The following is a 72,089-nucleotide window of genomic DNA, read 5'->3' on the forward strand; positions in this document are numbered from 1 at the left end:
GTGTTTTTTTTTGTGTGCATAGCAGACGACATGCGTGGCTGGAACTGTTTGCTATGCGATTCCTTTGCAGTTATGTTTGTTCCACTGTCTGTTCTGTACTTCAATATGAGTTGTTCTTTACATTGAGAAGTTGGAGATGAGTAGTGAGTGCCCGCGGTGAATTTCTGTGGTCAGCTCCGAAAAGAATACCCCCAAGATGTTGCGTGAAGAGCTGCCTCGCATGTCCTGCGTCCGAAAAAAGTGGCATTGTGCGACAGACGTCTGCATAAGTTTCCGAAAGATCAATGAGATCGGGACCAATGGCTGGCTGCATTTCGTGTAGAGCATTTTATCCATTTCTAGGTTCACCTTTGCCATGGTGTCTTGGTTGAAAAGGACAAACTGTTCTCCGTGAGGGAAGCCCGGGGACACTCCATGTTCGTTAAAGAGGCCACGAAGTTGATCTTCGGCAGGGAGAACCTGCATGGGCGGAGTGTGACTGGGGTGCCATGCCGGCGCTTCAAGGGCGCCGTCGCCAAGAGGGCCCTGACTCCAGTCAAGTTGGCAGCAGTAAGTGCCCACTTCTCACAGATGTCTCATACTTGGTGAGTCACTCAAACCTTATGGCTTCTGAAGTTGCAACCTGCTACGTCAAAACTTATGTGATAAAATATTCCAAGGCTTTCAGAACTTTCAGTGTTATAGGCTGTTGAAGGGTCACAGTTCGACTAGTTCGCGCTTCAGGAACGTGAAGCTGCGAGTGCAAAACCGAAATGAAGAAGCCCTATCTCCCTCTTTGTTTTTAATATATGAAGAAAACTAAAGTGACCTTGTCACGGTCATCTAGGTCCCTTGGTGCTTTCTGATGTATTCACACTGAGGAGGTTTCACAGTAACATGCTCCGCATCGCAAATATCTGCTAATCCCTGCAAGTTTTGGGGGAGGTCCATGATATCAGTGGCCTGCTCGCAGGACTTCTGCTGAGGCACTCATTTTTTCTTTTGAACGAAAAGTTGGTACTAGCAAAGTTGTGAAAGTGAGTCTGTTTGTTCACTAGAACTGCTGCAACCGAACTATGTTTGGCTCTGTCCTTTGAGTACTGCCCATTTTTTTCTGAACCGCCTTCTCATCATAAGTGTTCCTCCTTTCTAGGCTCAGTTTTCTTACCAGGGCACTATCTCGTATGAATAGACCATTGAAGGGTCGTACCACAGATATTAAGTTAGTTAAATGATTCGTGATGTCAAATCTGTGTTGTCAATTTATATACATGCCCAGAACAACATTTGCGGGTCAAAAGTTTTCTTTCGCACTAAAACTGCCGGTTGAGAATTGTGTGTTCAGTGTTCCTTTCACTTGTTCCCATGGTGACATTGTTGGGCATGAAATAAGTTAGAGGTTGTAGGCAATCAGAGGCCCATGTTCATAATTGAAAATACATATTTAGATTTATAGGACATACTTTTATCTTAGTTAACAGGCAGGCGAGCTGGTTAAGGATAGATGTGGTAACCCGGGAACGTGGGGAAAAAAGGGACAGACAGACACGAAGCTCCGGAGCTTCGTGTCTTTCCGTTCCTTTTTGTCCCCTGCTCCAAGGTCTATAATTTTCATAAACACTGAAATGCAAGGAACACACTGTTGCAAGCAAACTTTAAGTGCATAGTTGTGGAAAGTCACACTAGGTCTTTTCGATTTGCTTGAACTGGCTGATCTAGTTCAAATAGTGTAAGAACTGACTCATTAGATTCAACCGGAAGTTGCATGAACGCTGAACTGGCCTGTTCGATTTATTCCAGTGCTGCACGAGCTCAGCCTCAGTTCCACAAAATCTTGCGCTGGCCGAAGTCAGTTCAGCGTTCATGCAGTAACAGATGGCAACTCTTCGGTCTTTCGGAAACCAATTACAGGGTCGTTTATAACGCTGCAGCTTAAGTTTACGCAGCCGCAGCCCGACTTGCGCACTGCTTCTGCACTCCTCTGAACTCAGTCTGAACTGGTTCAAAACTTTCGGGCCGAATCATGCATGCCTGCTGTTGGGTCTACATCTTCAAAACTTTCGTGCCGAATCATGCATGCCTGCTCTTGGGATCTACATGGTAACACAAGATATTAACAAAGCATAAATTGTAGTGGAAATTGCTTGCTTATAATTGCAGGAAGTAAAATATTAAATTTTTCAGGAAACTGTAGATATACATGACTTGTTGTTGTATTCTTTTCCCCTGCAGATGCCTTCAACGAGTACCTAGGGAGGCATCTTCGAGAGGCCTCTCCAAGGAAGAGGACAGCTCGGGGGAATCTACTGCAGTATGCAAATTTGTTAATATCCTACTGCACCATATTAACTAGAAGTTCGTCTTCTAAGCTTGCTTAGAGGTTAAGCTTCTTGTTGGTGTTCTGCAGATGCCAATTTGCGTTCACTAAATACATATATAACCTGAAATGACCTGGCTCATGCTCATTCTTTGCATGACAAATGCATGCGAATTGTTAAACCTGCAAAGATACAACCATCTGTTTGCAAACGTTGGACACCATGTTGATTCCTATTACTGCATCAGAACGGATAAACCTTTAAAGATATAGGTTTCTGTATCTGAACAGATGAACATGCATAAATATTGGTTCCTATATCTAAATAAGTCAACCTGTAAGGTACGGGTTCCTATATCTAAACGGGTCAACCCGTACAGAAACGGTTTCCCTACCTAAACGGTTCAACCCGTACCGGTACGGGCCCCGTATCCGAACGGGTTCCTGTATCTGAATGGGTCAACCTGTACAGGTACGGGTTTTCAGTAGCATACAGGAGACCCGTACCCCATAACACCGTATGAGGTATACGGGTCAACCAGTATGAATTTTTATAAGGGTTTTTTCAGTAGGGCAGGGGCGACTATGGCGGAAAGGAGCCGCAATCTTCTTTTTCCTCTATGACGGAGGCGAATGTGCACGATCCAATCTTCTTCCTCTTTGATAGTTTTTTGAAGACACAGGGTGGAGCCCGTTCATATACACAGATGGCAGTGCGCCAAGAGACCTATTAATGTTTGTTGGCGTTGTCTGAATGTGCCAATATTCAAGCAAGAGCCTCCGGCGAGGATTAGTTTTGATGTTTAGGATGCGTGTGTTTATCTGCGTGTCTCTTTATTTGTTAACCAAAAAATTGCATTTCTTGAAGGATGTCTGTATTGAGCGATAAGAATTTTTTATCAGTTGTATGTGTTCAGGCGATTGGAATCGAGTTTGACGATGATTTGTATTTCAATAAATCAGTTGGAATTTCGCGCCTGTCCGTGTTGTACGTGTGTCTTTTTTCGTCCTGTTTGTTCGGGCCTTTTAACCTTTTAATATGTATCCACTCACGCTTTGTTCTCAATAAACCCCCAGCTGCGTTTGCCTTGACCGTTTTTGTCTTAATTTCTCATCTCGAGTTTCATCGTAGTGTACGCGCCACATGTTCGCAGCGTCCGAAAGCGGATGCGCCTAAAATTAAATGAAAGACCGCGAACTCCTAGCGACCCCAACACGCTGGCACTTCACGGCCAGCGATATTAAAGAGTGTTATAGCCTCGTCCCACTAGAGCGACAAACACCGTTTTTTGTCCGACGACACCACAAAGTTCCGTGTCGCCGATGCTGTCCCACTGCAACGACCGACTCCTGCGACAATCGCCGACAAGCGCCGACAAACGATCGACGACGGACGAGTTCTTGTCTGTCGTTGGACTTGAAGCACAGCAAGCAGTCCCACTGAGGAACATCTCTCCAAATACTTTACGAGGGGGAATACAGGATACTCCCCGCGAATACAATGGCATCGGGGACGACAGGTTTTGCGTGGATGAGTCATGGCGGTGCCGTTTTCTCCTTTAGAATCGGATGGTGACTAGCGCCGTCTCTCGGTGCGGGATATTTTGCTACCGGCCGAACCTTGTTAGTATGTGGACGCTGTTCGGTCGCGGCGACGTAGGTCGTCTCTTGAATTTGAAAAAAAAAATACAGCGAACGCTTCATTGGTGACTCACTTAGAGGGCGCATATACGTAGGATGAGCTCTATGTCTACGTTCTGTTAAATAAACTTCACGCATTGTAGCTCGATCAGCGGGTATCAAAATTTGTACGAGCGGTTTTGAGAGCTGGCATAACAAGTGTGCTTAGTCGTAACCACAATTCAAAGCAGTGCGGAGCAACTAATAATAAGGAACTATGTCGACACGAGAAGCACGTTTAGAGGGCACAGCTATGCGCTGTCATATACTTCACCGCTAAGTGTTTGCTACTATGATTATCGCTAAAGCACCCGAGAAGGTACGTTGAGTAAACGACCCTATTTTCGCGAGCTCGGTATGTCGAAAATTTTTTAAAGTGCTGGGTTCGGGAATGTCTGGCTGGAACATAATTTTGAAATCAAAGTGTGGTTCTGTGTATTAGATATGAGAGGATTTAATGCAGTGGTCCATTTCTCGCTATTTAACTTGCGAATAGATGGTGCTTTGCGGCAGCCCAAGGCAACAGGAAAGATATTCAGAAAGATCGGAATAATTTTTCATTAGTTCATGAATAGTCAACATTATTCCTAATAGACCATGCTGGCCTTGAACAAAGTTGGTTCGGACTTCTCTAGTATTTTAGAATGATAATTGAAGGTGCGAACTCAGATTCCACTTACAAACGTCATTGGACAATTTTTTTTCGTTGGAACAATATTTATTGCACATTGAACAAATTTGTACAGCTTTGCATTCAGAAAACACCAGATCTCTTTTTACACACGCAATAACGGTTTGAACAAGTATATAAAGCTCAGCATTCAACACAGATCTCTTTTTGCACACGCAATAACGATTTGAACAAGTATATACAGCTTAGCATTCAAGAAAGATCCCTGTTGAACACAAAAACCTACTCGTGAAGTACCTTTATGGCCTTCTAGTTTCTTTTATTCACTTTTTGTCGAATACCTTCATTTTCTTTTTTTATGAAAGCATTAAACATGACATTGAGGAACTTGTCAATAAACACTTCCAAGCAAGACTCGCAGGCGTCGAAGTTTGGTGGTATAGACACTTTCTGCTTCAGCCTCAACTTAACTTTACCTGATGACTCAAGAAGGAAAGTATCCACGTGTCTGTGAAAAGTGCTTGTTATAGTTTTCCCAAGCATTTTTGCGTTCTCCAAAGGGAAATACATTCGTGCATTTTCATACTTCTTCAAATCAATTAGTATGTCGTCACTCCCTACAGCAGTTTCTGATGTGAGTTTGGCACGACACTGTGAGGCAACTTAAAGCATGCCAAGCCGGTCACACATGGTGTTGCATTATTCTGCAGCATGTCATATCTAAAAGTCTCATTGCTCGGTTTGTCACGGCGTTGGCTTTGATCACTAATAACCTTCACAGTCCGCGACTAAATGTCTTGCTTTTTTACCAAGAATTTACCTATGTCGTGCTCGCTGTTTCCTCTGTCGGCTGGGTGCAGCGTATTATTCATCATTACAGCTCGAATGGATGAAAGGAATTTACAGGCATCTGGGTTGGAGTTGTTGCCCCCTTTAAAACGAAATACAGAGAAGAGATTTTCAATGCAATCATGTGTCAGCCTCCTTAAGAACAGGAATCGAAATTTATACGAGTCCCTAAGTTCTTCCCAAAGTAGACGAACACTGTGGATGTTGTCAATCCATCCAGCTAAGCAGGCAGGATTCTTAATATGAGAGTTAAGGATTCGTATTTTCCGGAAGAAGCTTTCCATTTGTTCCCAAAGTTTCCAGTGTAGCGACGCATCACTGAGGCCACGCTTGTAGGGCCTTGCGTCGTGCAGTTTTGATGAATTGAATGAGTCGAAGAGACAATCCAGCGTTTCTATTAACCAAGCAGTATGTGCAGCTGACGGCTCCATCGACCCCAAAGAAACATGGGTCAAGGTACCTCTGCTTACCGAATGACTTAACGTTTGGGCAGCCAAACACACACGCATGGGAGAGAATGGTGGAAGTTCCACATGAATGTTTCTTAGCTTCGGTGCCATTCTTAGCACCATTGATTTATCTTTGTCATAAACCTCCCTGATGCGACCGCACTTGTAGATCTTATCCCCTTGCAAGAAATCAAACTTTCTCAAATTGTTCCAAGTCACCTTCAGACGGTAAGGAGGATCATGCAAGAAAAAAGATTCTTTCTCCTTCCATCTCAAAAAATGGCTTTTCAGTCGTAACTCCCAAGAGCCTGCGCATCAAGATATTATTTTGTTCCCGGTCACAGACGAGAACCTTAGGGATAAAGCCGGTCTGTCGTATCCTTGTTAGGACATTTATAACAATGTCTTTTAAGACTGCCCCAGGCATGGCATTGTGCGTGAGGTAGTAACGAACCACCTGCTTGTGTCCCCTTTTCAGTCCCTTGATCATCACAGTAAGTGCTTGAGTCGTGTGCACAAGCTTGTCTGCACCCGCTACAAAACCTTTAAGCAAGTCGCTTCGTGCATCATAACTGATGTGCTCCTTCAAAGCAATTTCATCGATCACAACACAGACAAGCTTCTCTGCTACTGACAAGCTATCAGCCTTCATTTAAAGCATTTTTAGGACACTTTCATTGAGCCCAGGACGTACATCAAGGGCACTCAACCATCTACGCAGGGACCTCACAGCCGGTAAACAAAATATCTTGCACAAGAATAAGTAGGCCTTTGGCGAACAATAATGTAACGCCAAAGCAAAGTTATTGTCGTACTCGGTGTACCGAAAGCCCTTCAATTTTTTCTGGAGCTGTTTTGACTGACTCAGAAGAAAATCCTGTGAAACGCTGACATGAACAAGTTTTTGTAACAATTTGTTTCGTGAGGATGCCTGTCTTAGGGAGTTTGTCTCAGCTCTTAACCGGCTTACGAGCTTTCGCTGTGCATAGGCCACCTTTTGAGAGTTCCGAACATTGGCTTTCAGTTGGGCGATCTGCTGCTGGCAGTATACTTGAGTCCGCTTAGGTTGTCTGGCATCTTGGAGTTTGATGTGAAAACTGTCACGAAGGCGTGAAAGGCCTGCCCCATCAACCATGCTGTCAGCCAGTGGTGGCATATAGTCATCGGACTGCCCAGCAACCGTCCCAGCATGTCCCGTAGACAGGAGCGCTGGCCAGTGCACATGAGATTTCATCAAGAAAAAGAAGCGAAAAAACAGTCTTCAGTCAAATCTGGTTGATGCGAACGAACATTCTGCAAACGTTATACTTACACACTGACCCTTTTTCCGCCAGAGGCAGTCCTCCAGCTGGGCTTTCCACTGTCACCGGCTTTCACCAGCAGCGGCACATTCTTGACAGAGTGTCTAGCAACTGCCTGAGAATTCATAGTCCACTGGGGTGCTGTAGGCAGAAGGTGACACGCGTAAGATTTTACGAACAAAGAAATGTGAAAAGATAAAGTACTCGGTCAACTCTGGTTGATTCGAAAGGCTATACTGGAAATGTTATACTCACACATGCGGCCCTTGTCATCCACTATCAGTGCACTAGCTCGCTGGCCACGCTGGTGTTCGCCAGTGGCGGCACATTCTTGTCCAACAGCCCAGCAGAGCAGGTAGACAGGCGCGCTGTAAGAGAGGCCAGCCCACATGAGATTTTATCAACAAAAAGACGCGAGGAAATAAAGTACTCGGTAAACTCTGGTTGATTCGGAAGGCTATCCTGGAAATGTTATACTCACACATGCGGCCCTTGTCATTCACTGGCAGTGCACTAGCTGGGCTGGCCACACTGGTGTTCGCCAGTGGCGGCACATTCTTTTCAAACTGCCCAGTACAGCAGGTAGACAGGCGCGCTTTAAGAGAGGCCAGACCACGTCAGATTTTATCAACAAAGAGACGCGAGGAAATAAAGTACTCGGTCAACTCGAGTTGATTCGAAAGGCTATCCTCGAAATGTTATACTCACATATGCGGCCCTTGTCATCCTCTGGCAGTGCACTAGCTGGGCTGGCCACGCTGGTGTTCGCCAGTGGCGGCACATTCTCGTCCAACTCCCCAGCAGAGCACGTCGACAGGCGCGCTGTAAGAGAGGCCAGCCCACATCAGATTTTATCAACAGAGAGATGCCAGAAAATAAAGTACTCAGTCAACTCTAGTTGATTCGAAAGGCTATCCTCGAAATGTTATACTCACACATGCGGCCCTTTTCATCCTCTGGCAGTGCACTAGCTGGGCTGGCCACGCTGGTGTTCGCCAGTGGCGGCAAATTCTCGTCCAACTCCCCAGCACAGCACGTAAACAGGCGCGCTGTAAGAGAGGCAAGCCCACATCAGATTTTACCAACAAAGAGATGCCAGGAAATAAAGTACTCGGTCAACTCTAGTTGATTCGAAAGGCTCTCCTCGAAATGTTATACTCACACATGCGGCCCTTGTCACCCTCTGGCAGTGCACTAGCTGGGCTGGCCACGCTGGTGTTCGCCAGTGGCGGCACATTCTCGTACAACTGCCCAGTACAGCAGGTAGACAGGCGCGTTGTAAGAGAGGCCAGCCCACGAGATTTTATCAACAAAGAGATGCGAAGAAATAAAGTACTCGGACAACTCTGGTTGACTCGAAAGGCAATCCTCGAAATGTTATACTCACACATGCAGTCCTTGTCATCCACTGGCAGTGAACAAGCTGGTCTTGCCATGCCGCTGCTGGCTTTTGCCAGCAGTGGCACATTCTTGGCAGACTGCCTGCCAAACGCCAGAGCATTAATGGTCGACAAGGGTGCTGCAAGTAAAGGGCAACTTGCATGAGATTTAATCCACAGACAGTTAGGAAGGACGGTCGGCTTCGTTTAGAACTCCTGGCACTTCCGGGACACCTGGCTTCGTTCACACAATGATGTGCGGTTTTAGCACCCAGGTTGTGTTATGGCACACTTTCGTTCTTAGCCTGCGTGAGTGAATGCAGTTAGTTTCCACGCATGCACACAATAAGTGTGAGCTGTATTGTGGGGAATATGCAACGTCAACAAAGAAAGATAATATTTATTTCTTGCACTGAACAAGAGTCCCAACACATATCAACTGTACCAAGAGATGTAGTGGCAATACAGGTATTATACCCGTGCCACACGGGCAACTCGAATGCCATACACAACGAATGACATTTGAACGATCAGGCCATCAGCGCGCGACACTCCGAGCGTGGGTCGTTCCACGCGCGGCAGATCGCGAGCCGAATCGTCGATCACACTAATGTCATTCGTTGTAAATGGCATTCGAGTGACCCGTGTGGCACGGGCATTACTTTGCCTGTGCAATGATGCAATCATTGTGAAGTACGTCTGTGGCTATTAAGATCGCGGATGTCCATACCGAACATACCAATGATCAGAAAATCGCACCAAGAACGACCCGTACGAGTCGGAGTCTGCAATATGCGAAACTAGGTCACTAAGTCAAAAGTTCCGAGCCCCACAAACACCTAGCACCTGTAGTGCGCGTAGCCCGTTTACTATGATTAAATCGGAGCGTGACTACGACTCTCCACCTATGAAACCCCACCCGGAATACCGTCTTACGACGAAGGCCTTTTAAAACTTCTATTACCTTTATACGCGATTTGACAATCATATCAACCATAGGGTCGTATGTGCTCTTACATAGCAATTGCGCACTTACCTTTGACTCCTCATATTCGGGTTTTAGAGCGCAGCTCTTAGGGGCCCGTTCCCGGCTTGAGCGGCGTCGGCGTCGCCGTCGGCGTCGGCGTAACCAAGGTCACCCTAAGGTCACGCGACCCCCAAGGTCACGTGACCCCCAAGGTCACCCGACTCGCAGAGGTCACATGATCCCTCCCCAGGGTCATGTGACTTCCAAGGTCACGTGACAATCAAAGTCACGTGACCCCCGAGGTCACGTGACCCCCCCCCCCCGGGGTCACGTGACCACCTTCAGGGTCACGTGACCCCTCGCCGAGGTGACGTGACCTCCCCGATGACTTCATCGTCACTGATGACGTCACCGGCATCCCCATCGTCATCATCACTGATGACGTCATCAGTGACGTCACTGATGACCTCACCGGCATCCGCATCGTCATCGTCACCATCACTGATGGCGTCATCAGTGACGTCACTGATGACGTCACCGGCATCCGCATCGTCATCGTCATCATCACGGAGGACGTCATCAGTGACGTCACTGATGACATCATCGGCATCGTCACGTGACCCCCCCAGGTCACTTCACCCCCCAGTACCCTTCCCTCCTCCTCCTCAAGAGCTGCGCTCTAATTCGGTGTTACAGGGAGTTGTAAACGGCTTTCACTTTTTTTAAAATCGCTGTCATGAAAGTGGTCGGAGCACACCCGATATGTGCTGTTTAGGTACTCCGCTACACGACTTTGAACACTGTGATCGATGTCCGACCTGTTGCATCGAACGACCCATTCCCGACATCTGAAACGATAACATAGTGTCAAATTATCTCTGACGATAAAAGGTCAGCATGAGAAACGCGACACCAAAGTGGTTTACTTACGTGATCTGATCGCGAGGGAACCGAAAGAATGAAAGGTTTTTGCCCGGCAAGGTCCGGTTCTTGCAGTGGAGGACGGCGCACACTGCCCCTCCTGTCATCTTCTTTGATTGCTTACAGCGGCGAACGCGTCATACTTCGTGCACTAATGCGGAGAAACACGCCGATGCGGCGCCAGGTAGCGCAATGGTGGCCACTGACACTCGTCGCGTTCGTCGCTCGTCGCGCCCGCAAGCCCGGCGCCCGCGTGACCGCCCGCCCGCGTTTGCCATCGTCGGTGACGCATATCGGTCACGTGCTCTGGCGAGAGTGGAAAATGGGAGAGGGGGGACAGGAAATCGGGAGAGGGGCACATTCAAATTATCCCGTGCCACCAAGGGAGGAATCGGCGCGGCCATGAGTGCGTCTAATGCAATAGAGCGGAGTGTCCTGTATTCCCCCTTGTAAAGTATTTGACCTCTCGGAGACAAACTTATCCTCCTCGCCCGTTTATGCCTTCTGTTGCCTCCCTTCCCACCCTTCTACACTTCCTGCCGGAACGAGAAGCTTTTGGCGGCCACTCCTCGTTCCCGGCTCCGCAGTTCCGGTCTCTCAATAGACTTCTTCCAAAACCGATGCGCCCCATCGCGGCGAAATATCACGCAGTGCACTCTGGGAACTAGTTGGCCACTCAGTTTCGATTTGGAGTGAGCAGGTTCATCTCATGCTGTCACGCCGCGACCGAACGCGCTGATTGCGTTTTCGATTATTTGACTTTTTACGAATGTACAATACACTCATTCTCAAGCGATACAAAACGAAGACCGGGGCACTTTCCTTGGTTCCCGAAACACCGGATATTCTGCGTGCGTATGCAAACGTAGTAAGAAGTCCCCTCAAACCACGAATGCATATTTGAGCTCAATGTCAGTAATCCCGTCTAGTACTAGTGAACAACAACTGAAATTTTGTCACCTTGGCCAAATTTTGTTTGCCAAACGTCCGCTTCTTGTTACTTCATTGGGCGAAAAGCAAGCCGCATCTTCACAGGATCATCAAAGTTGAGCCCAGCGTTGGCGCGTGAACTTTTAAGGAAACGCAATAAAATTCGACCTCACTACTGCACAAAAGTTACTATGATGTCCTCCTCGTGTCATCACATATCTCACACTTAAATTTTATGCTGGTAGAAGAATACGTTTTCGCAAACACTGAGATCGGCTTGCTACGTCGGAGGCCCTAATAAGCGTCCCCTACTCCTCGGTAAGCCTTTTTGGACGAGCTTTCCCTGTCGCCCAAGATCTGTGTCTTGGTGTGTCTGAAATTATCTCGGCATACTCAGTCAGGAAGAAAGCAAACACAAAACAAATATGATAACCAGTAGCAAGTCAAATGCGCTTTGAATAATTTCGTTCGTTTGGCGCACCACAGAAGGGTTCATGCCCGTCCGGCGCACTTCCGGCGGACGATGCGACATTCTACACACAAGCGCTCGACTTTTTATTTCTTAAAACGATTTTTATGTGCGAATGTGTATATATGTTTGCAGGATAACTTATGCGCATACGCGATGTTCAATATTAGTGGAATGCCCAAGCGGGTGGAAACTTCACTTCGTGCAGTGCTGCGGGGCAGTACATATAAGAGATCAGAAGTGTGTTCAAATAGAGCTTTTCAATGGCGCCTCCGAGTTTTACCTCGCGTACTCAGGCGCATTAAGAAAAACAGTAAACGCAAAAAGTTATATTTCGTCTATGGACGCACGAAGCAAACTTCCTGATCAACAATACTAACTTGCTCGAGCTAGATGTATGCATACTTATTGGTTGCTACAGCTTGCTGATTCGCACACAAGCAAGATCCGCGAGCTTCGCAGCGCCGAAATTCCCAGCACTGGCTCGTCCACATACCTCGAAACACTAACAGAGAGGCTCAAGTACAAAAACACAACAAGCATGCATTAAGGTGCAACCCCACCCCTGGGTAGTGTGATTCTGAACCAACAGATGGCGGTGGGATCGCCTTCCAGGCCTGTACATCAATGCGAGAAATTGTGTGTGGTTGCGCTTCGATACAGTGGGGTATTCTTCTATATCCAGAATTTGACATCCCTGGTCCCTTGCTTGGTTTTCTCTGCACGAGCTTTCTTTGGAACGCGCACGGCTGCGCCCGTTCTTGTGCAAGGGGGCCAGTTGCCACGCTCCGAGCTCACGTCTCCAGCAAATGTAGGCAGAACAAAACGAGAAAATCGTCCTGAGCCAAATGGCGAGATACGTGCACAACAAAACTACCGACGCGTTGAAAAATATAAAATTGCCTGCGCGCCGTTATCGGAGATTTCAGAGGCCAATGACACATATTACAATGTGATCAGATTTATACTGATACGAACGAAGGTGACGAGAGGACGAACAGTGAACTGAAAAATAAAGGTTCAATCGGCGAACTTGTTCCAAACAAAAAAAGAGTAAACAAAGAGCGTCGAGGCAGCAGAAAAGCAGGCGGCGATTCGGCAGCGTAACAAAGAGCGAGAGCGAGACTGACTCGACAAGGTCGCTGGCAGCTGCTTATCTAGAGTGCGTCACATCACCATCTCGAAAGTTCGGCAAAGAAGGTTCGAGCGTCGCGCGTTCGGGGCGAGGATGAACTGGCACTTTCGAGGACAAGAAAACAGGGCGAAAGTTCACTCCCATGCAAGAATGAACGCGAATCTTCCAGAAGTCCGTGACCGAGCGTTGCTTTCTCGGCTCTGCGGGCGGCAATATGACGGGCCGGCCCTTTTATCGTGCATGTGTTTGGATCTTTGTGGATTTCCAGCAAAACGTGATGACGTCATAGTTTGATTATCAAAATTCTAGCTTGAGGAATTAACTATCTAAAAGAAAAGACTATATTTGGGCGGTCAGGTGTCTCATTTAGGTAGCTGGGTGTCCATTTTGACCCAAACCGCGAGACTGAAAAACACAAAAAATGACACTCAGGTTCAGATGTTGAGTTTGGTAAGCCCAAAGTAGGACTGGTGCCATAATAAAAAAATGTCCAGGTTAAAAATATACTCACAGCAATAAAGAATAATTATTAATTTTAATACGAATTCGGTGATAAATGCAATGACTGACCAGGCAAAGATTCTGGGTTTGTTGATAGCTTTTGCACATAGTTTAAGCAAGTTGCAGGGTGTCACAAGAAAAAAATACAGGGTTTCTTTTTACCGCAAGAATAAACTAGGCATCGCCGAACGCTCATTCTCCGCCCATAGGTTAGCGCTAGAGGTACAACCAGATGTCAAAGTTTCAGCCCAATACGATACCTTATTCAAAAATTATAGGTGATTTTCTGAAAAGTTCAATGGGAAAATAGCGGCCGACGGAGTTTTCGTATACATGGGGCTCTATGGCACCAGAAACGAAAAACAGGCCCAAAAATGGGCTCCATTTTCCCCATTGTAATTTTCAGAAAATCACTTATAACTATTGAATAAGGTGTCCATTCGGGATGAAACTTTGGCATCTGGTTGTGACCTAGTGCTACCTTTGGGCGGAGAATGAGCGTTAGGTAATGCGTAGCTTATTTTTGCGGTAGAAAAAAACCTGTAAATTGTTTTTGTGACATCCTGCCAGTCTTAATTTGGTGATTCATGCGCGCAAGTAGTGCTGTGCAAAAATGAAAACTATGCAAACGGGTAGGCTTTGACGTTGTATAAAATATAGTGTAAGCACGCACATGGTACGCTGATTAAGAATGAAACAGCTTTACGTTTTACACTAACGTGTGCATCAAAAGCTAAAGCTTGTACACATATACTGCTGAGGCCATTGTGTTTTAATGCTCATAATAATTTATTACCCTCAGATTTGCTGTAAGTTGTCTCTTGATTGCTTACAACAGAAAAAAGAAAACACGCTAACTCTGGGTTGGTAGAAAAACTCCACCTGCTGATGGCCACCAATCATCTCGGCGCCGATTATGAGTATTCACTGCATGCCAACGGTCGCGTGCTTAGAACGAGTTTTTCCCACGTGATTTCATACGATCGCAATTGTTCTTGACAAACAACAATGTTTAGTCAGGCAAGCGGTCATATGTGAAGCTTAAAATATTTTCTATTGGTTGTGACACACGTGGGAAGTTGCACAGGTTTTTTTTTTCTTCTTTTTTTTAGAATCCGCGAAAAAGAATGCTCTTGGGTTAACTTGGTCTGCAATATTATATGTAGCACACAAAAGAGCACGAACTAAATCGCTGTGGGAAACGAAAACAATAATGATAAACAAGCGTGTAATCACGCGAAAACTGAGGGCATTGCACATATACAGAAGGTAAGCTTTGTTTCACTAAATGCATTACCAATAAAGTATTTGGTTTTATCTTGCGAGCGAAGCGGAACACACAAGTGAGAGCATACTGTCCTGAACTACACTTCTAGTGAACAAGCGCACCATCCAAAGCACCGAGCTCGCTTTTATAGCGTTTGGTGCGCTCAACGATCCCCCACTGGAACAAGCGCACCATCCAAAGCACCGAGCTCCGTTTTATAGCGTTTGGGGCGCTCAAACCTTTGAAAACACAATTATAATCAATTCTATTATTTAAACAATCTTTAGTAAGTGCGCCTATGCGTTTTTATTTTTTTTTAATTTTTTTTTGCTTTTACGTTCACGTGCCGTTTTCTTAGTTATATAATATGTTTCCAGAAGTCTGACAACTATAGTCTGTTTCATTATAAGTAAGAGCCACATAATCAAAGATGTAGACAAAAAAATAAAAATAAAAAAGAACGCGAACACACATTAAAAATGCGATGTAACGGCGCATTCAAAATTATTCGTTAGTTTTTTAGAAAGCAGCAATTTCGTAGGACGATATTGTTACACGATGAAGGTTATAAAAAGTGCAGTGCAACTGTTAGCTCGGGGTCTTTAACGTGCAGTACGCAGTATATGTGATACACGATCGCACGACGGTAGGATGCAAATGGGTGACTGAACCCAGAGTCCCTGCTAAAGCCCCTTAATAAAGGCGCTTTTTACAAGCACCGCCAACCATTATTGTGAGAACGCGCAAGACACGTGCCACGAGCGGGCGCTCCGCCGCCATTCGCTTTCAAGGGCCAGTCATTATACACCCGTGCCCACGGTGCCCGTGCCACACGGGCAACTCGAATTCCATTTACAACGAATGACATTTGATGGACAATCAGCGCGCGACACTCCGAGCGTGAGGCGTTCCACGCGCGACAGATCGCGAGCCGATTCGTTGATCACATGAATGTCATTCGTTGTAAATAACATTCGAGTTGCCCGTGTGGCACGCGTGCCACACGGGCAACTCGAATGTGTTAGTGCTGCGTCGCCATTTGTGACCAAGGGTCGGTCGAGACACGGGCCTCGTGCACTGCCACCTTTGAGGTTATTTGAAAGACCAACGCAAATACAACGAGGGGATTTAGTCCCTACACGCTCTGCAGCGGGAGCTCCGTGCTTTGAACGGAGCTTGCACTCGAGCATTTCTCCACGTGCTCTGATCTCCGGTGCCACAACACACTCGGCCAACGATCCCCCACCGCACTTGATTTATCCTGTACGTTAGACCAAATGAGCTACACTTAAAGTATCGGCAATTTTTTTCCCGATATGGTTTTGGGCGCCGCCATGTTGGTGGTTAGTGACAAATCAAATGCAACGCCCGGTCGTCATGATTCAAAAGTGCGACTTCCTCAGCAATAGTTTCGGTGTCAGGAAGCTCACGTAATATTGCTTCGCTTTGTCGCCAACTGTTTAAACATTTGTGGAAGACGGAAAAGCGTTTCCTGTGATTTCAGATAAAGCTTCAGATAACTGACAAGCATTAAGCATCCATATCTGTATGAAGCGTAGCTTATTTAGTGGGTCTAGTTTAGCCCGACCGCATAGGCACAGAAAGAGAACGAACAGCTTATAGCGCTCTTGGCGCTGCTTCAGTGGCTTCATCAGCCCGTAGCGTTGGTTGCGCTCCGAACTAAGGAAAAGCAAAACAAATATTCATATCTTAGTGTTTCACAAGCCAAACCAACAAAAAGCACTTAACACGCCCCCAAAAAATTATTGCGGGTTTATTTTGACTAACCGTAGATCTTTGCAACCGAAATCTCAGGTTGGCCTCCGTCGGATTGCGGGCACCTCGGCCGATATTTAAACCCGACAAATATAGATTCATGGGCCAGCGCGTTGGCTGAGAGGAACTGAGACGTTTTAATGCCATTGGCACTCAAAAGCCATCGAAATGGTTTTTGAAACAAAATATAGTCGAACCATTCCGACAAACATAGTTTGATATCGCAAATGATTTATGCAAGTGATAAAAACATTAAAATGTTTTCGCATACGTGGCGGAATCTGAAATGGCAGAATGCATTTCATGGCGCCCCTTTCATTTGAATCGCGTCGGGCATGTGTACCGACGCACAGTAGATCGCGCGCAAAAGTAGCTGTGGTGCACCCGCAGCCTCGCGCTTGTTGTTCTCACATCTCTGGCTCGCTCACTGCGGGCATCCAGGCATCTGACACCCTGACATCTGGCGCTTTTTCTGTCTTTCACGTGGAGTTCCAAGCGGCACATGTCGGAAAATGCACATCAAGTTGTTCTTGAACACGTGTCGCCATCTGTACTTTATATTAAGAAACTACAATTCGCCGTAACTGAATTGGAAAAGTTTGAGGTCTTATAACATTCTTAATGTCTAATAGATCGATATGGAAGTTCTGGAAAATGTAATATCGAAGGATGCTTCATAATTTAATGTCTCATTATTTTGATTAGTTGACGTGATTCCGTTTTTATAGCGCCATAAAATATTACAATTTTAAACCTTATTTTTTATATTAAAATACACATTATCTGTGCAGTTCGTTGCTTACTTTTTTTATTTTATTACATCTAACCGAACGCTCACGTAAAATATCGTGGCCGATGGGACGTTATAACTCGAGAAATATTTTTTTCAATATTAGAGACTGTGGTCAATTAAAAGCCAAATAATTAACTAACAACTGAACATAATCGTGATATTAGGACATTAAATCATTGTTGAAAACATGCTCTTTAATTTGACACAAACTTTATAATTGTAAGATACATAGAAAGAAAGTTATAAGCCGTCGGAAGAGCACCAAAACGTCATGCACGGTGGGGTTGCACCTTAAGACAAGCTATACGTCTCGGACTTGTGCTGAAGCTTCGAGGTCTGGCCATTTAGGTTAGTTTAGAGACCACAAATGACGCTCTCGGGACCAGAAAGCATGAGATAACGGCCGTTAATAGTCCACGCTCTGTGTGTGACCTCTAGTCGACGTGTCGATCGAAACCGAAACCATGCCACCCTCCTCCATGGCCAACTAGTTCCCAGAGTGCAACGCGCGCCGTGTTGCATGCAGGGCTTTATGGAATTAGCCTATTGCACGTAGTGGTCACGGGCGCGGCTTGTTGGCTGGCGCCGGGCGGCTGTGTTGCGAAAAGAATATTGTTGCGGCTGGTTTTGCTTGCGAAAACTTGGTGCGCGAGGTGGCGCTTCAAGACGCCGAAGCCCACGCCCCTGCTTCAGATGGATACACCCATGTGCGAGGACTGACCAAAGTAAAAACGCTGACCTCGATGTAGGACACGACGCTCTGCGGCAAGCCATTCCGGCAGACAAGAGACTTGTCATCGCGTTCTGTGATAATCGGGATGCCGTATTGTCCACCAAAGAGCGCCTGCCCTCGATCATTCGAATATGAAGTTATAAACATCCTCAAAATCAGCGTGAAACTCCGTGGCGCTCCCCTAGAATGCCTCGAACGGCTAAAAAAAGGAACGATTCGGGTATTTCTTGTTCGGAAAAAGTTTGGTGTCGATTGTCACGACTGTTTACGGAAAGTCGCCAACGGCAAATGAAGAGAAGCGGAAGATTTAATCAAGAAATAAAATAATCGTCTCCACTTTCACCGTGTTTGTCGGAGCGTTTTATGCCAAAAGAGCAAAACACGAAAACCGTGGCGCCAAACTCTGTGTATTTTGAAGGGTTTTGTTGACAACTCCAGTCCCACCAGGAAACATCTTTCCTTGCCCCCGTGTTCTGCGTCGTGTCCGCCAGGTGGGACGGCGGACTCCGACAAACAGGCTGAGTGTCGGCGTCGTTCGCCGCTCGTTGTCGTGTGTCGCTGTCGTTTGTTGCTGTCTGTCGCTGTAGTGGGACGCGGCAATTAGTGGAGCGTACTCTAGAGCTTTTCGTACGCAAGGAAATTGCGGTCGTGAGCGCGCATGCACAGAACGCGATAGAAGAGCTAACGTATCGCGTACGCACGCAACGCTGGGGATCTTGCGTTGCGGGCTTTGCGGGAAGCTCTCGAGAGATCACGGGCCCAACGAGAGCACCAGTTTCAAGATGGCGGTTACTTCGACTGGCGCAGCAAGGGCGACAGGGTATTCGGGAAGTTCAGTGTTACGTGAAATTGTGTGGTGTTCAGCTCGGCGATTCATTCCGGCAATTCAATCCGGGACCTACCGCGGTCGCATCAGACCGCCGTGCAGCTGAAGCAGTGCACAGTGAAAATGTTCACCGCTCGCAATGTGCGTCCAAGCTGCGATCTGCTCAACGCTAAGCCTATTCGCAGAGTTCACCGCCGACGGGCGAAGTTATGAAGTCACCGAACTGGTCGCTATGCGCTGGACATCAGCAGGTCATGGATTCCATTCCGCGACAGCATTCATGAAAGGCGCCGTTTCCAGGGGACGAGTGCCGGAGACTTCGTGACCGAATTTGGCAACGCACTCGTACTCGTAGCCTCGGTACCCTGCAGAAAAGCTCGCTTAACGAGGCGGCTGCGGTTTGGTTTAATTTGAAATAAAATAATTTCCCACGTTATCATTTTTTTTTTTTTTTTTTGTGGGGATCATGGTGGTTTTACAAGCACGCGCAATTCTACGGCTCGGGCGAATTTAACCAAGGACATGCGAGTTGTTCACTCGGAAACGTAACGCACAACTAAATTCGGTCCGAGCAGGTCGTTTTTAGCGCAGATACATTATTGCGTATTGCCTACTTAAGAGCCAGCAACGCTATATACTAAAACTGAATATTGTTAAGGAAAAGTCGATTACAGCGCTATCGCTATTCTCTGTATATATATATGTATATATATATATATTTTTTTTTTTCACGTTTGCGGGTTCCCCCGTTAAGATCAGTTTCATGGCCGAGTGGACCAACTACCCCTCTCTAGGCAACTGTATCCACAGTAAAGAAAAAAAAATCAGCCGCCATCTTGGCACCTTGTGCCTGGGAGTTTCGGACTCTAGGAACGTTCAGTGACTAGCAGATAGCCATATGAAGCAACTTTCATGTTTCAACTCGTCGCTAAAGGGTGGAGCTGTTATTATCGTGCTTAGTTTAATTCCTCCTCTCCCCGCGTTTTACTCCTTTCCATCGAAAGCTATCCTCCTTGTCCTCCTTCCGCGCCACGCCCCCCACCGCCATTATCTGGGCCCACAAGGCGCGTGCGCCTACGTGCCGTGCCGGGTCGTACTTGTTTGCTATTGCATACGGCGGGCTAGAGTTTTTGTGAAGAAACTAGCGTTTGTACACATTTATTGGAGCTCTAAAGCACGGGAAGAAGTCTTGATCAGCAAATATAATAACGCGAGTAGTGTTGGAATCGCTTTCTTTCTCCGAGCTTTCTCCGATGCCGCTGAATACAAAACATAAAAAATGCCAATGTAGTCATGAATATTTTGGGACATCGGCATGCACTCCGAAAATATATTTTGTTTGCCCGTTTATTGCAGCAAGAGCTGAGAGAAGACACACGATAGACTGCGTCTCTCTCTGGGTGTAAAGAGGTTCGTATGTTGCTGACGGGAGCTCGTGCCGTCGCTTTGAGCATGGATTGAGCAAGCGCCCGCGACGCTCGCAGTCCATAGCGTACGTTCTGCTAAAACTTTTCATTTTCTTGAACAAAGTACATTTGCAGACTCGGCATCACTCGAGTTAAGCAAATAAAAGACACCACAACGCGTGCGAAATCAGGGCTTTTCGGTAATTTTAAGCAATACCGCCCCTTTTGCCAAACCAGCAGCTTGGTTTACTTCGTACACATTTTATAAACGTCGAATACTACCTAAGACTGTGCACGTGCGACGACTGCAATTTACGCGCCTCATGCCATATAACTACCCACCAAATATACTCACATGTATCGCCTCAGTTAAAATTAAAAAAAAAAACAATAGCGTGATCTGTTCCCTTGGCAGTGCGTTTCTCATTTCGCCCAGTTATTAGGGAGTTTTCGTAGACCGCGTTGCCCCCTCCGCTAAGCTTTCCGCAACGAAGAAGTTGCTACTGCGCCTGCGCGCTGATAGCCTTGACTGTGGAGTTCCCGCTATCGTAGCGGGTTGCGGAGGGCCTTGCGGGACGGCAAAAACGATCTACGAAAACTCCCTATTAGCGAGGCCCTTTTCATCCTTAAGCGCGAGACACATGAACGGCAGAATCGTCCGAACCGGCAATCCGAATGCCGCTCCGAATTGCCGCACGCAACAGTTTGAGATACACGCTTCCGACCTTGCAAGCGACACTACGAACCGTTAGGCTCCGCCCAGGAGATCTAGCTTCCAAGCACTCCAGCGGAGGTCCGCGTTCATAAATCTCTTGTCCCAGATTGACGGATTAGCTCGCACAAGCGAAGTTAGGAGGTTGTTCTCGCTAGCCCGTGCATTCTTTGCCGGGGCCATCTTTTTCGAATGAGTCAGCTAGATCCACGCGTCCGGCTTTCCTTCGCCCGTCCCGTTTTCTTGTTCTCCCCGCCAGACCCAGTACCTCATCATGACGTCCGCGCTAGCTGTGCTGTCATTGGCTGGACGCTTCCGACAGTCCGTCCGCCGTGCGAAACTATCTGGCACGTTGGACGCACGCCAGATCGCCGATCCGACATCTGACGCGACCAAATTTTTTCGGATCAGGCAATCGTATTGCCAGATCGGACGTCGGATCGCATGGATATTTCGCGCATGTGTCTCGCGCTTTACTCTGTTTCGAGAAATTGTTTTGACGTCCTCACGCGCAAGGTACACCCTTGAGTTCACTTGCAAGGCATATAAGCTTTGCCGTACACCCGTGGGCGTGCCTTACGGCATGAGTTACATATGAGGGGAGAGAGAGATGTTTCAGGAAAGCCTTAAAAACACAATAGCAAATTTTTTTTCATTCTCAATAAATAATGTTTTATGAACTGCAGATGACAAGTCACATACAAAGATGAAGACAAGAAAATACATATTGTTACAAAGCAAAATATTGCACATTCGGAAGAGGTCGGTGTGAAAAAATGGAAGGAGTTGTAAATGTCTTTATCTTCTTGAGGCCAGTATTTGCCAAGGTCACTGGCTCAAACTGATCGTTCGCGAAGTGAACCTGAAAAATAAATGCAGCATCGCATATCTTTAGTTGCCACTTGTGAAGTGTCGATCGCGGAAACATGTATCACAACAAAAGTGCGAATTGCTCGATCGTTGCTGACTCTTCTTTCACTGACGCAATATGGTCCTGGTAATACTACAAGCCTATTTATTTTAGTGGCACTTCACTCTCTCACGAATTGTTCTTAATTCGGCCGACTCAGTGCAAGTGAGCGAGTCAGCTTTCATTGTCAAATACGCGGGCAGACGTGCCAAAGTTCTTCGTGCCGGTAATTTGGTTCCGTGTTATTTCGTCTCAAGCTCTTATTAGTCGATCTTCATTGGCGAGACCAAAACAGACAGGTAATACGATTCAGAGTTTTACAAGGCAAAGTCCCCCTCCGGAGGCAGTCAAAACTTTTCCGGCCGATACGGTTGAGCCATTTGAGTGTTTTAGTATATCGCTCAGTCACCCCCGCCGCGCTATCCGCTAGCTGCTACGACCTCCGCTCTATGTAGCGCAGCGGAACCACCATTTTAAGTTTTAGTAGAACATTCGCAACCCTCTACGAACTACAGCGTTACAAGAGCTAACGCAACGCCACTAGCGGCTCTTCTTATTCTTATTATTCTTATTCATATTACCCCTATAGGCCCTCGTGAGAGGGTATTACATAGGGGGGGTACATAAATCGTTCCGATAGGAACTAGTGCACATTGAACAACATATGCGAATACTAGAAAACAATCAATACACTTAATAATAAAAAGAAAATAAAGAATACACTCAAAAACAAATAATAAAAAAAAAACATACACTTACTCATCACACTGCAATAAAGCTGAGTCAAGGTAAAAACAAAATAGTACACATTTGCTCTGCACGTTCCGGAAAAGATGAAACAACAATGTAAAACAGCAAAAGTTAGATGGCATCAGTATTTTGAATTTGTTCTTGAAACTTCGTGGTGTCTTTTTCTGAGGCAATGTGCGATGGTAGATTATTCCAATCGATTGTGGTACGTGGAATGAATGACCGGGAAAAGGCAGATGACTTACAGGTTATGCGTTTAACTTTGTAGGGGTGATCGCGGCGTGGAAAAATAACGGCAGGTGGCTCGAAGAAATCACCGTGAAGTGACGCGTGGTGGTAAAGTTTATGGAAAAGAGGTAGGCGTGAAAGTTTGCGACGATGAAGTAGTTCGGGTAGCTCTGCTCGGCGTTTTAGTGCTGTGACGCTGGAATGACGTGAATAATCTGAAAATATGAAGCGAGCGGCACGATTTTGCAGTGATTCAACGTCGTTTATGATGTAAGCATGTTCGGGATCCCAAATGGCTGATGCATATTCTAATTTTGGACGTATTAGTGTGGAAAAGGCAAGTTTGCGTATGTTAGGAGGAGCCTGTTTAAGGTTACGCTTGAGAAATCCGAAAGAGCGGTTAGCAGCCGCCAGGGTGAGCTTTATATGGTAGTGCCATGACAGATCAGGTTGCAAATGAATTCCAAGATATTTATAAGTGGAGACGAGGTCAACAGTATTATTATTTAACACATAGAAGGTAGGGATCCGGGGTACGTGATTAGTAAAAGACATAAACTTTCTTTTAGAGCAATTTAGGGTCATTAGCCAGGAAGAGCACCATGCATTAATAGCATTTAGATCAGTTTGCAAAGCTTTCTGGTCATTGACAGAGGAAATTATTCGGTAAATTACACAATCGTCAGCAAAAATTCTAATTCGGGATGAGACACAGGATGGAAAGTCATTAATGTAGACTAGAAATAGTAGTGGACCTAGTACGCTACCCTGTGGGACTCCCGAGGTTACTGGTTTGAAGGAAGGGTTACAATTGTTAGCGGACGTGAACTGTTTTCTAAACGAAAGGAAATCTTTTACCCATGCGAAAATGTTAGGGTGAATCTTAAGCCTGGACAGTTTGGTTAGAAGCCGGTGATGAGGGACACGGTCAAAAGCTTTAGAAAAGTCGAGGAAAACAGCATCAACCTGGGATCCACCGTCAAGAGCTGAATGTATGTCACGAATGAAGCCGGCGAGCTGCGTGTCACATGAGTATCCTCGGCGAAAACCATGCTGATATTTATGTATGATGTGATGATCTTCCAGGTAGTTAATTACTTGTGTGTGTATTATATGTTCAAGAAGTTTACAAATGGTACTGGTTAACGAGATGGGACGATAGTTTAATGGCGATGAGCGTTCACCAGACTTGAAGATGGGAATTACTTTTGCGATTCGCCAGTCATGTGGGATGCAACCTAACGATAACATTTGTGAAAAAAGGGCTGACAGTATGGGACAGATGCTAGCTGATATATTCTTTAGTATCTTATTATTAAAGCCGACATGATCAGAAGCAGTAGAAATTTTGAGTTTATTTAGTAAGGAGTATATACCCGCTTCAGTTATTATTATTTCTGGCATGCTGATATCAGGAATGAGGTTAACTTTCGGGCATGACGAGATGTCTTCACATGTGAATACTGATATGAATGCGTCGTTAAAAACCTGTGCGCACTGAGACATGGGAATGACGTCATTATTACTGGCGGTAAGGACGATATCAGGATGCTCAACAGGATTAATGACACGCCAAAATTTCCGAGGGTTATTTAGTAGCATAGATGATAAATCATGTTTGAAGAAATGACGTCTAGTTGTTGTAAGCCGTGACTGATATTCCTTATCACATGTTTTATAGCGTAACCAGGAAACTGAAAGGGGGTCTGTTTTATTGGCGTGGTGGTAAAATCTCTTTTTTTTGTTATTGAGGCGTCGGAGCTGTTGGTTATACCACGGAGCGGTGTTTACAGTTTTGATGGTGATAAGAGGAATGAACCTGTTGATTAAATTGGTAAGTACATTTCTAAACATGAGCCAATTATCTTCCACGGACCGGGATAAATACCCTTCCAAAACTTTATTTGAGAATGACAGGAATTCATTATTAATGCTATCGTAATCACCTCTATTATAGCACCTTATTTGCTTGTTGGTAGTTTTGCGCTTGTTAGGGAAAATCCGGACGCTTCCAGTAAGGACGTCGTGGTCAGAAAGCCCGTCAAGATGAGTAATTCCAGAAAATATATCAGGGTTGTTGGTAAATACTAGGTCTAGAATATTAGCTGATGTGGCCGACTGCCGTGTGGGATGAGTAGTTAGCTCTTGATACACTAGACTCGTTTAAAAGAGTATTTTAAAGCAATTCTTCGCGATACTTTTGTTAACGGCGTTTTCTTAATATAATATTCTGTTCTTTATTGAATGACGTGTTAATCGTTGCTTCTTTTGTAAGTAAATGACTATTATGTTTGTAATTGAACACAACTGGAGGGCCAAGTTGTCGAAGCAAATCCGATATCAGTCAAGCGCCGAGCCACCGAAAGAAATCTCCATAAATAAATGACAATTACCGTAGCTCTCCTGTTGCGTTGTTCACCAAAAATGAAACACCACGGAAATCCTTCACATCCTCCTGCTCGCTCGCTTCCTTGGTCAGTTTTGTCCTCACAACAAAGCGGCCGAGCAGGAGGCTGCGCCCTTCGCTCGCAATACCACAAACTGCAAAGCTTTTTTTTTTTTTCTGTGGGCGTACTTAGCATGTTTTCGAAGGAGATTAGAAGGGGAGGAGGGGGAGGGGGTATGACGTCAGCCGTGTAACCTCACAAGCCATGCTCATTTTCCTCCTTACTCTCCTCACTTATCGGGCGAACGTGACTACAGCACGTGACCATCGCGCTGTTGATGGCTGCGGGTAGCACGGAGCGTGGTGCTGGCGGGTTTTATTTATCAGTCATCACAACTAGAAACTCTGGCCCGCGCCCAGCCGACCGAATCTACGGCTGCTGCGCTTCGTTATGTCCCCTTAGCTATAGAGTAAATGCATTGCTTTCTACGGAGCGTTACCATCCTGAAAACGATAGTATTCAACCTAGAACGCCAGTGCTGTAACAATTGCCTGTTTGTGTGTTTTGGGTAATGTACAGTGCATCTGCGGGAGTATTCTTTTTGATCTCCTGGCCACTAATTACTACAGTGGAAAAGGAAAATAAATTATATACACACATGATTGCGTTACTATGTCGACCCGACAGGTTGGACCAGGGCCGTACATAGAAAACGTCGTCGGGAGAAGGGGGGGGGGGGGGGGGGGGGGGCGGGGGTTTCCGGAACACGGTGGCCATCTTGAATGGCCGTTTTTTATATAAACTTTTAAAAAACAGAAGCATATGATCGGCCTCTAATTAACAATAGCGAGGAGCTAAATGTTTCCCATGCACCATGGTCTAGACTGATTATACCCTAGTTACACGGGCGCTCTCAACTGCCACTGAGTCAACGACAGTTGACTCAATCGCGATCGGCCGGGGTTACACGGCAGCGCCAACTGTCATCGAGCCGCTAAGGACAGTTGAGTTCCATTGAGCTCCGCTACCTCAGTTCAACTGAACGGACTTCCCCAACGGAAGTAAAATGGCGCCTGTCCGCGGGACCGCTGCCGCCGACCATCGTTTGTGAGGCACTTACTGCTTCGGAATGCAGGGGGAGGCCTCTAAAAAGAATCGTAGCAGCGAAATATCGGGGAAGGAACAGGTTTAGGCGTCCGAGCTGTCGCTAAAACGATCTCGGCTAGCCGGCAAGCCACCAAACGAGCGAAGATGGCGGCGGGACCAGCTGTGTGAATGGACAAATAGTAATGGGTGCACCCACCGTAGCGGGCGGTAGCTTGCATCGCCTAGCCTAAAATATGCGCAACTTAGCCCTGAATCTGCTTTGGTACTCGTGCAAACGCCGCCAAAAAGCAACAAGGTCTTGAACATAATGTACATTATAGTTATAATAAATAAAAGATGTGTCCCCGAGTAAAGTTACTTTAACAATTAGACTGATGCCGTGGCACAAGAACTAGTCTCGTTTTGGCTTCAACTTGGTTTTAGAGAGCCGTTATGCACCATATCAGTTGAGGCTGATGACTGGAATTGAGCTCAACGACAGTTGAAAGCGTCCGTGTAACTAGGGTATTATGTGTCTCGTTCTCACCCGAAGTATGTAGGGTTGCTGCCTCTCTAGACCATGAGGAGGTAAAAAGAGGAGGCCAGAGAACAGACAAAATGGTCTAGCATGCTCGCTGCACACCAGGCGGTCGGCCTGCAGCGTATCACTCGACACGTACACATTGTTGGGTGCGCTGTCAAGGCTAGTGGTGGGGGCGTCTTGGGGGCTCCGCGGGGAACGTTCGGGAAGGAAAGAAGGATACAGGGAGAAAAGGAGCGAAGTAGGAGCAGGGGTCTCCGGGTTATGAATGGAATAATAAAGGCCCGTTCACACTCTTGCAACCGAGTAAGACCGAGAGAGACCAGGCCGGTTTTTAAGCCTCTTGGGACTTCTTAGGACCAGCTTCGCTGCAGCGCATCCGGTCCTAAGAAGTCGCAAAAGGCTTAAAAACCGGTCTGGTCTCTCTCCGTCTTAGTCGGTCGCAAGAGTGTGAACGGCTCTTAAGATAGGGGGCCTGCGACACACACATACATACACACACACACACGCAAGCACGCACGCGCGCGCGCCACACATACAAACACATGCTATCAGCTTAGGACAAAATTTATTTATTTTCTCAAACTTCGCCCCAGGAAACATGAATTCGGTGAGAGAGAACCGGGGATAAGAGAATAAAAAATATATATACAGCCATACTTGACCCAAATCCCTAACCGTAACCCCGCGCATCCTCTGCAGGGTACGGCGACACTCAGAACCCACAGCTCGTAACGAATCTTCGTCATTATCTTTCCATCCTCTTTTCACCGCGCGAAACACTCATACCGACATCTTGTAAACCCTGAGATGGGGAACGATAAAAAAGCAGACGAACACAACAAAATCTCAAACGCAGCTGAATTTTATTGATATGAGCATACCACTAAATAGACTTTCAGACAAAAGGAAAAGAGAAAGGGCAAAAAGAACTCAAACGCCTAAACAAGACGGGCAACGAGTTCGCCCCAGACAGCCTTAAGGCCCATACGCACATTCGCGTTTGAACGCGTTTGAGTGCGTTGCGGCGTCCTTGCGCCCAGGAGCGGTCGCTTGCGGTGCGACGCGCGCCTACCCGCAACGCTCCGTAGCGCGTCGCAAGCGAGTAGAGACTCGTTCAACTTTCCGAAGCGTTGCGGTGCGTTCGACCAATCAGCAGCCGAAAGAGGCGAGGGGTGACGTGTTCGCTCGCCCCACCCGGCCGACTCGGCGAGACGTATCCGGTTCTCCGCCCGCAGTGCTTGCTTTTTCGTTTTGGGGAGCGGTGGGGACTGTATTTTCCAAGGCTGCGATGGTTCAAGCTTGACAAAACGTCGGGGAAGCCGGCGGGATTGTACCAAGATCGAACACTTCGACGCTGTCGCTGTGCGCCGCCATGTTGCCTTGGATTTCGTTTACTATTGGTGAGCCGCTAGCGACGATAGCACGTTCTTATTGGCTCTTGACTGCGGTTGACTGCGTGTCAACGCAACTGTGCGTACACGTTTGGCGCAAGCGCTCTTCGCAACGCAACGCGTCCGCTTGCCGCTACGGAACGCACCGCGCTCAAACGCGAATGTGCGTATGGGCCTTAAGCCACTCCCCGGCTCCAACACTTTCCGAAAGGGAGCCGACCACCCGAACAGCAACCCCAACGTGAACACACAGGGCAACTTCCAAAACGCTAAAGCCTAATCTTCATCTCCTACTTCCAAGCAAACCCTTCCCGGTTTTCTCCCCCCCCCCCCCCCCCCCTTCAAAGTTTACAAAAGAAAACCCTCACAGAAGCAAGAACTCTTTCATCCGATCACTGATAACAAAGGACGGCTGGCTTACACAATTTCCCCGCTCGCGAATTCGCGAATGCACAAAGTCTCCTTAATTAGCCTTCTAAACAATTCTTTTTCGTTACACAGAACGGAAGTTTCATCCCAAAGAGGAGAACAAAAATTACAAGAACTAACATGATTTGCCAACTCAGAATTCTGCGCCATATTCTTTACACACATTTTATGTTCCGCAAGACGGCCATTCAAACAACGCCCTGCCTGACCAACATAATCCAATCCGCAGTCAAAGGGGATCTTGTAGACCACCTCTGCAACATAGGAGACTGAGGGATCTCTGCCTTTTCCCGCAACATCCCTCACTTCTGAAGGTAAATGGGGTTAGCTTGCCTAAACGGAAGTCCGTCTTAAGAACCAGATTAACGTTTAATTTCTTGCCCAAGGCTTTTAGGCTACGAGAAAAACCATAAAAATCAGGGATCGCAGCAAAGGTTCTACCTTGAACCCTCTCAGCTGTCACCGATGCGCGTACAAGCAGTCTAGGTGCAGTAGAAACGATAAAATCTAAACTATAACCCGCCGACAGTAAACTTTAACTCCCGGGCCTCTTTCGAAATTGCTCCTCCCTTCCCCAGCCGACAGTAAAAGAGGGGGGGACGGCTCCAATATGTTTCGGGGGGGGGGGGGGGGGGGGGGTGTTCCAGTTCCAACAACACCTCCTAGAAGAGAAGGCCGTAGCGCTCTACTCATGAAGTCTCGAGGGAAGGCCATCGGGGGCGCGCGGCGAAGCGAAGGCAACGCGCGTGGATCGATCGTCGTAACGAGCTTTTAGTGACATAAGCGTGTCTTATTAGCTAAATTGAAAGCTGCACATAGCAACGGTTCTCGAAAACATTTCATTACACGGGCAAAATATTACAACACTAAGTGATCGGTATCAAATGGTACGAGGAAGGCGTATAAGAGAAAACATTGATTCACGCAATTATTGCTGCAGGAATGCATATTTTACGCAGATATACTTCGACAAAATGGCAAGACACGCAGTGATTCGACACAGCAAAACAGGTCACATTGAAAAATCAGGCAGATGTAGGCAACGCTGACACGGCTAGAGGAATGTCACTTACGATCATGTAAGCGATGTTATCGCGTGCAGTCACTGAATTCTTGCATCATACCCCGGCCACATGGTAAAAGTAATGTAATTTAGATCGAATGAAATTATGGGGCCGACAAATCACCTTGCGGCTATCATATAATCACTCAAAACAGCGAGCTGGTTAAATCCCGTATTATTTAATCAAAATATATTAACTTTTCCGTGTGGCAGGGGTACTAAACTTACTATTTACAGTCAACTAATTTAATTCTTCCTATGAGCTCGAGGTGCCTGAGAACAAAATATAACCTATTCTGTATACAATAATACTATTGCCTTAATACAGTTAAGATTCTAGTATAAACGCGGTAAAGGCAACAAAATAACATTAGTATAAATAAAATCATAAGCACAAACAACGCACTTTCAATAATCACACAAACTAGTTATTTACCTTCCAGTAAAAACTAGAATATTACCACGCATGATTATACATGTCGATGCAATAGCAAACGGATAATGACGAAGAACAAAAGTCTGTTCTATCACGATATAAAAGAAAATCGACTGCAGCACTTTACTTGCGTCTTACATGACCAAGAAAGCCCGTAAATAAGTTCTTCCTCACCTCTCGATCCTATCCATACGTCCCACACGATCCATCACGAAAAAATTTTAATACGAACTTCGAGAAGTCTCTCTCTGTCGAGAGAGGTCATCGGCCAGTGTCATCGTTGACTAGTTGCCACACACGTCAGTCAAACCGTACAGCAGGAATTGTTTCGCGAATCCACGTAAATGCCGTAGTATCAAGCGAACACACACAAAGAAAAAAAAAAAAAATCTACCCGAGACTGCGGTGATGACAAAAAAAAAGAAAACGATAGGTAGGACAAAACCGCACACACACACGCGTGCGCGAGAGCAGCACCAGCAGTGTGGGACGCGAGGCTTAACATTGTCGACCCATCTCTTCCTCGTGTGCGCTTTCTCCCAACGGCGATGAATGGATTTTTTCGGTTCCTTTCCCTTCTGAAATGTCTCAGCATACCTTTGCATGCCGTCAGCAGCTCACACGCAACGTAAATTTACCAGGATCAGAGCCCGTACGAGGGAAGATGTCGCATCGGAAATTCGGAGCCGGTTCATTCGAAAAGTGTGGGGAGCAGCGGGACTGCTCTTAGTCCCGCGGTTACGGGGATAATCAAAAATATAAATTTGGTATTTTCAACCTTGGTAACGCGTTGTATAATACGTTTATATTATATATATATAATAAATTGTGCAAGACTGCGCTTTGAAAACGTGTATTAATGTCGGATAAACGCGCACGAACATTAATGCGCCGATACGCGTCGACAGCGGCATTTTCTCACGTATTTGCGCCATGGCCTTCCTTCCTCCGCCATTGTGACGTGCCCACTCGGAGCGCTACGGCCTTCTCTTCTAGGAGGTGTTCGTTCCAGCCCAGAAACCCTCCCCCTGGGTACGGCCCTGCCCAATACTTAGGTAGTTTTACGGCGATGATTTCCGCGCTCGCCTGCAAATGTTAGCTGCGCCCTCATCGCTCTCATGTTATATCACACTACAATACGTTTGGTTTTTTCTTTTCGTTGCGGCCGCTATGCAGGTCGTTCACTGGGACGTTTTACGGCGGTCGTGACAAATCGAACCAGTTGAATTTGACTCGAGGTTGGGAGATGTTTTATTGACTATTAGGAGTGCACGGAGCACATCACGCTCCATTTTGAGGGGGTCCAGCCACCGCCGCGACCAACGGCCAAAATGCGTCGTTTTCGCAGTTCGGCGACCGTCGGAAATCAAAGAGAATTGTTGACCGATTCCTGTTATCGTAAAACTATCTGTCTGTAGCGCATCCAGGGCTTACCGGTGAAAGGTAACCCCCGCTGAAGAAAAGCCAGCCCGAATGCGGCAGCCAACCACGCTGCAAGCGCCCATCTCGTAGGCGGCGGAAATTAGTGTCCCGACGACGCGAGGCCTTCGTTTTCTGCGTTGCGATTGCGGCGATTGCCCTGATCGTCCCGTGCACAGGTCCCATGTACTAGCAGCGGTGTGCCGTCTGCTCGGGATCCGCCTCAACCACTTGTGTGCTTGCTTGCTTGCTTCACTCTAGCCTTCGATCTGATAAAACTTACCGGACGGAGCGCGCGCAAGCCTGCAAGGAATCCTACTAGAATCACCCATCCATCTCGCGAGTGACTTGTCACGTGCACCAATTACCAGAGAGATATACGGTCAGGTTGGCCACAAAATCGTTTAAACTTTTTATGACTAGGCTTCAGAAATATTTCAACGTGCCCCCTCCTATTATTTAGACTCCACACTCTAAAAAAAAAGGGGTGTAGTACTTACGCCCAGTGGGGTGTATGTGACTTGTCCCATATACGACACCCCCAGGGGTATATATGCGACACCCCAAAAAAGGGTGCATACATGCACCTCATTTTGAGGTGCACATGTGCACCTCAGCGGGTGCATAAGACACACCCCACCCCGGGGTGTACATATACTCCGTTTCTCACTTACTGGGAATACTGATACACCCCATTTTTGGGTGTACATATATTCCGTTTCTCACTTGCTGGGAATACTGATACACCCCATTCTTAGGTGTACATGTATTCCGTTTCTCACTTACTGGGAATACCGAAACACCCCATTCTTAGGTGTACATATATTCCGTTCCTCACTTACTGGGAATACTGATACACCCCTCTTTTAGGTGCACATATATTCAGTTTATCACTTACTGGGAATACTCATACACCCCATTCTTAGGTGTACATATATTCCATTTCTCACTTACTGGGAATACTGATACGCCCCATCCTTAGGTGCACAGATATTCCGTTTCTCACTTACTGGGAATGCAGTTACATCCCATTCTTAGGTGTACTTATATACCGTTTTCCACACCCTTCTCACTTACTGGGAACCGATAAACCCCACTCATAGGTGTACATGTGCGAAGTCAACAAAACTAACACTAGAACATTTTCCATCAAATTGACAGGAAATGTCTTTGCAGCTCTTTTCCAAGCTTTTAACCGTCAAACGACGGTGTTTTGTGTCATTTTCATGTCCCATTTGTCAACCCGAAAACAATTAGGCTGCCAATCCCACATTCTATCGTCATTTCATTATATGGCCTGGCATCATTTTGACGTCCTAACTGTCAACCTGAAATACAATTGAGAGCTTTTGTGTTACTCCTGCGAATATAACATTGTCAGGATCATGCAAAATTTTATAAAATAAGCTACGAAAATTGGTATCTGTTCCTACACATTTATTGCTCAGAAACACTGGGTGAAACATATACTACAAAAATACACATGGAATGCATGCACCAGAAATGTCGCTTGTTTTTTTTTTCTTCTTCTTTTTGCATGTCTTGTCTTTTAGTCTTCTGCCTTGGGTGTTGACCACCAAAAAGAGCCATGGAGCATTCCTGAAAAGCAAAACCCAGTTGCATACCATGATTAGATACATATAGGACACTGTCAAGGCCCCACACCTTACTTAATGAGCATTACGAAAAACCAGGAACTTAGCCAACTTCATAAATATTTTGCACACCACTGAAGAATAGTGGGGTGGAAAGTTTACCACTTTAGATACAGATGCAAGGCTGGAAAACCGAAAACACAGATAAAAAGCATGTGTTTTCAATATACTTAAACAACTGATTTTGGCGGTTTTCAACAATGCCAGCCTGTTTCTTATTGCAACTGTGTTTATTTGTTACTAATAAAATGCACAATGAGCCGAAAAATGCCATAAGCAACCTTGTACTCAGTGGCGCCTAACCAGATAAACGAATGCCAACATCAGAGGTGTCCTAATGCAAGCTTCCATTAACAAATTTTGGTCCATCTAAAACAGTGCTCTCAAACACATTTGAGTGTAGAGGCCAGATAGCCCACCCCCAAAAGATCGAGGGCTTCTGTAAGGCATGGGGGTCAGGAAATTTGTTAAAGGGACCTTGCGCTCTCCACATTTTGTAACTTGCAATCTTGACAGTGACATTTTTAGCCGTGATTCATTTGTAGTGCTCCCCTTATCCCTTTCCTGATGCAATTACAAGAATTAAAGTGGTACTGCCGCCAACATACTGGCATTTTGTAAGAGGACAAGAGAAGAAGTACACTGTTGTTGCCGTTGCTTATTTCACTCAGGATATATTCAAGCTCAACATGTCTCGAAAGAATGCCTTTTGCTTTTCTGGGAATTTCTGATAGCACCAGTCTGAGCGAATGCTTGTATTTTGAGGGCGAGAATCCAGAGCTCATGAATTTATCTTTGGTGGTTGCTTCTGACAAGCGAGAGTTCATGCAGTTGAAGTGAATCCTTGGGCAAAGAGCTCGTGTTTGCAGCCTACCAGCGGAATTGTCGTGCAGGTGCTAAATACTAAAAAAAAGACGGGAAGGAAAAATAGAGACTAAACGCCTAAAAAATAAAAACGAAACTACATTAACTATGTGGATATGTTACAAGAGCATAGCTACGTTTCCAGCGTAAATGAATAGACCGATCCCACCAAGCGTTCCACGCATGCGTGACGCCGCCATAACTGTAATTCGTAGGAGGCAGACGCCAGTTCACGCGACAGCTCATGCTGCCTCGTGGTCTACTCGCGCAAACCTCCAGCATGGTTGTCGCGCGTGTAGAAAGACTACAGCTCCCACGACGCATATCGGCAGCGGTGGCGTACTCAAACTAGCTGGTGAGATCGGTCTATTAGCGACATATTTTAATGCATGCCATTTGTAATGCTCGTATGAGAACGGGAGCTTGCAGCTGGTTTCCTGTGGGCCGTGTTCAAGCAAGTCGCGAGCTGCGTCTTCAAGCACTGAGCAGATTAATTTTACCCAGTTATTACCTGCCAGTGCATCATAATCTGTACAATGGTGAATATATTCCGAGACACTACTTGCTAGCAGCACAGGCTAAGGCAGTGCCCGAAGAGGGGAAAGGGCAAGCGCTAGAAAGGCGGGTGAGGAGAGTAACCTCCTCTCCTATCTAACATTCGTAGTGCTTTCCCCCTCTACCCCATCCCTGCCCTCCCCTCCCATATGCCTTCCTAGCGCTCGCCTTTTCTCTCTTCGCATGGCGTTGCATTCACCTGCACTACACACAACTAGTGACACGGAGTATAATTGAAGGACGGTACACTCACAGATGTCAAAGCACTTGAAGAGTTCGCAACTTCGGTGCAATGCCACTGGTTGCACTTTTGTATCGCACTTCAGATGGGTTGATTTGCCCGAAGTACCTGGAAAATAATAAGAATGATAGAATAAATTAATGTGCCATAAACCAGGGCTGGGCAGACACACTCCAAAAAGTATTCGGGAATACTGAGATACATCTGCTTTAAGGCCAAAAATACAGATACTGAGATACATTGTCTTTTATGCAATGGTATATCCCCGAGTCACTTCTGCGAAACTGGTGAAAAAGTATTCAGGAATACAGATACAATGTGTAGTTGTATCTGTATTGTAGAGGGTGTAGTTCGTGAGGAATATGTACGGTCAGTAGCGTTCCAACTTGTTTTCGAGTCAGGAAGGGGGGGGGGGGGGGGGGAGTGCTCTTGGTATCCCTTGGGCGCCGCCGGCCAGTCTTTAACCTGCCCAGTGGCGGCTGTTTTAGGGGAGTGGCGGGGGGGGGGGGGGGGACAACACATGCCTCGCGCCCTCCTTGCCCCCCCCCCCCCCCCCCTCCCCGGTTGGTACGCCCATGTGAATGGTATCTATGCTTTGCTACTTTTTTGTGCCATTTTATATGCGGTCCTTCTTACTTCAAACTCTTTATTTATCATTAATGCCGCTAAAGAAAACATGTCGCCCCGTTGAATCAAATGGTTACAAAATGGTAAAGACTGCGTACCATGCTTGACGAAAGGCGTCTGCCAAAATTAAACCTGTTTTTCCATGAGGGCAGCCTGTGCATCAGAGATTTGAGTCATCAGTACATGTAATCTAACCAAGTACCAAGCCTAATCACACAATATAAGCCTAGCAGTCTGACAAGTAAAGAAGAAAAAAAAAAACAGGGTCCACCGGATAGTCAATTGCTCACCTTGCCAGACGGTGCCTCGGGACTATGGCGGCATCTGCTAGGTGCAGAGCTTCTAGTCTGTGCATCAGAGAATAGGCATTAGCAAACATGATCTATCCAAGCACCAAGCCTAGTTTCACAAGATACGCTAACAACCTGAGAAAAAGAAAAACGGTCTGCAGCATAGTTGATTGCTTACCTTGCCAGACAGAGCCTCGGGACTATGGTAGCGTCAGTGGTACAAGCAGAGCCTCTCGCCTGTGAATTAGATTACTCATTAGTATACGTGATCTAGACAAGCGCCTAGCCTAGTCACACAATTTTACTTAGCAGCCTGACAAGTAAAGAAGAAGAAAAAAAAATAGGGTCCGCAGGGTAGTGAATTGCATACCTTGCCAGAACGTGCCTCGGGACAATGATGGCATCACTGCTAGGTGCAAATAGTCATTAGTAAACGTGACCTAGCTAGGCACCAAGCCCAATTTCAAAATACATGCATTACAAACTAAAAAAAACAGTGCAGGATAGTTGGTTGCTTACCTACCCAGAAAGGGCATCGGGACTATGGTAGCGACTGTGCTACAAGCAGAGCCTCTCGCCTGTGCAGTAGAGAGGAAAGTCATTAGTACACGTGATCTAAGCAAGCACTTAGCCTAATTTCACAATATATGCTTAACAACCTGACAAGAAAACAAAAATCAGCAGGCTAGTTGATCGCTTACCTTGCCAGACGGTGCCTCGAGACTATGGCGACATCTGTGCTAGCAGCAGAGCTTCACTCCTGTGCGTTAGAGATTCGAGTCATTAGTACACGTGATCTAACCAAGCATCTTATGTTATCTCACACTTCACAGGTGCCTGAGATGACTTGCATACTACAAGCACAAGGAGACACTCGCGGTTTTGAACCATTAACACTGCGACACTTAATTGTTGCTGTAGTGTGACAAAGTGTATGCTTCACAAATGAAAAATGCAATAAAACGTGTAGTCTAATTTTACAAATTTTGCCCAAGAAAGAGTCTGACAAGTAGGGTACCAACATGACAATTCAAAGTTAGCCAAACTCGAGCTTCGCAAAAGTTAGCAACCGCGGGTACAGCCACTACACATGTTTCCGAATAGAGCTCTCAAAGTAACGCCAAACTGAGCACCACACACACCGAAGCTAGTGAATGCTGTCCTAGAGTTCCTGCATAGGCTCTCTACGGGAGTCAGAGTTGCGCGTCTGTTATCTACACGCTGACACGCCGCTATTCGCCTAGATCCGATCATGTGAGGAGCAAAATCCAAATACTGTGCAGGAAAGCCGCCGATACGGCCGTTTCGCCGACGTTGCAATCTCCTCAGCGTACGTTCCCCTGCTTTTGTCTCCTCCTCCTTTCCTGTTTTTCAGGAAAGGAGAAGGAGCACGTTGCTATTCGCCCAATCCAGTGAGATGAGGAGCAGAATTTCGTCCCCTGCAGGAAAGCCGGTGCTCCGGGGTGAACGCGCAGCTCTGGCTCGGCAGGTTGGGCTATAAACAGCCCAATTGGGCTACTCAGTTTTGTAATAGGCAGGAAACTCTGGTGGTTGGCTATTAAGCTATTTCATACCCGATATTCAACAATGTTCAAAGCCTTAAACATGATATTTCTGCGCCGGGTAGAGAAAAACAATCAACTCAAGAGGTTAGGAAAGGAAAATATCCAAATCACAAGCGTGCAAATACAATACGTGGACCCTCAGTGGTGTTGGTTGCGGAGGTGCAATATCGTTTTTCCGAAGTTTTTTTGACACGATTTAATACCGCAGGCAGGGGTGGAGGCACGTGTTTCCAGAAGGAGGGAGGAAGAGGAGTGGGGGCAGCTTAACAGATGTTTGAGAACCCCTTTCTTTCGCTGCACTAAAATATACATGGGGACGCTTTATCCTCCTATTGCCTTCTTCTGTAAATAATTGTATTATGTCATGGATCATGTTACCCGTGTTCCAAAGAGATGTAAATACGTTGTATGAAATTTTATGTGTTGGGCTATTTTTATAGCCCGACATTTGGCTATTCTTGGGCACAATATCAGGAAATTTTGACGGGTTAATCTGCAAATACCTGGCAACCCTGCTCTGGCTACCGTAGGGGGCCTACGCAGGAACTCCATGCTGTCCTAGAGTTCCTGCAGAGGCAGCCTACGGGAGTCAGGAGTTGCGCGTTCATCCCAGTAGCTCCGACTTTCCTGCACTTCAAGTCTGCTCCTCACGTGACTGAATTCGGGGAATAGCGGCCGCCGCGCTCTACCTCCTCATTTCCTGGAAAGCAGGACAGGAGGAGGCAAAAGCGGGAGCATGCACACCGATGCGCTTGCACCGTCGGTGAAGTCGCCGTAACGGTGGCTTTCTTGCACGGCATTTGGAGTCTGCTCCTCACGTGATCGGATATCGGCAAATAGCGGCGCGGCGGCACGTGGAAACCAGACGCGCAACTCTGGCTGGAGCCTATAATCTCAATGCTGCACTGGAGTACCAGTTCCTGTATAGGCTCCCTACGGGAGCCAGAGTTGCGCGTCTATTTTCTACGTGGCGCCGCGCCGCTATTTGCCGAGATCCGACCACGTACTGTGCAAGAAAGTAACGTTGCAGGCGCACCGCCGTACGCACCCCTGGTTTTGAGCGCGCCGCGCGCCTCGTCGGTTCGAGAGTCAATGGTTCCAGTACCCTCTCCCTCTTCGTAGTGGCCGAGCAGGGAGGGAATATGGTTTCGTTGTGTCGCCTCGGGGGCGGAAGATTACGCACGATGGGGACAAAGGCGAGTTTGGGGGAGCAGTATCTAGGTCACAGCGCCTCAATGGTTGAACAGGATGTAGCTGACGTTTTGGGTGTGGAACGGGTAAGAGAGGCCTTGCGCGCGCGTTGTTTTCTCGACACTTAGCCTAGTGTCGAGGTGGCAGCACATATTCGCCAAGAGGTCCAAAAGTCGCGTGAGGAGCTGGATCAACATGCCGTGCAGGAAAGACGGCGCTACGAAGATGAACGCGCAACTCTGACTCCCGTAGGGAACCTATAAAAGAACTGCCTTGTCCCGAAGCGCCACCTTATAGTTCCATCATCCCCACTGAAAATCGCATTGCATAACCATACGTGCGAGCGAAGCCGGTAACAAGCGCGAGCATGTTGCTCTGCAATCGAACTACGTTTCACCGACAGATCGTTTTATAGATACGCGATGATTCATCGCCAGAATGCTTCATCGACAGCACAAACAACCTTTTTTCTGTATGGAGCTGCCTGACACTGTTGCCACGAAGCGGATAGTACGTGTAGGATACACCCGCGACGAAATGTCCCTACAACGCTAAATCCGCGTAACGACTGTCGATGGAACGGTAGTGTCGACGAACGAGAGTCCATGTAACATCTGTCCTCAGAAAGTGTTTTTTGGCGAAACGATAGAGACCCGTTGCTCTGAATGACGCCAGCTCTACACGCAAGAATAATGTCTCGAAGCTGCGATGTCGTGCTCGTTTGTACACTCAGAGAACCGGGCACCGCCACCGCGCACACATGCCACAAACACAAAAGCGAAGTAACTCTGACATAAACAGGAGAAAAAGGAAAGCACGTCCCCAGCTAGCAGGCCCCATGCCTCGCAAAACGCAGCATCCAACGAGTGCATGTAAACGGCAGACTTACCTTTATCGGGCGGGCACATCTTGGTTTGTGTCTGCAGTGCAGCTACGTGCCAAGCATCGCTTCGTGAACACGATCCGCTTTGTCCAACCACCTTCTAAAAAACACGCAATTCAAAATAGCGCGAATGAACAAAGGCGATGTCACCCGCCAGCCGAAGCAAAAGTATGACCGCCGAAGCACGCCGAGATGGAATGCAGGAGGTGAGGAGGTCAAGTGTCCTAGCAACACGAAGGCCAGATAACGCGCGAAACGCGATCGCTATCGCGATAGGTTGTCAGTCGGATGACGTGTAACCAGTGACTGCTAATCAGGACGCGCGCTCTACTCTATTACCGCGCGCATTTTGTTTGTTTTCTTGCGCTCTACTGATAGCACTCCCTCTCCCCTTTTTGAAAAAGGAAAGGGGGGGGGGGGTGTAATGGTGCACCTGGCAACACCCTCGCCTCGCCCGCCGATTCCTTTGGGAGAGGAGGATTCGCGTGATGGGAGCACGATTACGCTCGCCGGGTATCTCCAGTCGAAGGGGGGTGTAAGGGTGCGCGATACACCCACATACACCCTTTTTTTCTGAGAGTGCATGATGTTAGCCATAAATCGCTACCTGTTACAGCCGTGGAACGGATTTGTCGCGGCTACTTCTTGCAGCAGCAAGATGTAACCCACCCCTCAGAATCACGATCGCGAAGCACACAGACCGGACTGGCGCGGCGTGGCGGCCATCTTCAATTGCGTCCCTCGCCGGCTTTCCCAGCCCTTATCCCGCCAAGACTCGTCTCACGAGACCCACGCTATCACGCCGCGCTACGCACTTCGCTATAATTTGGTCCGATAGCGTGCCTCCGCTAGCCTCCGCAGCTCCGCACTGTTTCCGCTAGCAGCGCGCATTCGCAGTAGCGTCGTCACTCTAGCGTATAGCGTAGTGGGATAGCCAAAACGATTTACTAAAACTCAATATCTTCGTCGCTGAAGATTTTGTTTTCCCGTCGGAACGGCAAAAACGGTCTTCTTTTGCAATGCTATTTGTGCAATCCTTAGCACTGCATGATGGCATCGCGTTATCGTCGAGGTCCTGGTAAAAAAGAAAACGGCAACAAAGCCGCCGCTACGCCTCGCCCAGTGATGGCGTTGGTTTCTAGCAGACCAACTAATCGCGCGGGATCATAAGAAGGCAACGGTCTCGTGTCGCGCCCGATCCAATTCGAGCGAGCGGAATGATAACTTTTCAGAGGGAAAGGGCACGCGTTAGGAGAAAGTTCTCTTCCGTATTTCAGAAAATGGTTTGCGTTACCTTTCTTTCTCGGTGGACTCTAGCGGCCCAGGTTTTAAGAGTGAGTTTCCGAACCCCAGAAAGCAACGCGCTGCCTGTCCTCGCCTCCATCTTTTCTTCGGCTACATCATGACACAAGAGAGCAAGGAATCGCCATCCCTGCGTCGTTTCCGACAGCGTGTCCCATAGTGCCTCTCCGCGCCTGTCTGCTCCCGCAGGCGGTCATTGATACACCTGCCTGTCCGGCCTATGCATTCTTCGCCGCAGGCGAACGAGATAGAGTAGACCCTTTCTTGTTTACATGGGACGAGCTGATGCCCGCGCATCTTAGAGCAGGTCTTATTTAGGGGAGTGCAATTAACCATTTTGTTAACTGAGTTTGAATTTGCAGCGGAAAGCTACCCCTACTTCGAATCTGGACGCGAGCGCTTTTAGCCGATGCGCTGTGTTGTGTATATAAGCAATGACGGCCAGCTTTCCTTTCCCTTGTCCGGGTGCCGGTGTCGGAGTAGGAGGGGCGAAAATTAACCTCTTGAGGCGAATTGTCCAGCAGGTTGTCGGGAAAGCCGGCCTTCCTCAAACTCCGCGTCTGCAGCCGGACACTAATCTCCGCATACCGGGGGCAGGATCTAGAACGCGCTGACGTCATAAGGGACTTGACAAGCCCTGGTTTAATTAAAGGTCTTGAAATGGGCGCTAGCAAAATGCAGAACTGGCTTCTTCCGTCCTTTCCCTAAACTCCCAGCAGATTTCCCCGGGATGGATCGCCAAACGAAGGTCTAAGAATTGGAGAGTTCCATCGGAGGGGTCCTCCTTTTTAGAGACGAAGCTTGCGGGACCCGACGAGAAGGCCTCCAGGATAGTCTCAGGGTCTTTCTGCTTTTCATGCATGATTAGGTAGTCATCTACACAACGGTGCGGCCAGCAGCCCGCGCGGAATCATTCAGTCGCTCCCTGATTGCCAGGTTTACGCACGTGAAAAATATAAATTGAGTATAGTTGTAAACTAGAGACTAGGGGGGGGGGGGGGAGGACGGGGAGGGGGGGATACGGACAAAAGACAAAACACTGAACAAAACAGACAAAGTCTCAAACGAAAAAATAAAAAATAATTGGCTTGCTTTGTATGTTAATACAGCCTTGAGCTGAGACGGGTTGGCCCTATGGTGCCTACATGTTTTTGCTCCGCTTTAGAGTGGCGCCAGATTCTTGTTACCCTTTCCTAGATACACTCCCACCGCCACTTTTTTTTAACTTATTATTTCGCTAAACGTAAACAACGTTGAATTCCTGTAGTCTCAAAACACCGGCCATACTGTGAGACCACTTCCGTTTCCGTTCACGAGTTTAGTCGGAGGCTCAGCAGGATGGAGGTCGTGGTGGCTGTCGCTCTCTTTATTCAGGTGCTTCATATTTCGAAGTTGCGAGCAGGAATTGCGCGTTGCTTTTAGCGAAACGCGACTTCCCGCGACAAAATGAAACGCATCAGACCGGCATCGGACGCCGCAGCCTCGCTGTTGGAACTAGAGCGGTGGGCGCTCCCACGTGTTAACTGACGACAATTAGCGGCGTAGTGCGAGCGCAGGACCGGCGAGTGTAACGAAATGGTCGACGAAAACAGCGCAGGTTGCCATGGTGACGAGGTTGGCAGCACCGGTTTGTCGGCAACAGGTATCACAAACGTTGTCGCCACCCTAAACAGCGGAGCGGCGGAAACAGTAGGCACCCTAGTTAGCCCATTCGGCCACTTCGTCGGCCAAAAACTTCATTTCACAGGACAAAATTATATGTCACTCGCTACCCTTTGTCCCCTTCTTTTCTTTTTCATTTTTACAAAAGCCCTACCCCCTTCCCTTCTCCGTGTTTCAGGCCCCCGTACATTCCAGCCAACGATAAGCTCAGACGGCGTCAGCTTAAAGTTGCCGAAAGGTCCCCTGTGAACACACATACACCGCGACATCGCCGAGGACCCCCGGTTCTCCCAAATCAATCACAAAGCCGCCGACAGATCCCGTGCCATGATGGAAGCATGGCGGAAAGCAGATTGCTGGAAATAGAAGTCTATATTGCATTGCCCTGGTGCGAAAAAGTATTACGTATTTTTGTCTTATTTCCGTGCCAAAATGAAAACAGCGTTCAGAAACCGAACACTGTGCGTTTAGAGGAGCGCCGAAAGGACATAAAAAACCGGGACTCAGCTTGTCCTGGCTCTTGTTTTTCAGCAACCTTTCAAAAGTGGATGAACAATTCTGAACCGACTGACCCGACTTACCACATTAGAGCAGCACATTTTCATTAAGATAGGCTGTATTCAAGTGTTTTGCATAGTTCAGCTTGTATTGGTCCGTTTTTATATTCGTTTTCATTCAAAAAGTGAGCTCTAAGCCACTGGATTAATCTACCACATTCATAACTTGCGGAAGCAGCGTAATGGGAATGCGACAAAAGGAAAGATTCGCCCGCGTTATTTGAAGCCTATAGAAAAGCGGAGCGGATGGGAGGGGCCGAAACTTTTTTTTCAAGAAACACACAATCTTCCCTACGGTTCTGTCCAGGACCAACTTAGTTGGTCCTGGTTCTGTCTAACAATTTGATGTGGAGGTATACTTGGACGCCAGCATTATTCGTTTAGGAGTCAAGCGAAACTTTGTATCGGATAATTATACGTCTACGTCCACTCCCATTTGATGATTATCGTGTTTTAGACTCCGTACACAGGGTGGTTTTCAGCAGTGGGTTTTTAATCTGACTGCCCGCCAGAGCGCGAGCCAGAACGCACTACGGCCGCGAGCCGTGGCGCTTATCCCCTTTTCCTCCGTATCAATGAACAGTCAAATACCTGGACGGAGCCGTCAATCGTGCTGGTGTCGGGAACCAGTAAGTCTGACCCTTGAAATGCAGGCGTGACGACAAACCCAGAGGAGTCTCGTTCGCCAACTTAAGTTCTTCCCCGGTGGTGAGGATTGTCGTTTCGAGGGGAATATCTTCTGAACCAATGAAAGTTATTCGAGCAAGCTCGCATTCAACATCAGTTTCTTTTCTTTCTTCCTGGGTCACAGTGTTGGAACTAACGCGTTACAAGTATCAACGTTACTGGTAACGCGTTAGTTCTTTTTAGTAACGTACTATCGTACTCGTTAGAAAACCAAGTGAGTAACGAGTAAAGTAATGTCGTTATTATTTTACGGTATCTGCTATCGAATTACGTTACCCATTACTCGTTACTTCTGACTAAAAATGTCAGCAGAAAAGCAAACTAATTTTTATTCTGCGCACTACAAAAAGTGGCAAAGAAACCCCAACAAAGCTATGTATAACGACTTCATTTCAAACTCCCTCGGAAGACACTTTCAACGTTCCCACAACCGGGACCAAAAGACGCGTGGTTATCGTTATTTCGTTAATTATTTTCGGTAACGGGCACAGCACTGCTGGGAGACATTCCCGGTGTCAAAAGGATCGCGGATGCGGAGTCAAAAACACGATAATCATCGAATAGTAGTGGACGTAGACGTAGAATGATCCGGTGCAAAGTTTCGCTTTATTTCCTAAACCAATAATGAAGGCGTCCAAGTATACCTTCATATCAAGTTGTTATACTGAACTGCAGAGAAGATTGTGTTTCTCGTAAAAGATTTTGGCCCCCTTGTATCCGGTCCGCTTTTCTAAAGGCCTCAAATAACGCGGGCGAATCTTTCCTCTTGTCGCATTTCCACTTCTTCGCTTCCGCAAATTATGAATGTGGTAGATTGGTCCAGTGGCTTAAAGCTCACTTTTTGAAAGGAACCGAAAATAAAAACGGACCAGTACAAGCTGAACTATGCAGGACGTTTGAAGAGAGCCTGTCGTAATGAAAATGAACAGCTCTAATGTGGTAAGTCGGGTCAGTCGGTTAATAATTTTTCATCCACTTTTGAAAGGCTCCGTAAAAACAAGAAACCAGGACATGCGGAATGCCGCAAGGCGTCTCGTATTGTTGAGGTTGGCCCGGTTTTTTATGCCCTTTCGGCGCTCCTCAAATCTCACAATGTTCGGTTTCTAAACGCTGTTTTTACTTTCGCACAAAAAGCAGACAAATATGCGTAATAATTTTTCACACCAGTGCAATTCAATAGAGACTTCTTTTTCCAGCAAGCTGCTTTCCGCCATGCTTCCATGTTATCCTCCAGGCAGAGAATGTTTGTGTGTATTTATTGTACACAAACATTTATTTAACAAATATTTAACTGTTTACATGCAAATTGACAGGCACTATAAATCTGGCACTATCTCTTAGAAGCAGCACGCTAGTGCACATGAATTCCCCGAGCGTCTTGGCTTTGAATCGCGTGGAAGGAAAATGGAAATATCCCGGGCATGATTTGTGTAAAAGGCTAGATTCAACAGTCGCCTATTATTTCTACAAATCCCCTGACAGATTCACAACCATATACCGAGTCCTTACTTTAAGAACGAGGTTTTGGTAGAAATTCGTTGCTGTGCCGCTGTTCTTTGTAGTGGCGCGGGAAAAAAAATGAAAGAGAGAGAGAGAGAGAGTGGTCCGGGGGGGGGGGGGGGAGGCAATAATTTTTGCAAGGTAATATGTATTTTTTTTTGCGACAATTGCGACATTTTTTTTGGGTTGGTATGCTTTTGTTCAGAGTGCTAAATACACCGTGTAAACAATTTTACGCACTTTCCACAAATGTTTCATCGTCCACGACAGTTTGTAGAGTATTACGCACTGCCTCGGGTGCGTAATACTTTACACACCTTACGCACTCGAGTGTCACAGGAGCGAGTATTTCCGCAAAATAAATGCGAGGACCTACTTCTTCCTTTAAAATTTGAATCGACCACTTCTGCGGCATTACGACGAACATACTTTCACCATGAAATCGTAACAAATAATGATTGATGATGAAATTGATTGGGTCCTAACAGCAGAGCCACATTATTTAGGTTGCTAATAATTGGGCGACGTTCATGCGATGTTTTTACTTCCGCGTTCGAATGTGTTGAAAATGAGTAGCCGAAAACCCTGTGTGCAGTGCAGGCTGCTTCCTGAAGTGGCCTGATATCTCCCCATTTCTGGAAAGGGGGGAGTGGGGGAGAAAGAAAGGCGTGGTTGTTGTGGGAAGATGATAATATTTCTTCTCACTCAGGAGAGTCACCGGTCATTCAAAAGTCGACTTGCTCATAACGGGAAAGCCTACGGGGCCACATCTATAGACCTTTTCCGGAAGGGCGCCGCCATCTTGAATTGTCGTCACTTCAAGTATGGCGAAAACATTATTTTGCCGTCGCCAAGCCAATAGAAGGCATTTAGGACATAAGCGTAACCGTCACACATTCTCGTTTTGCCTCCCCTCTATATTTTTTACTATTTTCGGGTTGAAACTTTCTGATATTTTTTCGTCGCCCATACCGGACAGGCCTAGTTGGCGGTCGGGGGCGAGAGTAAGCGGAAAAGGTCTATAGTAACTATGAGTAAAATGTGGTATACACCTATGTCACTGAGAAGTTATGATCGTGCAAACGATGGGGCGTTGTGGATACGGGTGAAGCAAAGACTTATCTCACGACTGCACCGTCTTTATTAGAAGCCGATATTCCGGCTTGCTTCTTCCACCCTCCTGACGCCAGTCTTGTCCAATATTTGATAAACTCAGTAAAGCGTTGATCGCGGAAGCCCGCACCAATATTTAGAGGTCTTTATCAAGTGTCTCGGAAAGAAGTGTATAATCGACGACTTTATTGCGCAAGTCAACCCTTGTGCAGGCACGGAAATAGTTCCAGCAGCCGCGCCATGCCAGAGGGCGGCTGCTGCAACGACCCCAGCACACCGCGGCCCCTCGATCTCCACCGACCGAGCGGCCTCGGGCCTGCGTTGGGCCGCGCTGGCTTCCTCAAGGCCCATACGCACATTCGCGTTTGAGCGCGGTGCGTTCCGTACCGGCAAGCGTACGCGTTGCGTTGCGAAGACCGCTTGCGCTAAACTTGTACGCACAGTTGTGTTGACACGCAGTCAACCGCAGTCAAGATCCAATAAGAACGCACTATCGTCGCTAGTGGCTCACCAATAGTGAGCGAAATCCAAGGCAACATGGCGGCGTACAGCGACAGCGTCGAAGTGTTCGATCTTGGACAATATCGCCGGCTTCCCCGACGTTTTGTGAAGCTTGAACCATCGCAGCCTTGGAAAATACAGTCCCCACCGCTCCCCAAAACGAAAAAGCAAGACGTGCGACCGGCGAACCGGATAGCCGGATACGTCTCGCCGAGTCGGCTGGGTGGGGCGAGCGAACACGTCGCCCCCTCTCCTCTTTCGGCTTCTGATTGGTCGAACGCACCCGGACGTATTGCAACGCTTCGGAAAGTTGAGCGAATCTCTACTTGCTTGCGTCGCGCTACCGAGCGTTGCGGGAAGGCGCGCGTCGCTCCGCAAGCGACCGCGCCTGGCCGCTGGGACTTCGCAACGCACTGAAACGCGTTCAAATGCGAATGTGCGTATTGACCTTCAATTGAGCGTGCCCGCGACAATGAGGGGAAGACACCTGGAAGTCTCAAGGTCGTTGTCGCGCTCGCAGCTAGCCGCTCGTTTTGCACTTTTTGAGGATTATCCGTACAAGAAAAGCCGAAACAAAAGAAGCCCTTGCCGTCACGTGACTCTAGGGATAGGGTGAGAAGAGGAAGGGCGCGAGGGGCGTTTTAAGAAAGGGCAACTCCGCTCCATTTTTGGTTTTGAAAAAACAATGCAGTCCTCTTCAGTATCGCCTAGGAAGACCACACGTCAAATATTACGACGCAGATTTGTCTAAATGTTTCCGGTCCGGCAAACTTTGCAATTCGCCAAGATGCCGAAATCCGCTGAAGCGCAGACCGGATGCGCGTTTTTGCTTGGGATTTAGGCGCGCCGGCGTCAAACTGACGTCATTTTCTGCGCGCGGGAGCGTTGGTTTCTAGACAAGGTTTCTAGCCGACCCAGAACAAGACGCGCGCGCCAAGGCGTCGAAGCGGCTCTCGCCCAATGAGGGTCGGTCGAACTATCACGTGATTCTGCACGGTACGCTGTTTCGTATTCAACACATTTCAAAGTGTTCAAAAGCATTTTTATTTTCCATAGAAAATTAGAAAAAGTGTTTCTTTTGACACACAAACCCTTTTTATTTACTTATTTGTCAATTTAATATATATTTTGTAGTATTTGCGTCAACATTTACATCGCGTGTTGAGAATTCTGATATCTGGCAACGCTGATAACGCGCGGCCGGCGGTGCTTGGCTTTGTCTGCATGCGGGTGCCCCCGAGCTTCCGCGCGAGCGTTCATAGCGCGTCGCATTTTCGCGTGCAAAAAACGCGCCATGCGGTCTGCGCTTGACTCGAGCGGGCGAATTCGGGCTCAACAACCAGAAGCACAGTCATGGCTACGGCGTGGACGTAGCCAACATTGAGCTAAACGTCATCACCATTGCCCCCTTTTGCTTGTTTTTGTTCTCTGTGCGAGCGTAGCGGATAACGTCAGCAACGTTTCCTCTCGGCGCACAGCGGTGTTTGCAGTGCGCTTCTTCGGAGTCGTACGGCCGACCCGCCGTGGTTCCGCCATTACAGCCGTCTCCCGCGTCACAAAACAACCGCCATGATTGTTTCACCGTTTGTAATTATTGTCTCTCGGAGTTTCGTCCACACTACGGACACTACTAGGGCAGGTATATATACCTGCGCACATTCGACGACGTCTGCACAACTGCGGCATATATGCCGCAGTTGTGCAGACGTCGTCGAATGTCGTAGACAGCAAAACGTGGCGAAGAGTGCGGTGCAGACGACACTTGCGCCTGGCACGCGTCCGCCCCAATCCCGCCCGTCGTTGCGTAGAGGATCACGTGACATCTCGTACCACGTGATGGCCATGTTCTTGGCGGTCCGAGGCCAATCTTGCCAGACGGAGTCGCAGTTTCGGTTTTGATTTCCGCTCGTGTTTAAAACTAGATTTAAAAATATATATACCATTTTTCGCGAAGCAAACGACCTGGTGTCTTTTACTAGGGCTTTTTAAAGGGCAACTCCGGCCAAAACTCAAAATTAAATAAATTACTGGTATCGCTGTAGTGGCACAAAATACGACCCCAACCAAAATATTACGTCCGTGGGACGCCGCATTCGCAACTGATGCCTATAATAAAAATCCGACCCGCCGCGAACCGCTGCTTCTTAGCGGGCGGCCAGCGGGTTGCCGATCGCTAAAGCAACATTGGGACGTGACGTCAGTATCGTTCTCTTTTCTTTTTTTTCAAAAAAGCGCGGAGTGCGCTTCTTTGAGCCGCTACCCCCGCTAGTTCGGCTTGTGGTTGGCATGTTTAGCCGTTGCTTTTTTCTGTAACCCGTGTAGCTTGTGTACAGCCTTTTGTTTATTTACTTGTGAGGACTCCAAGACTCGTTTTAGCGAGCAACTTGGTGCGCCCAAGACTGCCCAGCTGTTCCTCGAAGGATGCCGAGTACAACTTGTAGCGCCGTAGGCTGCTCAAACAACCACCTGCGCAACACTGAGGTACTTTTTCACAAGTTTCCAACGGACCGGAAATTGGAGAAGGTGGGAATGAACGCTGTTCGACGAGTGGACTTTGGGCTTCGGCTTTTACGCACCGGGAAAAAAAAATAACAAAAAAAAAAAAAAACAGACGTGTACAGCCCACCACACGTGTGTTCGGGCGCCACAGCCCACGCCGGAGAGCCTCAAAGCTTCGTGTCTGAGACTGACCCGCAGAGCGAAAACGAGAGGGCCCGCAGCACTTTACGTCGCTGGCAGCACGGCGTAGGGCAGCGCCGCTCCATCCACGAAACCCCGATGACAATTTAGGCCTAGCGACGCATACGGAAAACCGCACGCATGGCGACAGCCGCCGAGTACGGCACCTAACGACTTCACTCGTTTTCCAGTAGATAGGTTTTGGGTATACAAGCGATGAGTACGGCATAGCGCACGCACGGCGGCGGCCGCCGAGTGTAGGCACCGAACAAGTTCACGGGTTTTCCAGTCGCTAGCTTTTGGGTACACGCACTAACTCTTGCTACATATGCTGAATAACTACCACGTATACAGAATTAAAACAAAATCAGCTTACCTCCTATCTTTAGACGGCTAGCGCAACAGAGGTAGGTGCCGCTCGGCCTGCCTCTGTTGCGCTAGGATCGTTCGTCAGGATGAGACGTCAGGATCGTTCTCGTTGAACGAGAACGATCCTGACGTCACGTTCACATAGCGGCTGATTTCCAGTGTCGCCGGGGCCTAGAGTGGCTAGTTTCGGTTTTGTTAGCCGCGCCCCAACCAAAACTTTGAGGCGTCGATATGTTTAAAACTACGCGCAATAACGAGAAAAAAAAATTACACCTTGCAATTCAGGGACGCTGAATGCACTAAAAACAGTCATAATCCCAAAACCGAAAGTATGGACCGGAGTTGCCCTTTAATGTAATATCACTCATTATCCCGAAATCCTAGGAATTGAGCGGAGTTAGTGTAAGTAGGCAACCTCTTGCGCAATAAGAAAGAGCGCCCGAAGCAGACGACAAGAAGACAATGACAAGAGAGAGAGAGAGAGAGCTAGGGAACGTCAAAAGGTCAAATAGAAACCAAATGTAAGACTTTCAACATGATGAGCTTTGCGAATTTCGCTCCCTCTCGTCCCGCTTTCCAACTTCGCTGGCAATCGGAGCCGGCTAGCTGTGTTCATCATTATCGACCAGTTATTAAAAACAGAAGGTGATTAGGTCTCTGCTGTGAGGCATCAGAATTATTTTCTCTGAAAGAAAATAATTTGTTAAACAACCTTCAAAACAAGGTGGCTCTTCCAACTGGCGACTAAAAATTTACGCAGAAACACGTTCTCAGCATATTTATTACGGATGTCATATCTGGTTTGATAGGAATCAACGTCGTGCAAGCTTGAGTCCGTGTGACCATTATCAAATTTCCAGTTGTCCTGCAATGACCAAATTGTCCATCTAGCGTATCTTATAGAGTCTTAAGCGGAGAGAGAAGCCGCTTCATATTATGGCAGACGGAACCCACGTTTGCAAGTAGAATAAAGGCGATCATCATCATCACTTCAGCTTAGCCTCGAACAGTTGACCGTGGCAATGCCGCAGTGCCCTTTCTCTCAAATGTTTTCAAACCCGGGTGCCGCGCGCACTGCAAACCGGTTGCGACATAGCCATTCGCTGGCAAGCATGGCGTCGGAGGTGGACGTCAGCGTATTCGACATAGTGAAAGTTTGTTGGACATGTGAAATCATTGATTGAAAATTGAATGCAACGGCCAATCTCCGGTTGTCATCTGCGGCCGTGGGGTGATAGAGATCGGGATATTTTTGGCTGTGGCGTTCTCCCCCATGTCGCAATGGTAAACATGCACGAATCAGCAGAAAAGATCCATAACCCGTGCGGTGGTAATATGTCCAAACTCTGCAAGTGTAAGTAGTTATAGCGCGCCATCCACTAGTTACATTTGAAACCACAAATGTGTACAGCCCGGCGACTCACCGAGTTTGGCAATTCGGTCTCTGCAGGCGCGACCGGGGATGCGCCAGCTTTAATAGCGATTGGACTAGCGAACGTTGTACCTTTAGCCATTTTCCGAATTTTAGTACACGCCAACGCTGCTAGAACACTCAGATGGGAAACTCACCGCTGAAACCTGGGCCCCTGGCGTCCACCGAGACTGAGCTAAATACGACAGTAGCGCCACTCTTAATTTTTTTTTCTTCTTTTTTTACTGCGGTCACCTTCAGCTTGGAGAAAGCATGTTTTTGCGTAAGAACAAACAGAAAAAAGCTCTTTGTCTAGTAAATTCTATTGGAGTTTAGTACCAAAGGACGTGCGCGTGATCTTTTCTAATATCTTTAGCTTCAACGTTTTGCAGCAAAATTAATATTGTTGTTATACAACCTTGTCTCAGCGGTGATTTCAGGCAGCGCGTCCAGACCTGGGTGCATCGCATCCTAACAGAGTGGTTCTAGTAACGTTGGTACACGGTTTCCTAGGCGAAATGGAGCTCGAAGCTGTGCAGCCCCATTCACACTGGTGGTTCAGTCACGTTTGCGGAAAGGTTCAGTGCAATAGACCGATCTCACCAAGCGTTCAACGCATGCGCGAGGCAGCCATAACTTCAGTTCCCAGGAGGCAATCGGCAGTGCACGAGACTGTTTGTGCCCTGCAGGGGCAGAGGTCCAGCGAGGTTGTCGTGCGCGCAGAAAGACTAAACTTCCCTCGATGCATTGCGGCAGCGGTGGTGTAGTCAAACTGACCGGTGATTTCAGTCTATTGCTCGCGATTGGATGACGAAAATGGGCTGACCCCCTAATCATTTGTGTTTCGAACGCCAGTGTGAAGGAGCGGATTTTAGCTGTGTCTTTGTCGTGTCGATCAAAGTTACGTCAGAAACAAATTGGAGACAGATCACTACACAACGTTGCGATGTTTGCGTGTGTACTACAGTAATACCACGTTGCATAAGAAAAATGTCGTACGCTGCAGTTGCGCAACATTTAAATTAAGCTGCCTAGCAAACGTTGTACCTCCAACCTTTTTCCGACTTTTAGCACACGGTTTCCTAGGCAGCATGGAATTTGAAACAGTAGCCTAACGCTGTGCCTTTGTCGTGCCCATCATTGTTTCGTCAGAAACAGATTGGTAACAGTTCACTACACAACGTTGCTATTTTCACGTGTGTACTACACTGATACCACGATGCTTAAAGGCCGACGTACAGCCTTGGTTTTCTGCAGGGAAGATAATCCTTTTAGCCTTCCCCTCTCCTAAGCTGCGAGGGGGAGTCAGGTTGGGGCAAGGTAAAACGTGGAGAGGATATAGGAAAGGAGGTGGCGGGCAAACGTGGAAAGCGTGAAGTGTACGTCGGCTTTTAAGCAACATGTCGCGCGCTGCAGTTGCGCAACATTTAAATTATGTCGCCTAGCAAACGTTGTACTTTCAACCTTTTTCCGACTTTTAGCACACGGCTTCCTAGACAGCATGGAATTGGAAACAGTAGCCTAACGCTGTGCCTTTGTCGTGCCGATCAATGTTGCGTCAGAAACAGATTGGAAACAGTTCGCTACACAACGTTGCCATTTTCACATCTGTACTACATAAATACCACGTTGCTTAAGCAACATGTCGCGCGCTGCAGTTGCGCAACATTTAAATTATGCCGCCTAGCAAACGTTGTACCTTCAAGCCTTTTTCCGACTTTTATCACACGGTTTCCTAGGCAGCATGGGATTCGAAACAATAGCCTAACGCTGTGCCTTTTTCGTGCCGATCAATGTTGCGTCAGAAACAGATTGGAAACAGTTCGCTACACAACGTTGCCATTTTCACATCTGTACTACATAAATACCACGTTGCTTAAGCAACATGTCGGGCGCTGCAGTTGCGCAACCTTTGAATTATGCCGCCTAGCAAACGTTGTACCTTCAACCTTTTTCCGACTTTTATCACACGGTTTCCTAGGCAGCATGGGATTCGAAACAGTAGCCTAACGCTGTGCCTTTTTCGTTCCGATCAATGTTGCGTCAGAAGCAGATTGGAAACAGTTCACTACACAACGTTGCCATTTTCACGTCTGTACTACATAAATACCACGTTGCTTAAGCAACATGTCGCGCGCTGCAGTTGCGCAACATTTAAATTATGCCGCCTAGCAAACGTTGTACCTTCAAGCCTTTTTCCGACTTTTATCACACGGTTTCCTAGGCAGCATGGGATTCGAAACAGTAGCCTAACGCTGTGCCTTTTTCGTGCCGATCAATGTTGCGTCAGAAGCAGATTGGAAACAGTTCACTACACAACGTTGCCATTTTCACGTCTGTACTACATAAATACCACGTTGCTTAAGCAACATGTCGGGCGCTGCAGTTGCGCAACATTTGAATTATGTCGCCTAGCAAACGTTGTACCTTCAACCTTTTTCCAACTTTTATCACACGGTTTCCTAGGCAGCATGGAATTCGAAACAGTAGCCTAACGCTGTGCCTTTTTCGTGCCGATCAATGTTGCGTCAGAAGCAGATTGGAAACAGTTCACTACACAACGTTGCCATTTTCACGTCTGTACTACATAAATACCACGTTGCTTAAGCAACATGTCGCGCGCTGCAGTTGCGCAACATTTAAATTATGCCGCCTAGCAAACGTTGTACCTTCAAGCCTTTTTCCGACTTTTATCACACGGTTTCCTAGGCAGCATGGGATTCGAAACAGTAGCCTAACGCAGTGCCTTTTTCGTGCCGATCAATGTTGCGTCAGAAACAGATTGGAAACAGTTCGCTACACAACGTTGCCATTTTCACATCTGTACTACATAAATACCACGTTGCTTAAGCAACATGTCGGGCGCTGCAGGTGCGCAACATTTGAATTATGCCGCCTAGCAAACGTTGTACCTTCAACCTTTTTCCGACCTTTATCCCACGGTTTCCTAGGCAGCATGGGATTCGAAACAGTAGCCTAAAGCTGTGCCTTTTTCGTGCCGATTAATGTTGCGTCAGAAGCAGATTGGAAACAGTTCTCTACACAACGTTGCCATTTTCACGTCTGTACTACATAAATACCACGTTGCTTAAGCAACATGTCGTGCGCTGCACTTGCGCAACATTTAAATTATGCCGCCTAGCAAACGTTGTACCTTCAAGCCTTTTTCCGACTTTTATCACACGGTTTCCTAGGCAGCATGGGATTCGAAACAGTAGCCTAACGCTGTGCCTTTTTCGTGCCGATCAATGTTGCGTCAGAAGCAGATTGGAAACAGTTCACTACACAACGTTGCCATTTTCACGTCTGTACTACATAAATACCACGTTGCTTAAGCAACATGTCGGGCGCTGCAGTTGCGCAACATTTGAATTATGTCGCCTAGCAAACGGTGTACCTTCAACCTTTTTCCGACTTTTATCACACGGTTTCCTAGGCAGCATGGAATTCGAAACAGTAGCCTAACGCTGTGCCTTTTTCGTGCCGATCAATGTTGCGTCAGAAGCAGATTGGAAACAGTTCACTACACAACGTTGCCATTTTCACGTCTGTACTACATAAATACCACGTTGCTTAAGCAACATGTCGCGCGCTGCAGTTGCGCAACATTTAAATTATGCCGCCTAGCAAACGTTGTACCTTCAAGCCTTTTTCCGACTTTTATCACACGGTTTCCTAGGCAGCATGGGATTCGAAACAGTAGCCTAACGCTGTGCCTTTTTCGTGCCGATCAATGTTGCGTCAGAAACAGATTGGAAACAGTTCGCTACACAACGTTGCCATTTTCACATCTGTACTACATAAATACCACGTTGCTTAAGCAACATGTCGGGCGCTGCAGTTGCGCAACATTTGAATTATGCCGCCTAGCAAACGTTGTACCTTCAACCTTTTTCCGACTTTTATCACACGGTTTCCTAGGCAGCATGGGATTCGAAACAGTAGCCTAACGCTGTGCCTTTTTCGTGCCGATCAATGTGGCGTCAGAAGCAGATTGGAAACAGTTCACTACACAACGTTGCCATTTTCACGTCTGTACTACATAAATACCACGTTGCTTAAGCAACATGTCGCGCGCTGCAGTTGCGCAACCTTTAAATTATGCCGCCTAGCAAACGTTGTACCTTCAAGCCTTTTTCCGACTTTTATCACACGGTTTCCTAGGCAGCATGGGATTCGAAACAGTAGCCTAACGCTGTGCCTTTTTCGTGCCGATCAATGTTGCGTCAGAAGCAGATTGGAAACAGTTCACTACACAACGTTGCCATTTTCACGTCTGTACTACATAAATACCACGTTGCATAAGCAACATGTCGCGCGCTGCAGTTGCGCAACATTTAAATTATGCCGCCTAGCAAATGTTGTACCTTCAAGCCTTTTTCCGACTTTTATCACACGGTTTCCTAGGCATCATGGGATTCGAAACAGTAGCCTAACGCTGTGCCTTTGTTTTGCCGATCAATGTTGCGTCAGAAACAGATTGGAAACAGTTCACTACACAACGTTGCCATTTTCACGTCTAACTACATAAATACCACGTTGCTTAAGCAACATTTCGCGCGCTGCAGTTGCGCAACATTTAAATTATGCCGCCTAGCAAACGTTGTACCTTCAAGCCTTTTTCCGACTTTTATCACACGGTTTCCTAGGCAGCATGGGATTCGAAACAGTAGCCTAACGCTGTGCCTTTTTCGTGCCGATCAATGTTGCGTCAGAAACAGATTGGAAACAGTTCGCTACACAACGTTGCCATTTTCACATCTTTACTACATAAATACCACGTTGCTTAAGCAACATGTCGGGCGCTGCAGTTGCGCAACATTTAAATTATGCCGCCTAGCAAACGTTGTACCTTCAAGCCTTTTTCCGACTTTTATCACACGGTTTCCTAGGCAGCATGAGATTCGAAACAGTAGCCTAACGCTGTGCCTTTTTCGTGCCGATCAATGTTGCGTCAGAAACAGATTGGAAACAGTTCACTACACAACGTTGCCATTTTCACGTCTGACTTCATAAATACCACGTTGCTTAAGCAACATGTCGAGCGCTGCAGTTGCGCAACATTTAAATTATGCCGCCTAGCAAACGTTGTACCTTCAACCTTTTTCCGACTTTTATCACACGGTTTCCTAGGCAGCATGGGATTCGAAACAGTAGCCTAACGCTGTGCCTTTTTCGTGCCGATCAATGTTGCGTCAGAAACAGATTGGAAACAGTTCACTACACAACGTTGCCATTTTCACGTCTGACAACATAAATACCACGTTGCTTAAGCAACATGTCGCGCGCTGCAGTTGCGCAACATTTAAATTATGCCGCCTAGCAAACGTTGTACCTTCAAGCCTTTTTCCGACTTTTATCACACGGTTTCCTAGGCAGCATGGGATTCGAAACAGTAGCCTAACGCTGTGCCTTTTTCGTGCCGATCAATGTTGCGTCAGAAACAGATTGGAAACAGTTCGCTACACAACGTTGCCATTTTCACATCTGTACTACATAAATACCACGTTGCTTAAGCAACATGTCGGGCGCTGCAGTTGCGCAACATTTAAATTATGCCGCCTAGCAAACGTTGTACCTTCAAGCCTTTTTCCGACTTTTATCACACGGTTTCCTAGGCAGCATGGGATTCGAAACAGTAGCGTAACGCTGTCCCTTTGTCGTGCCGATCAATGTTGCGTCAGAAACAGATTGGAAACAGTTTACTACACAACGTTGCCATTTTCACGTCTGACTACATAAATACCACGTTGCTTAAGCAACATGTCGCGCGCTGCAGTTGCGCAACATTTAAATTATGCCGCCTAGCAAACGTTGTACCTTCAAGCCTTTTTCCGACTTTTATCACACGGTTTCCTAGGCAGCATGGGATTCGAAACAGTAGCCTAACGCTGTGCCTTTTTCGTGCCGATCAATGTTGCGTCAGAAGCAGATTGGAAACAGTTCACTACACAACGTTGCCATTTTCACGTCTGTACTACATAAATATCACGTTGCTTAAGCAACATGTCGCGCGCTGCAGTTGCGCAACCTTTAAATTATGCCGCCTAGCAACGTTGTACCTTCAAGCCTTTTTCCGACTTTTATCACACGGTTTCCTAGGCAGCATGGGATTTGAAACAGTAGCCTAACGCTGTGCCTTTTTCGTGCCGATCAATGTTGCGTCAGAAGCAGATTGGAAACAGTTCACTACACAACGTTGCCATTTTCACGTCTGTACTACATAAATACCACGTTGCATAAGCAACATGTCGCGCGCTGCAGTTGCGCATCATTTAAATTATGCCGCCTAGCAAACGTTGTACCTTCAAGCCTTTTTCCGACTTTTATCACACGGTTTCCTAGGCATCATGGGATTCGAAACAGTAGCCTAAGGCTGTGCCTTTGTTGTGCCGATCAATGTTGCGTCAGAAACAGAGTGGAAACAGTTCACTACACAACGTTGCCATTTTCACGTCTGACTACATAAATACCACGTTGCTTAAGCAACATGTCGCGCGCTGCAGTTGCGCAACATTTAAATTATGCCGCCTAGCAAACGTTGTACCTTCAAGCCTTTTTCCGACTTTTATCACACGGTTTCCTAGGCAGCATGGGATTCGAAACAGTAGCCTAACGCTGTGCCTTTTTCGTGCAGATCAATGTTGCGTCAGAAACAGATTGGAAACAGTTCGCTACACAACGTTGCCATTTTCACATCTGTACTACATAAATACCACGTTGCTTAAGCAACATGTCGGGCGCTGCAGTTGCGCAACATTTAAATTATGCCGCCTAGCAAACGTTGTACCTTCAAGCCTTTTTCCGACTTTTATCACACGGTTTCCTAGGCAGCATGGGATTCGAAACAGTAGTGTAACGCTGTGCCTTTGTCGTGCCGATCAATGTTACGTCAGAAACAGATTGGAAACAGTTTACTTCACAACGTTGCCATTTTCACGTCTGACTACATAAATACCACGTTGCTTAAGCAACATGTCGCGCGCTGCAGTTGCGCAACATTTAAATTATGCCGCCTAGCAAACGTTGTACCTTTAACCTTTTTCCGACTTTTATCACACGGTTTCCTAGGCAACATGGAATTCGAAACAGTAGCCTAACGCTGTGCCTTTTTCGTGCCGATCAATGTTGCGTCAGAAACAGATTGGAAACAGTTCGCTACACAACGTTGCCATTTTCACAACTGTAGTACATAAATACCACGTTGCTTAAGCAACATGTCGGGCGCTGCAGTTGCGCAACATTTAAATTATGCCGCCTAGCAAACGTTGTACCTTCAAGCCTTTTTCCGACTTTTATCACACGGTTTCCTAGGCAGCATGGGATTCGAAACAGTAGCCTAGCGCTGTGCCTTTTTCGTGCCGATCAATGTTGCGTCAGAAGCAGATTGGAAACAGTTCACTACACAACGTTGCGATTTTCACGTCTGTACTACATAAATACCACGTTGCTTAAGGCCCGCTTCAGACAGGGCAACTTTTCTAGCAATTTTGAGGTTGCTGGCGGGTTGTTCCCCAGCTTTCCCTAGATCGGTACGAATTGCTGAGATCGGGTCCGGCTCGAACGAGCGAGCAACTCTGAGCAATTCGAAGACGTTTGAAACGGCTGCAGCCAATCAGGGACGCGATATTTTCACGTGACACCCCCGTGGTGGTGATGATGACAGCTAAAACTTGGTTCTGGTTTGAAATAGACCGTTTTTGGAAATAAACCTTTTCAGAAAGATGAGTTAGTATTTTCAACACCATTCAAAGATATAAAAACACGTTTTTAGCGCGTGGCTTTGCGTCTAAATAATGTAAGAAATATCAAATTTCATGATGATGATGGCAAGTCCCAGCAATTCGGTTGCTGCGTGTGAACGCGGGCGGCCCGTGTTGCTCAAGTTGCGGCGTCAAGTTGCTGGGCGAAATCGCTCTGTCTGAAGCGGGCCTAAGCAACATGTCGCGCGCTGCAGTTGCGCAACATTTAAATTATGCCGCCTAGCAAACGTTGTACCTTCAAGCCTTTTTCCGACTTTTATCACACGGTTTCCTAGGCAGCATGGCATTCGAAACAGTAGCCTAACGCTGTGCCTTTTTCGTGCCGATCAATGTTGCGTCAGAAACAGATTGGAAACAGTTCGCTACACAACGTTGCCATTTTCACATCTGTACTACATAAATACCACGTTGCTTAAGCAACATGTCGCGCGCTGCAGTTGCGCAACATTTAGATTATGCCGCCTAGCAAACGTTGTACCTTCAAGCCTTTTTCCGACTTTTATCACACGGTTTCCTAGGCAGCATGGGATTCGAAACAGTAGCCTAACGCTGTGCCTTTGTCGTGCCGATCAATGTTGCGTCAGAAACAGATTGGAAACAGTTCACTACACAACGTTGCCATTTTCACGTCTGACTACATAAATACCACGTTGCTTAAGCAACATGTCGCGCGCTGCAGTTGCGCAACATTTAAATTATGCCGCCTAGCAAACGTTGTACCTTTAACCTTTTTCCGACTTTTATCACACGGTTTCCTAGGCAGCATGGAATTCGAAACAGTAGCCTAACGCTGTGTCTTTGTCGTGCCGGTCTATGTTGCGTCAGAAACAAATTGTAGACAGTTCACTACACAACAATTGCGATGTTTGCGTGTGTACTACAGTAATACCACGTTGCATAAGAAACATGTCGCGCGCTGCAGTTGTGCAAATCTTATGTTATGCCGCCTAGCAAACGATGTACCTTCAACCATTTTTTTTAACTTCTAGTACACGGTTTCCTAGGCAGCATGAAATTCGAAACAGTAGCCTAAGGCTGTGCCCTTATTGTGCCGATCAATGTTGCGTCAGAAACATATTCCAAACAGGTCACTAAACAACGTTGTGGTTTTTGGCGTCTGTGCTACACTGATACCACGTTGCTTAAGCAACATGTCGCGCGCTGCATTGCTCAACATTTAAATTATGCCGCCTAGCAAACGTTGTACCTTCAGCCTTTTAAGACTTTTAATAAACAGTTCCCCAGGCAGCATGGCGTTCGAAACAGTAGCGTAACGCTGCGTGTTTGCCGTGCCAATCACTGTTGCGTCAGAAACATATTGGGGACTGTCGCGCAAAATCTCCCAACACTCCCACAACATTCGGGACATTCTCGCATTCGCTAAAACTATGTTTCCAAACACGGCAGATATATTGATCAATTTGTCCGACCGCTGATAACAATGCGGAATAAAGAATGATTGAAAATGAAATGTACAATTTAGTTAACTTTTTATTAGTTTAATCCATAGAATCGCGAACAATAATCGCTTTATATTGTTGATTAGATAACAATATTTATTGGGTTATTCTTTCGCGTTCTCAAATCATTTCAATTAAACTTTACTTTTCCGGTTTTCGTTTCTTTTGCGTTCTGGTTTTGCTAAAGTAGGATGGAACGTAGTTGGCGAATGGAGTGGTAGTTAGAACTCAAACTTATCACTCGATTTGCTCAGAACTGCACTCAATTTTGCTCGTGTTCCGTCTGATACCAGCATCTTTCGCTGGATGAGTCTTTAATTGAAATATAAAGATATGCTCAGAGAAAGCATAAAAAAATGGACAAGCGGTAAGTTAACAATATTGGCGGAATTATTTTGGTGGCATGGGTTCGATTTATATCATCACATTAAAACCGCTTTGGTTTAAATCACGAATTAAATTTTAGTTTACAAAAATGTTGCAAAAGCCGGTACACGTCATACTTAAAATAAACGCACCGACTTGACGCAACAGAAAGTAAAAAATAATTGGAGGTTTCGCCTCTGATGCCGTTGGCATCTTCAGTAGTTACAAAGCATATGCAAGGATCAACCACAAGTCAACGCTATTTATTAGGAACGTCCGTATAAGCTTCGTGGCGAGGGTCGCGGTTTTCGTTGCACACGAATTTGTCCCTGCGGACGAACCACGATTCTAGGAGTTTTGCGGTGCCCCCCCCCCTTATCCTCTTTAACCAAGGTCGTGGCGGCCGCAAAGTCAAGATAATGATCTATTGTCCACACACGGTCCACTAGTTCAGTTTTCATTCGCATCGCGTGGGATGCGTGCGTGACGTTACGATTGTGTTTTTTGAGTCTGGTCTCTCGTCCGCCCAATTTCACCAATGTAGGTCGCCAGGCAGCCACTCACTACAGGCGATTTTGTAGATAGCGTTCAGAGAGGCGTTATTTACAAGGTCACCTGCAGTGACTGCCCGGCGTCCTACATTTGCGAAACCGTACGGAGGAGAGAGACCAGGCTCAAAGGGACACCATCGTGGCGTCACGTACGCGTCCCACGCTACGCGACTCAAAACTGAACTACTTGGCAATGCCTGGACAATGGCTCATGTCTTTTATAGATCATTAGGTATTTTAATTTGTAAATTTTTAATGATTCTTCCAAACGTTAGAACCGAGCTGTTCTATTTCTTTTGGAGGCCATGTGGAAAGAAGTAGGTCAATGTTGACGCTTAGCGGGAAAAAAGAACAAAAACAGAAAACAAATAAACACTCAAATTAGAGTGCTTATTTGGAATCCACAGAGACGGCAGTGATCGGAAATTTGTTTCCCCCCCCCCCCCCCCAAGAAAAAAAAAAAAAGCATTTCTTCTCCACCGCCCTATGCAGCGATTTTCGAAAGTACTTGCAAGAAATATGTCCAATGGAATATTCACACGCGGATCAAAAATATGATCATGATTAACATATTAAATTGCATAAGATCGTGAGGTGCTACAAAACTGCACCTCATCTTTTAAGATATGTATATAATTGTGCTGACTCTTTTTTACCAAGACATTTTAAACTGCAATTGCTACGGGCTGAGCGTGCCATTTAGAGAAACGAAGCAAAGATTCTGACAGCGCCATAGTAAACTTGGTTGGGTTAAATTGACAAAAGAACGACGTACCTTGCAAGCGCTGATAGTGGTGATTCCGACAGAAGGAAAGAAAGCATAGAAATAATAACGCGGCAAACATCCCGGCGGGACCTGCTTTGCGTGCGACGCCATACCACTGATAGTTCCCCGCTCGCAGCACGATCGTGCCTCAATACTAAGTTGACCGGTCTTGAACTGCGTATTCACTCCAAACAAATTATTCCTCTCTTCATTTTTTTTTTTTTTTTTTTTTTTTTTGCTGCGACGTGTTGAAGTTATATCCTTAATAATGTTTGTGTTCCGTGGTGTTCCGCCTTCGCCAGATGATGCTGTATTAGGTATTGTAAACCACAATACCTTAAATTTCGCCTATTATCCTGTGCTACCTCGTTTACCTCTAAACACTACATTGAACCATAATGCATTAACATTTCTATGTTTCAGGTGACCTGTACAATAAGACTGAAGCTCTTTTCACCAAGCGTAAGTCACTCTTTAACGACACTCAAGTTGTGCGCTTATATCTTCAACGGCTTAGCTTCAATGGCACAGCAGGCCTACATTGGTTTGGGCTGCAGCCTTTCTGCAGCATCGTGGCTTTCCTGATTCAAAATAAATAATAATTTTATTATGATTGTTATTATCTCCCTAGCTCAATACACAACAGCGTTGTCTTTTACATATTTTGTGTACCACGGAGATATTCAAGGAAACAACCTGAAACTTTTAGTCCATAGTTTTGAATCTTTGGTTTCTATATTCTTATTTTTTAAATAAACAAGATTATAATAATCCTATCACGAATTGATTGAATAATCTAAATATAGAAAATGTTCTTCAGAACTAGACTTTTATATGAAGACGTAGGAACTCATAACCTAATTAATGAACCTCCTTGCCTTTACAGAGGGGGTTGACTTAGAGAACAGCCTTCTGAACACTGGTAAGGAATATTGGGTATCCTCAGAACCGAGAGCTTATGTTATATTATCTCAGCTTGGTCTGAGCGAGAAGAGAGTGCTGGCACTGACAGACGAGAAAAAGAGAAATTGAACCGAGATTTGATGTTCACAAAACCACGCTTGAACGATAGGCATGACGCTGTCAATACTGAAATTGCAACATAACTAGCAAAATATATAAGCAAAAAATCTACTTAACATGTTTTGTTTACCGTAACGGTAGTCCCATCACCTGATATCCGCTGAGCGTTTTAAATGCAAAATAAACCCGGCATCGATGTAACCCTCACCCAATTGTTTTATAAAATTGTGTTAAAAGCACCTTTAGACAATGTTAAATTATTTAAGAAAATGTTTCGTTAACTTTAAGGTAAAACTCAATTGTAAGCTAGCCCTGCCTTATCGGGTGTATAGTGCAGTAATAGTATCGAAGATTGAGAAATATATTGAAAAGTAAATAGCTCTTTGCGACTTTTTACATGAATTAGTTAAATATTGATCAGCAAGATGGTTAATAAAGGATAACAGGCACAGGACAGAAATCTGCCATATTTATAAGCGCACTATCACCGGAGAGATAATAGAAATTTAGGTTGAAAGGAGAGGCGATGGCAAAAAAAAATATCATACTTTGAATGCAATCCTGTTGGTGCTTATGGTTAACTTGATTTTGAAATACTTGTCACTATCATTGGCTCCCTACATTTAACATTTATACTCAAAAACGTTAGGTAACAATGTTTTCCGAATTGTTGTGAAGCTGACAATTAATAATACTTTTAATTTAAACGTGCTTGAGCCAATGTATCACAATATGCTGAAAAATATATCTGTAGAAGTGCCTCATCCACCACATGAACCTAAGATGATCTGCCCCGCAAACATATTTGAGTGTTTAAATGGAGGTTAATAAATTACCTATACTTCAGCTCCTAACATAACTTACTGTGCACAGCATGCCGCTTTGTAAAATTGCCTTCATTTGCTTTCCCCCGTACAGGAACAAAGTTGATGGCCACAGTGAGAGGCGTTATTGGTATGACTCATCGTTTTATGGGTCACGTATTTATGTCCGCCCACCGTTTACCCTTCTCACACGTGTTTTACCACTACCATAACCATGAGGGGAGGACATCTATGGCGGTAATATATACAAACAAGTCGTTAAATATGAGCAGGGGGTTCCAGTATTGTTAAATCCATCTACTAAATAAAAACACTCCACCTTAATTTGCCTCATAACCTTGTGTAATGACTAGTCTGAGAGAATCATCTCTCAACGTACTATTTAAGAAACAGGTAATTAAATGGGCAGTCTGTGCATGGAACCTGAAAATTCGGAAAGTAGAATTTGTTTCATCAAAATTGTGAATGACAGTGTTACTAATGATGCACATATATTACATTAACATTTTTTTTTAACCGAAAGTTTAAAAACGCGGCTGTACTTCTCAGATGCTTCGATACAGAACACAGTACAATTTGAATGTTTCGCTTGTCTTTTATAATGCCTATAATGTGCGCTTTCAATTTCGATGAAAGAAAAACAACAAATGCCACACATTTTATGTCGTGCCTTGTAAGGACCACCGGCATCTTTATGGTACGTCGAGGATGATCATGGTCAGCACGTGGCTGCTTCTGTTGAGCAGTCTCCTCTTCAGCCCGCTCTTTCCTTGTGCGAGGTATAGTAAAGGCTGCATGCACATCCTGTGAGAGCTTGATCCCACTACCCACGGGTTTAAGTGATAAGGATGGGAAGAGCGTTCCTGCGCCCACATCTTCCGTGCATGCTCAATCGTTTTGAAGGGACGACTGGCAATTTTCAGGGGGTTACTTAAAGAAATGAATCCGAGTTTAATATATAGGAATTGACTAACTCTTCAACAAAAGTAAACATTTTTTTTAATGTTGCTCTGCCCAGTATAATGTATTTTGCCCTAAAAGTTTTTAGTTAATTACCTTAATAGCATATTAATACGCGTGTTACTATCAACTCTAATGAACGCATTTTTTTGCTTTGCAGCAAATGTCAAGGATAGAAAGAAATATCTTGGTCAGTAATACTTATCAGTGTTTCGGCGCCTTGGGAATTGTTTCCACCTTAACTTCACCAAAATCCTATCATTGACCTACTTCCCTTCTCCTCATAACCTTGTGAAAATAGATCGTGTTTTGGATATAATTCTAAACTACGATGAAAGACAATACTTTTGTGACATTGCCAAAGAGAACTCCTTGTATTCATTTTATTTTAAAGCCCATAAATCTTCAGATCATAAAGATCAAACGTTCACGGCACTATACAAACTCATCAAGTCGCATGCACCATGTCGCACCATAAATATAAACACTAAAGGTATGATTAGCAAAGTACTACGTACAGTGCCCACAAAAGCTACATGAGTATTAGGTTGAGCTCCGGGCTATTTACTGCATCTTATTAGACTATTTCTGTTTATGGACTTGAGCTGCATGAGAACAAAATGTCGGTTTATTTGGCAAAATTAATGAGGTAATATAAAAACGTTTTGTATGTCACCGAATATATACGATGGAAATGTCGCCGTTGCAGGTTTATATCTCTGCTCATACATCAAACAAATGTTTTATTAACATGCAAAACTGTACATTACACGGAAAGCAAAGTATGGCACTACAATACGAATAAATTAGATTAATAAATAGGGCAAATTTACCGGTCATAACAGAAAATTTACCTGTCACAACCAGAGAGAGAACTCCTTTCTTTGCAAATTTAGATTTTTATATCTTGTTATATAAAAGGGCTACTCCAACGTTATTGTATAGTCCCAGATTTGCCTGAAAATTCGATAAACACACCAACAAACATTGATGAAAAAATAACTTAAATTTGGTTTAAAATACATTTTTTTGCGAAGTAATTGAATTAGTAATTTTGGTCCTCAGCGTCTTTTTCAAAGTGAAAGTCACTACTTACTACAATAAGAAAGTCACGTCAGCGGAAGTGAAGTGTTTAACTCTTTGGCTTGTAGACTTTGTTCCCACTGATTTCAAGCAGCTTCATAGTGTAAAATGATTGATTTGGAAGCTCGCTCCAGCGTCCACCCAGCAGCGCGGAACAAATGCTCGGCATCGTCCATTTTTAGACAGCCCACTCGACTTGAAAGTATGCCATCAACTTATGTCACGGCAATGAAAAGTGCGGCTATATTTCAATGTTTATTTTTGCATTATTTTCACTTGTTGATTTCACTGTTACCATTTCACGTTACTAAATTGCATACAAAAAAGTTAAAGGCCGGTGATTCCGAAGATTTCGTTAGTTTAGGTAGTTTAAGGAATCGTCGGAGGATCTTCTTAGCTATACGTGTCATGATTAATAAAAAAGAGAAATAAATGTAAATTAGGTATGTTTACCCATTATATTTTCGCAGTTTAAAATCATTGCTTTTGATCCCTCATGCTTTGTTATTATTAAAATATATTTCATAGCCCCTAAATCTTGTTCAATTCAACATTAAAAAAAAGGCATAAATCGTTGGCATCAAGTATTTCCTGACTGTGCTTGCCCAGTGTGTTAATACCCTTTATATTGATTTCACGCCAAGCAAAACTTTCACTTATATGTTCTCTAAACGATACGATTTGAAGCACTTGAGCTGGTTAACATAAAATATTTGAAATAAAACGGAGATGAAAAGCGGGAATTTGCATATATTAAACTTGTGTTGTGACAAATATCACCATTTATATATACTTTTTTTTTTTATCACAGAGGGCCTTTACTATGAGCTGGTCGAAATTGTTGCCAAAGGTAAGCGATATGCTATCAAACCTCATGCGATAACTTATGCGGCAAATTCGGCCATTCTGGGTAAATATAAGTCACAGCGAGCTACCACACGTCATGGAGCACTGATTACAGTGAAGCTGAAGCGGTTCTGTAACTGAGAAAAAAAACACTTAAATACCCTTTAGTTGCCCCCGGTATTAAGAGTAACAAACTTATATTTCAGTATGATGCGCCAAGTAGCCACAACAGCGCTTTCAAAATAACGCTGAATCCCCTCTTTCCCTTCGCGTTCGGTGCAAAGAAGGAATCATGAAGTATTATACAGAGATCTCAAATTTAAGTGCTTTCTGCAGGCTTTATCCTAACGTGCAAAATTGGTGCCGGCGTTACCTCCGCAGCGGCACACACAAGGCAGACGAATCTTCTGAATACGACATAACACAAAGCTTTTTTTTTCGCGTCTATAGATACGTTTCGGTCAAATGCTTGCGATATTCAAAATCAGGGATGCAGAACTACGTCACTATTTATCACTAGCTCGTTCTTATACAAAACCATATTCAACATTCCTTTAAAACTGCATCCGCTTTATCAGTGTTAATTTTAAATTGATAAAATTTTGTATCCTCAGTTAAGTATGAAAAATTAAGCCGCATTTGCTTGGATAGATTAAGGCCCCTAATTTTGCGAATTGTCTACACTTGGGGAAAAATCAGTGCATTCATTTACAGTTATCTGCAATAGAGGTTTTACAGCGGAGCTGTTAAGGGGTAGGTTCCCCAGGATTGTGTCCGGTACCAAAATCGCGTCGACACAAACCTACACAGACCTCTGGACAGCTACCGCTATCTATAAGCGACGGCGGCAAGCACGCAACCAGTCTGGTTTCCGCCGTCGCTCGTAGATGGCGGCAACCTTTCCAGCTATCATCGAAGAATGGATACTTGGGCGCGTTGTTGGGAATTCATCGTAGGAAACAGCGCGCAAAACAAACGAGGACGAAGAAAAAACACACGTGACAAGCACAACGCTCGTCACGTGTGTTTCTTCGTCCTCGTCTGTTTTGCGCCCTCTTTCATACTTTTATCAGTTTTGGTTTGAACTCAGGATGGGTCGGCTGCGTGCCCTTTCGGGGAAAGAAGACTGGGCGCGGAAGGAGCGGCGACGTACGCAGCAGCGCGAATGGGTCCGCAAACGACGCGAAACCGCTCTCACCTCGACTTCCACTGCGTCCATCGCTTCAGACTTCCTTGCGGAAGAAGAGCACATCGATTGGCTGAAAAGCTGCCGCGGAGAACAGAACCATCGATGTAAACGACGACGGCGAGTCAACGCCACGAGCGATGATCGTGCCACGGAAGCCTAGCGCAAGCGCGAGGCCGGCGACGATAGCACTCCACGCCGGCTGAACAGTTAACGGGTGCGACGCCGAGGTTCCGGAGGGAGTTCGTGGAGAACCATTTGGCGTCACGTGCACCCTGTGTGACCGACTCCGCCGGAGACGTATCCATGATCGGCGGCGTGTCGGACGAGATGAAACGGGAAACGGACGCGTGCGCGTTGCGGCAGTGTATCGGGTCGGCGGTCGTCTACAAAGAAACGGCGTGCAGAACGCGCCGAGATTCCCTGTTCAAAGGCGCGGTGCCCCGGTTCGCGACTTTGAACAGCTACAGGTACCCACCGGTACCGGAGCACGTATACCGAGGTTGAATGGGGTGGAGGAAAGACTAGTGGCGCCTCAACTCCCGTTCATGAGACTTCGGCGGTTGGCGTGGTATAACAAAGACAACCGGGGACAATACGGATGTCACATAAGCAATTACCCAATCACACCTTAATTCTTACATTAATATATACTTCATTTCCACCATAGTACAGCTTCGCTGGTCTTCCTTCTCAGGAAAGTGGAAAGGCTGAAAGTTTTTTCTTTTTGTTTTTTCCTTTAGCTTTACTTTGTCATTTTGACATTGACAAAGGGAAACTTAGCTTCTTATATATGTATTTTTGGCAATCTTCGAAGTCTCGAAAGCAGAGAAATGGCCATTCCCTATTGGAAAACCCCAATATAAACAGCGTATTATGGATATTGGTAAACAATATCTTTTTATTGTATTGCAATACAATATAGACAGTGTATTGGAAAACATTACATTTATTGTATTGTATTACAATAAGGATTTGTTATGGGATTCCAATATCCATAATACGCTGAAAATATTGGAATCCAATACCGTATAAACCCTTATTGGATCCCCATATGTCGTATGGGGATACAATAAGGGTTTACGATTCCAATATACTCAGCGTATTATGGATATTCGAATCCAATATACTATATCGGCTACCAATAAAACTATATACGAGTTGGAATCCCTATTGGAAAACCCCAATATAAACAGCGTATTATGGATATTGGTAAACAATATCTTTTTATTGTATTGCAATACAATATAGACAGTGTATTGGAAAACATTACATTTATTGTATTGTATTACAATAAGGATTTGTTATGGGCTTCCAATATCCATAATACGCTGAAAATATTGGAATCCAATACCGTATAAACCCTTATTGGATCCCCATATGTCGTATGGGGATCCAATAAGGGTTTACGATTCCAATATACTCAGCGTATTATGGATATTCGAATCCAATATACTATATCGGCTACCAATAAAACTATATACGAGTTGGAATATCACGTTTAGCGCAACATTTTTCTGCAAAGCAGTCTCTTCTTGTGTGTATTTCTGAGTGATAAATTTAAAAAATGTTGCTGTTGTCAAATTGTGAATAAAGAAGCAAAACACTGGACTTATCCATTCCAAATATATTTAACATATTCCTGAACTGGAGGATCTGGCATTTACTGCAAAAGAAAGTTAATTGTTTAGGACTCTCATTCAAAAACTTGATGTTTGAAAACAGAATGTGAAATCCTCACCTTAATGAAAACAGCACCTGCTAGCTGTAGCCATATAGAAACTGCAAAATAAAAATTTGTGATTAGTTTGCGACAAGTAGCAATCCTTCACCAAGCCGGATAGATTCAAAATTATGTCTGCGTTTGATTGTGGAAAAATAAGCTTCAATGCCACTGCCACAGGTCATTCTGAGCTCGGTCAATTAAATATATGTATCCGCTCGTCTGGCTTTACAATTCCTGCTTCGCACCTAACTAGAGTATCTGGAATGCTCACCTTTGAGGAAAAACAAACTGGTGCTTGCTTGCTTGTAGGCCGTGGAAACTGGAAGAGAGATTTGCGGTTAGTTGCGTCCAAGTAGCAGTTACTTTGAGTACCCACGTAAAGTACACCAAGTCTGAAAGATTCAAAATTACATGCGCGGGACATAGATATCCTCTTGCGACGTAACTGGGCACGTGTCAATGTCGCCCGCTTGTATTACAGAAAAATAAGCTTCAATGCAGGAGCTCCCAGTCGTTCTGAGCTCCGTCAATTAAAAATGCTGTACCGGTCATATGGCTTCAGTATTCCTGCTTTGGGAATCTGGAATTCTCACCTTTAAAGAAAAGCAAACTGGGACCTGCTGGCTCTTAGGCTGTGGAAACTGCCAGAAAGATTTGCGATTAGCAGCGTCCAAGTATCAATTTCTTTGACCAGCCACCTACAGCACACTAAGCCGGATAAATTCAAAATTACATGTGCGTGACATAATATACCTCTTGTGACAAAACTGGGCACACGTTTTGTCGCCTACAGCAACACTGAAGCCAGACAGACAAGTGGTACGGCACCTTTCATTGACGGAGCTCAGAACGAGTAGGGACGCTTTCACTGAAGCTTGTTTTGCTGCAATACACACGTGTATTCCAGCAAACCAAGCTTCAGTGAAAGCGTCCCCAGTCGTTCTGTCAATTAAATATGTCGTGTCGCTTGTCTGGCTTCAGTATTGCTGCTTCAGAGCAATCTAGAAAATCTAGAATCCTCACCTTTGAACGACAACGAACTGGCGCCAGCTGGCTTGTGGGCCATGGAAACTGCAAGAGAGGTTTGCGATTAGTTACGTCCAAGTAACAATTTTTTTGGGTAGCCACCTACAGCACACTCAAAATTACATGCACGGGACACAGATGCCTCATGCGACGAAACTCCCTTCGTCCTTGTTTTCTGTTAACTCTGCTCACCTTCACCACTCGCCTCCAATTTCTGCGCTACTTCTTTAATCTCGATTCCCTGGTTCCCAAAGGCCATGCCATGGCTTGCGCCAGTCACGGATCTGTCAGCTCTGCGACTGGCGCTATTGTGGCAAAGACGCCACAGCACCTGGCGCTTGATGTGCTCTTTCAATATTTTGAGCACGGCTCAAAACAGGTGGATGGGTGTCTGGTATGCCCTTTGCTTATTTGCGGATCGTTCCGAATCAGAGGGTAGGCGCTTCTGCGACCTGCGCGCATGCTCGGTATTTTACAATAGTTGAAACCGAACTCTGCAGGAATCTTGAAACATAACAAACATAATGTGCACGCCAAAAGGCATAGCAAATGAAACACCCACCATCTATCTATTTTCGTTTCTTGTCCGCAAGAAGCTGTCGTATATGTAGCCTCCCTTGCTTAAGCCGTTCCTCCCTAGTGTCCCGGTTGGTCTCGTCCTGATGAATCGTCGGTGGAGACCTGAGGAGCGGTCAACATCAGATTAGACCTTTTTGAGACAGAACTATATACTTGCTGAGAGGAAGTACACCCAAACGAATCTCAGGCATGTCATTTATAGTGCGTTTTAAATTGAGACGCATGATGTAAAATGAGACGTCAATTCTGACGCACCCCTTTTGCGAACCCAAAATTTTGAAGGCCTTGTCCTGCTCGCTAGGGGGACAAGGCACATGAATCCCGGCATGTGGATGAAATTTTTACCTTAACATCCCGACTCAATGCCCATCACTGAATATTCGACCACCACACTTTTAGAAAAAAAAATATTTTTTTTAGAAAACACCGAATCATCTACCACCCCTACAAACGCCTGAACCAAGCATACTCGTACCGTGGCTTGTTTGCTCAGTGCCGCCCCCGAGTTAATTCAGGCTGACAATGTTGTTTTGTTTTTTTTTTCAAATGGAACCCACATTCTTAGTTTTGGTTTGTCTTGTAGAAGCAGGTGGATACTTTTATAAAGCTTCCTC

General features: G+C 46.0%; 1 protein-coding gene and 2 long non-coding RNA genes across 3 annotated transcripts; all 3 read right to left on the reverse strand.

The window, feature by feature from the left end:
* Nucleotides 1–6,961: 6,961 nt before the first annotated feature.
* Nucleotides 6,962–9,636, reverse strand: LOC120845543. The gene is made up of 8 exons (XM_040217282.1): nucleotides 9,622–9,636; nucleotides 8,594–8,725; nucleotides 8,369–8,453; nucleotides 8,142–8,255; nucleotides 7,915–8,028; nucleotides 7,688–7,801; nucleotides 7,462–7,574; nucleotides 6,962–7,347 (listed from the first exon to the last, which is right to left on the reverse strand). Exons 2-7 carry the CDS (start codon nucleotides 8,705–8,707, stop codon nucleotides 7,486–7,488), a joined length of 630 nt encoding a protein of 209 aa, XP_040073216.1. The 5' UTR covers nucleotides 8,708–8,725; nucleotides 9,622–9,636; the 3' UTR covers nucleotides 6,962–7,347; nucleotides 7,462–7,485.
* A 23,564-nt stretch (nucleotides 9,637–33,200) lies between these two features.
* On the reverse strand, nucleotides 33,201–36,133 carry LOC120845532. Its single transcript, XR_005798703.2, has 4 exons — nucleotides 36,075–36,133; nucleotides 35,897–35,953; nucleotides 34,992–35,087; nucleotides 33,201–33,263 (listed from the first exon to the last, which is right to left on the reverse strand). It is a non-coding gene; the product is annotated as an uncharacterized LOC120845532 (long non-coding RNA).
* Nucleotides 36,134–36,312: 179 nt separating this feature from the next.
* LOC121832883 lies at nucleotides 36,313–39,565 on the reverse strand. The gene is made up of 3 exons (XR_005716728.3): nucleotides 39,542–39,565; nucleotides 36,598–36,656; nucleotides 36,313–36,474 (listed from the first exon to the last, which is right to left on the reverse strand). It is a non-coding gene; the product is annotated as an uncharacterized LOC121832883 (long non-coding RNA).
* Nucleotides 39,566–72,089: the final 32,524 nt, after the last annotated feature.

This window comes from Ixodes scapularis, unplaced genomic scaffold (genome assembly GCF_016920785.2).
Source record: "Ixodes scapularis isolate PalLabHiFi unplaced genomic scaffold, ASM1692078v2 PGA_scaffold5__190_contigs__length_132052651, whole genome shotgun sequence".
In the NCBI taxonomy this organism is placed as follows: Eukaryota; Metazoa; Arthropoda; class Arachnida; order Ixodida; family Ixodidae; genus Ixodes; species Ixodes scapularis.

What these genes read in the sequence shown, in the direction of transcription:
- LOC120845543 (XM_040217282.1), bottom strand. Translation starts at nt 8,707, where the DNA reads ATGCTCTGGCGTTTGGCAGGCAGTCTGCCAAGAATGTGCCACTGCTGG. An exon ending in GGGTGACAAGGGCCGCATGT is followed by an intron (nt 8,256 to 8,368) that starts GTGAGTATAACA and finishes CCTCTCTTACAG; the next exon opens with CGCGCCTGTTTACGTGCTGT. An exon ending in GGATGACAAGGGCCGCATAT is followed by an intron (nt 7,802 to 7,914) that starts GTGAGTATAACA and finishes CCTCTCTTAAAG; the next exon opens with CGCGCCTGTCTACCTGCTGT.